The 69,757-nt window shown below is 50.5% G+C and overlaps 3 protein-coding genes across 4 annotated transcripts in view; 2 read left to right on the top strand and 1 right to left on the bottom strand.

Moving 5' to 3' along the window:
- DUXA (double homeobox A) overlaps positions 1-13,925 on the bottom strand; it is a 58,598-nt gene extending 44,673 nt beyond the window's left edge. Inside the window, exons 1-6 of the mRNA XM_080644036.1 lie at positions 13,887-13,925; positions 12,703-12,842; positions 11,459-11,582; positions 8,987-9,094; positions 3,618-3,757; positions 2,131-2,254 (exon numbers count right to left, since the gene is read on the bottom strand). Coding sequence (XP_080500162.1) covers positions 2,131-2,254; positions 3,618-3,757; positions 8,987-9,094; positions 11,459-11,582; positions 12,703-12,750 — 544 coding nt within the window. The 5' untranslated portion in view covers positions 12,751-12,842; positions 13,887-13,925. The remainder of the gene's footprint in view (positions 1-2,130; positions 2,255-3,617; positions 3,758-8,986; positions 9,095-11,458; positions 11,583-12,702; positions 12,843-13,886) is intronic.
- A 26,109-nt stretch (positions 13,926-40,034) lies between these two features.
- LOC308236089 (uncharacterized protein) lies at positions 40,035-57,588 on the top strand. Of its 2 annotated transcripts, XM_080645389.1 has the most exons (4): positions 40,035-40,728; positions 43,321-43,447; positions 51,076-51,171; positions 55,527-57,588. In XM_080645389.1, exons 1-4 carry the CDS (start codon positions 40,693-40,695, stop codon positions 57,155-57,157), a joined length of 1,890 nt encoding a protein of 629 aa, XP_080501515.1. In that variant the 5' UTR covers positions 40,035-40,692; the 3' UTR covers positions 57,158-57,588. The 2 variants fall into 2 exon arrangements, with proteins under 2 accessions (XP_080501515.1, XP_080501516.1); XM_080645390.1 differs by lacking the exon at positions 51,076-51,171 and having other exon boundaries at positions 40,321-40,728; positions 55,527-57,356.
- Positions 57,589-66,647: 9,059 nt separating this feature from the next.
- Positions 66,648-69,757, top strand: part of AURKC (aurora kinase C) — an 8,867-nt gene continuing 5,757 nt past the window's right edge. The window contains exons 1-4 of the mRNA XM_080645388.1: positions 66,648-66,836; positions 67,417-67,456; positions 67,655-67,846; positions 69,407-69,545. Of these exons, the coding sequence (XP_080501514.1) occupies positions 66,788-66,836; positions 67,417-67,456; positions 67,655-67,846; positions 69,407-69,545 (420 nt within the window). The 5' untranslated portion in view covers positions 66,648-66,787. The remainder of the gene's footprint in view (positions 66,837-67,416; positions 67,457-67,654; positions 67,847-69,406; positions 69,546-69,757) is intronic.

Genomic DNA, 69,757 nt, shown 5'->3' with positions numbered 1-69,757 from the left:
CCAAGGAGGACCACACCAAGACACATCATAAATTAAATGCCAAGGGTTAAAGACACAGAGAGAAGCTTAGAAGCAGCAAGAGAAAAGCAGTTATTTACCTACGAGGAAGCACCCATAGGACTGTCAGCTGATTTCTCAACAGAAACATTGCAGGCCAGAAGGGAGTGGCAGGAAATATTCACAGTGATGAATAGCAAGAACCTACAACCAAGATTACTCTACCCAGCAAAGCTATCATTCAGAATTGAGGTTCAGATAAAGAGCTTCACAGATAAGAAAAAGTTAAAGGAGGTCAGCACCACAAAACCAGGATTACAAGAAATGCTGAAAATAATTCTTTAAGAGGAAGAAGAAGACAGAGGAGGGGAGAAAAGATAAAAATATGAACAACGGAGGAGAACCAAGACGGGTGTGTAGTTAAACGCCGGTACTCCCCACCTGTCACAACCACATCAAAGTTTCAACTGAAATACAGAACCACCGTCATTCAGAACCACCTGCAATCTGGCTGAATGGAAGTCTGAAAACGAGAGAAGGAAAGAAAGTACTTCGAGACGGGTAGGAGGGGTAGAGGCACGGAATGGGCTGCTGGGACACCCATGGGTGGCGTTGTCTTCCATTGGGAGGGATGTCTCAGGTGCAGAGGTCTCCTGTGAGAAGCAATCACTCCCGACCTGACACCAGGGCCCCAGCCCAGGGTTCCACAGCTAGCTAGATTCCTTCCTTCCTCCCTTCTTTCCTCCCCTCCTTCCTTCCTTTTTCCCTTCCTTCCTTTCTTCCTTCCCTCCTTCCTCCCTTCCTTCTCTTCCTTTCTTCCCTTCCTTCCATCCTTCCTTCCTTCCTTCCTTCCCTCCTTCCTTCCTTCCTTCCCTCCTTCCTTCCCTCCTTCCTTCCTCCCTTCCTTCCTCCCTTCCATCCTTCCTTCCTTCCTTCCTTCCCTCCCTCCTTCCTCCCTCCCTCCCTCCCTCCCTCCCTCCCTCCCTCCCTTCCTTCCTTCCTTCCTTCCTTCCTTCCTTCCTTCCTTCCTTCCTTCCTTCCTTTCCTTCCTCCCTCTCTCCCTTCCCCTCTCCCTCCCTCCCTCCCTCCCTCTTCTTTCCATCTCTCTGTCCCAGGAATGCAGAAAAAAAAGGGCAATGAAGGCCGGAGTGGGGAGCAGGGCTGGTGGGGGTTGACTGTGGAAAAAGAGGGACATATGTAATACTTTCATCAGTAAAGATTTTTTTTTTTTTTAAAAGAAGAATCTCTTTTTTTTATTATTGATTTTTTACAGAGAGGAAAGGAGAGGGATAGAGAGTTAGAAACATCGACGAGACAGAGACATCGATCAGCTGCCTCCTGCACACCTCCCACTGGGGATGTGCCCACAACCAAGGTCCATGCCCTTGACCGGAATCGAACCTGGGACCCTTCAGTTCGCAGGCCGACGCTCTATCCACTGAGCCAAATCAGTTAGGCCTAGTAAAGATTTTTTTTTAAATAAAATAAAATTATAAATAAAAAGAAGGTCCAGCCCTGGCCAGGTGGCCCCCCGTTGGTTGGAGCGACATCCTGTGCACCAAAACGGTGGCAGGTCCGATCACAGGAAGGAAAACTATCGAGTCTCTCTCTCTCTCTCTGTCTGTCTCTGTCTCTCTCTCTCTCTGTCTGTCTCTGTCTCTCTGTCTCTCTGCCTCTCTCTCTCTCTCTCTCTCTCTCTCTCTGTCTCTCTCTCTCTCTCTCTACGTCTCTGTCTTTCTCTCTCTCTCTCTCTCTCTCTGACTCTCTCTCTCTCTCTCTCTCTCTCTCTGTCTCTCTCTCTCCCCTTCTTTCTCTCTCTCTCTCTCTCTCTCTCTCTCTCTCTCTCTCTCTCTCTCTCTCTCCGTCTCTATCTCTGCCTCTCTCTCTCTCTCTCTGTCTCTGACTCTCTCTCTAAAACAACAAAACAAAGCAAACCCTCCCGTGCTCATTCAATAACACAGAAAGAAAGAAGGCCATGGGCCGGGGGGAGCATTCCCAGGCCATGTTGACCGTGTGAGCCCTTTGCCACCAGAAGACACTGCCCAGGGGCCCTGAGCGCACCCCGTCCCAGCACAGCCCTGGCTGCTCCGTACCAGAGGGAGGTGCCGGGGCAGGACCGGGCCGGCTCCTTACCTGGAATCGTCTCCACAGGGCGCTGTGGGTCGTGGTCTCGGCCTTGGCTTGCTCCTAAGTGGTCCTGAGGCTGTACTCTCCTCCTCTGCCTTCGGAGCTTAGCTCTTCGATTCTGAAACCAATCCTGAGCGAGGAAACAAGGCTCCGGGTTACTCCTGAGGTCTGTCCCCTTGGACTAGCTCTTAGAGCTTGCCATTGGGGACCTTCACAATCTCGTCTTGGCATCATTTGCTGAAATACTCATTTTTAAATTATGTTTTAACTGATTTGAGAGAGAGAAACATCAACATCCATCAGCTGCCTCCTGCACGCCCTACTGGGGATCTAGGCCAAACCCAGGCATGGGCCCCGACCAGGAGTCAAACCCGAGACCTCTCGGTGCACAGGACCACACCCACAATCTGAGCTGTAGTCATGTTTCACGCCGAACATGGATGCTGTGCTGATAATGCCCTGAAGGGCCCACTCACGCCCTAGCCTGTCTGGCTCAGTGGATAGGGCATCAGTCTGTGAACTGAATGATCGCAGGTTCAGTTCCCGGTCAAGGTCACGACCATGTTTCTCTCTACTTCCCTTCCATTCTCTCTCAGTATCAAAGGGAAAAGTGTCCTCAGGTGAGGATTAACAAAAAAGTAATAATAATAAAGTGCAAGTGATGTTTGTTGTTTTTTTTTTAAAAAGAACCAACTCAAGCCCGGCGGGTATGGCTCCGTGGTTGAGCATCCACCCAGGCACCAAGAGGTCGCCGGCTCGATTGCCAGTCAGGGCACCGGCTCAGGTCTCCGGCTTGATCCCTACTAGGAGGCCTGCAGGAGGCAGGCGAGGGGTGTTGATGTTTCTCTCTGATCATGTTTCTCTCTCTCCCGCTCTCCCTGTCTCTCTCTAAGTTAGAAATAAAAATTGAACAACAGCCTGGCCAGTGTGGCCCGGTGATTGAGCGTCCACCTATGAACTAGGAGCTCACAGGTTTGATTCCCGATCAGGGCACGTGCCTGGGTTGGGGGCTTGATCCCCAGTGTGGGGCGAGCAGGAGGCAGCCAGTGATTCTCCCATCACTGATCCTTCTCTCTCTCTTTCCCTCCCCCTTCTTCCCTGAAATCAATAAATACATGTTTTTAAAAATTAAACAAAAAAAAGATATTCCAGCCAAAACCGGTTTGGCTCAGTGGATAGAGCGTCGGCCTGCGGACTGAAGGGTCCCGGGTTCGATTCCGGTCAAGGGCATGTACCTTGGTTGCAGGCACATCCCCAGTGGGGGGTGTGCAGGAGGCAGCTGATCGGTGTTTCTCTCTCATTGATGTTTCTAGCTTTCTATCCCTCTCCTTTCCTCTCTGCAAAATACCAATAAAATATATTAAAAAAAAAAAAAAAAAAAAAAAAGATACTCCACACATAGCCCTCGGAATTCTGGCGTGGAATACGTGCTCAGTTCACGGTCCTCCCCACTGTGCTTCCTGCTTCCTGCCTTGGGGTGCAGAGCCGGTTACCTTGATTCTAGACACTTTGACGCCCATGTCTGCAGCGAGCTTTTGCATGGTAGGCTTGTTTGGGTAACAATTCTCGTTGAATGCTTTGATGAGGGTTTCCACCTGCTCCTCTGTGAATCTGATGGGGCCGTGAGGCACCGCTGTGGAGAGATTGGGAGAGGAATCATGTAATGACTCAGTGTACACATCAGGCGTCAGGTTCCAGCTGGTCTCTATTTCCTCTTGTCAAGCGGAACCCACCACAACCCTCCAGGAACGAGATCATAAAGCTCTTAAACACACCCGGGTGATTCTCCACCTTCTCCAGCTGATCTGAATGCCCTGACCTGGGAGTCCAGGTTGTTGGTTTTCAAAAACCATGAAGGGCCCCGGGTGGGTGTCTCCGTTGGTTAAAGTGTCGTCCTGATACCCCAACCGTGCAGATTCGATCCCCCGGTCAGGGCGCATGCAAGAAGCAAGTAGCAACCAATGAATGCACAGAGAAGTGGGGCCACAAATCTCCTTCTTGCACTCTCTCTCTCTTTCTCTCAAGTCAATTAACAATTTTTTTCACAAATGAAAGGAAACGTAAGCACGGGAAATAGACGTGCTCTGCTCATGTGGATCAGGAACAACCTGAGACAAGAAAATGGGTGCCAGAACCAAGAGGTGTGCACTAGGTTGGTCCAACACCCACGTGTGCAGTTCTTAATCAGGAGGGATATCTCCGCTCCAGAGGCCTCCCAGGAGGGGTCCTAGCCCCACCGCAGCCCAGGGTTGCAGAGCTGGGGAGAGATGTCCCCAATAACTTCGGGCGGCAAACGACCAGCGGGAATTTGTGGCTGAGTGACATGGAGGCTGCTGGAGACCTGGGCAGGTTCCTCTTAAAGGGGCCAGCGCACAAACTTACATGGTCCTGCTCCCTGTGGGCTCCAGCGCTGGGTGGCGGCACGGGGGGCCACCAGGGACAGACGGGGAGGAAGTGGACTGTGTGCCAGCGGGGCAAGGAACTTCCCCCACCTGGGGAAACAAATAGACTTCAAGTCCAGGAAGCCCACAGTCCCTAACAAGAGGAACCCGAGGAGGACCAACCAAGACACATCATAAATAAAATGCCAAGGGTTAAAGACACAGAGAGAAGCTTAGAAGCAGCAAGAGAAAAGCAGTTATTTACCTACGAGGAAGCACCCATAGGACTGTCAGCTGATTTCTCAACAGAAACATTGCAGCCAGAAGGGAGTGGCAGGAAATATTCACAGTGATGAATAGCAAGAACCTACAACCAAGATTACTCTACCCAGCAAAGCTATCATTCAGAATTGAAGGTCAGATAAAGAGCTTCACAGATAAGAAAAAGTTAAAGGAGGTCAGCACCACAAAACCAGGATTACATGAAATGCTGAAAATAATTCTTTAAGAGGAAGAAGACAGAGGAGGGAGAAAAGATAAAAATATGAACAACGGAGGAGAACCAAGACGGCTGTGTAGTTAAACGCCGGTACTCCCCACCTCTTCACAACCACATCAAAGTTTCAACTGAAATACAGAACCACCATCATTCAGAACCACCTGCAATCTGCCTGAATGGAAGTCCGACAACGAGAGAAGGAAAGAAAGTACTTCGAGACGGGTAGGAGGGGGTAGAGGCACGGAATGGGCTGCTGGGACAACCCAAGGGGTGGCGTTTTCTTCAATCAGGAGGGATGTCTCGGTCTGCAGAGGGCCTCCTGTGAGAAGCAATCACTCCCGACCCGACACCAGGGGCCCCCAGCCCAGGGTTCCACAGCTAGCTAGATTCCTTCCTTCCTCCTTCCTCCCTCCCTTCCTTCCTCCCCTTCCTTCCTTCCTCCCTTCTTTCCTCCCCTCCTTCCTTCCTTTTCCCTTCCTTCCTTTCTTCCTTCTCTCCTTCCTCCCTTCCTTCCCTCCTTCCTCCCTCCTTCTTTCCATCCCTCTCCTTCCTTCCGACCTCCCTCCCTTCCGTCCTCCCTCCCTTCCTCCCTTCCTTCCTTCCTCCTTTCCTTCTTTCCTCACTTCCTTCCTCCATTCCTTTCCTTCCTTCCTTCCCTCCTTTCCTCCCTTCCTTCTCTTCCTTTCTTCCCTTCCTTCCCTCCTTCCTTCCTCCCTTCCTTCCTTCCTTCCCTCCTTCCTTCCTTCCTCCCTCCCTTCCTTTCCTTTCCTTTCCTTCCTTCCTTCCTTCCTCCCTTCCTTTCCTTCCTTCCTTCCTTTCCTTCTCCCTTCCTTCCTTCCTTTCCTTCCTTCCTTCCTTCCTTCCTTCCTTCCTTCCTTCCTTCCTTCCTTCCTCCCTCTCTCCCTTCCTTCCTTCCTTCCTTTCCTTCCTTCCTTCCTTCTCCCTCCCTTCCTTCCTTCCTTCCTTCCTTCCTTCCTTCCTTCCTTCCTTCCTTTCCTTCCTCCCTCTCTCTCCCTTCGCCCCTCCCTCCCTCCCTCTTCTTTCAGTCTCTCTTTCCAGGAATGCAGAAAAAAAGGGCAATGAAGGGCGGAGTGGGGGAGCAGGGCTGGTGGGGATGACTGTGGAAAAAGGGGGACATATGTAATACTTTCAACAGTAAAGATTTTTTTTAAATAAAATAAAAATTATAAATAAAAAGAAGGTCCAGCCCTGCCGGGTGGCCCCGTTGGCTGGAGCAACTTCCTGTGCACCAAAACGGTTGCAGGTCCGATCACAGGAAGGAAAACAATAGAGTCTCTCTGTCTCTCTGTCTCTCTCTCCCTCTCTTTCTCACTCTCTCTCCGTCTCTGTCTCTGACTCTCTCTCTCTCTCTCTGTCTCTGACTCTCTCTCTAAAACAACAAAACAAAGCAAACCCTCCCGTGCTCATTCAATAGCACAGAAAGAAAGAAGGCCATGGGCCGGGGGGAGCATTCCCAGGCCATGTTGACCGTGTGAGCCCTTTGCCACCAGAAGACACTGCCCAGGGGCCCTGAGCGCACCCCGTCCCAGCACAGCCCTGGCTGCTCCGTACCAGAGGGAGGTGCCGGGGCAGGACCGGGCCGGCTCCTTACCTGGAATCGTATCCACAGGGTGCTGTTGGGTCCGTGGTCTCGGCCTTGGCTTTGCTCCTAAGTGGTCCTGGGGGCTTTGATCTCCTCCTCTGTCTTCGGAGCTTAGCTCTTCGATTCTGAAACCAATCCTGAGCGAGGAAACAAGGCTCCGGGTTACTCCTGAGGTCTGTCCCCTTGGGACTAGCTCTTAGAGCTTGGCATTGGGGACCTTCACAATCTCGTCTTGGCATCATTTGCTGAAATACTCATTTTTAAATTATGTTTTTAACTGATTTGAGAGAGAGAAACATCAACATCCATCAGCTGCCTCCTGCACGCCCCTACTGGGGATCTAGGCCAAACCCAGGCATGGGCCCCGACCAGGAGTCAAACCCGAGACCTCTCGGTGCACAGGACACACCCACAATCTGAGCTGTAGTCATGTTTCACGCCGAACATGGCATGCTGTGCTGATAATGCCCTGAAGGGCCCACTCACGCCCTAGCCTGTCTGGCTCAGTGGATAGGGCATCAGTCTGTGAACTGAATGATCCCAGGTTCAGTTCCCGGTCAAGGTCACGACCATGTTTCTCTCTACTTCCTTCCATTCTCTCTCAGTATCAAAGGGAAAAATGTCCTCAGGTGAGGATTAACAAAAAGTAATAATAAGAAAGTGCAAGTGATGTTCGTGTTTTTTTTAAAAAAAGAACCAACTCAAGCCGGCGGGTATGGCTCCGTGGTTGAGCATCCACCCAGGCACCAAGAGGTCGCCGGCTCGATTGCCAGTCAGGGCACCGGCTCAGGTCTCCGGCTTGATCCCTACTAGGAGGCCTGCAGGAGGCAGGCGAGGGGTGTTGATGTTTCTCTCTGATCATGTTTCACTCTCTCCCGCTCGCCCTCTCTCTCTCTAAGTCACAAATTAAAAATTAAACAACAGCCTGGCCAGTGTGGCCCGGTGATTGAGCGTCCACCTATGAACTAGGAGCTCACAGGTTTGATTCCCGATCAGGGCACATGCCTGGGTTGGGGGCTAGATCCCCAGTGCGGGGCGAGCAGGAGGCAGCCAGTGATTCTCCCATCACTGATCCTTCTATCTCTCTTTCCCTCCCCTTCTTCTCTGAAATCAATAAATACATGTTTTAAAAATTAAACAAAAAAAAGATATTCCAGCCAAAACCGGTTTGGCTCAGTGGATAGAGCGTCGGCCTGCAGACTGAAGGGTCCCGGGTTCGATTCCGGTCAAGGGCATGTACCTTGGTTGCAGGCACATCCCCAGTGGGGGGTGTGCAGGAGGCAGCTGATCGATGTTTCTCTCTCATCGATGTTTCTAGCTTTCTATCCCTCTCCTTTCCTCTCTGCAAAATACCAATAAAATATATTTAAAAAAAAAAAAAAAAAAAAAGATACTCCACACATAGCCCTCGGAACCCTGGCGTGGAATACGTGCTCAGTTCACGGTCCTCCCCACTGTGCTTCCTGCTTCCTGTCTTGGGGTGCAGAGCCGGTTACCTTGATTCTAGACACTTTGACGCCCATGTCTGCAGCGAGCTTTTGCATGGTAGGCTTGTTTGGGTAACAATTCTGGTTGAATGCTTTGATGAGGGTTTCCACCTGCTCCTCTGTGAATCTGATGGGGCAGGGAGGCACCGCTGTGGAGAGGTTGGGAGAGAGGAATCATGTAATGACTCAGTGTACACATCAGGCGTCAGGTTCCAGCTGGTCTCTATTTCCTCTTGTCAAGCGGAACCCACCACAACCCTCCAGGAACGAGATCATAAAGCTCTTAAACACACACGGGTGATTCTCCACCTTCTCCCGCTGATCTGAATGCCCTGACCTGGGAGTCCAGGTCGTTGGTTTTCAAAAACCATGAAGGGCCCCGGGTGGGTGTCTCCGTTGGTTAAAGTGTCGTCCTGATACCCCAACCGTGCAGATTCGATCCCCGGTCAGGGCGCATGCAAGAAGCAAGTAGCAACCAATGAATGCACAGAGAAGTGGGGCCACAAATCTCTTTCTTGCACTCTCTCTCTTTCTCTCAAGTCAATTAACAATTTTTTTCACAAATGAAAGGAAACGTAAGCACGGGAAATAGACGTGCTCTGCTCATTTGGATCAGGAACAACCTGAGACAAGAAAATGGGTGCCAGAACCAAGAGGTGTGCACTAGGTTGGTCCAACACCCACGTGTGGAGTTCTTAATCAGGAGGGATATCTCCGCTCCAGAGGCCTCCCAGGAGGGGTCCCAGCCCCACCCCAGCCCAGGGTTGCAGAGCTGGGGAGTGATGTCCCCATAACTTCGGGCGGCAAAGACCAGCGGGAATTGTGGCTCAGTGACATGGAGGCTGCTGGAGACCCGGGCAGTTCCTCTTAAAGGGCCAGCGCACAAACTTACATGGTCCTGCTCCCTGTGGGCTCCAGCGCTGGGTGGCGGCACGGGGGGCACCAGGGACAGACGGGGAGGAAGTGGACTGTGTGCCAGCGGGGCAGGCACTTCCCCCACCTGGTGAAACAAATAGACTTCAAGTCCAGGAAGCCCACAGTCCCTAACAAGAGGAACCCGAGGAGGACCAACCAAGACACATCATAAATAAAATGCCAAGGGTTAAAGACACAGAGAGAAGCTTAGAAGCAGCAAGAGAAAAGCAGTTATTTACCTACGAGGAAGCACCCATAGGACTGTCAGCTGATTTCTCAACAGAAACATTGCAGGCCAGAAGGGAGTGGCAGGAAATATTCAAAGTCATGAGTAGCAAGAACCTACAACCAAGATTACTCTACCCAGCAAAGCTATCTTTCAGAATTGAAGGTCAGATAAAGAGCTTCACAGATAAGAAAAAGCTAAAGGAGGTCATCACCACAAAACCAGGATTACATGAAATGCTGAAAATAATTATTTAAGAGGAAGAAGAAGACAGAGGAGGGGAGAAAACATAAAAATATGAACAACGGAGGAGAACCCAGACGGCTGTGTAGTTAAACGCCGGTACTCCCCACCTGTCACAACCACATCAAAGTTTCAACTGAAATACAGAACCACCATCATTCAGAACCACCTGCAATCTGCCTGAATGGAAGTCTGAAAACGAGAGAAGGAAAGAAAGTATTCGAGACGGGTAGGAGGGGTAGAGGCACGGAATGGGCTGCTGGGACACCCATGGGTGGCGTTATCTTCCATTGGGAGGGATGTCTCGGCTGCAGAGGCCTCCTGTGAGAAGCAATCACTCCCGACCTGACACCAGGGCCCCAGCCCAGGGTTCCACAGCTAGCTAGATTCCTTCCTTCCTCCCTTCCTTCCTCCCTTCCTCCCTCCCTTCCTTCCTTCCTCCCTTCTTTCCTCCCCTCCTTCCTTCCTTTTTCCCTTCCTTCCTTTCTTCTTTCTCTCCTTCCTCCCTTCCTTCCCTCCTTCCTCCCTCCTTCCTTCCATCCCTCCTGCCATCCGACCTCCCTCCCTTCCGTCCTCCCTCCCTTCCTCCCTTCCTTCCTTCCTCCTTTCCTTCTTTCTTTCTTTCCTTCCTTACTCCCTTCCTTCTCTTCCTTTCTTCCCTTCCTTCCCTCCTTCCTTCCCTCCTTCCTTCCTTCCTTCCTTCCCTCCTTCCTTCCTTCCTTCCTTCCTTCCCTCCTTCCTTCCCTCCTTCATTCCCTCCTTCCTTCCCTCCTTCCTCCCTTACTCCCTTCCTCCCTTCCTTCCTTCCTCCTTTCCTTCTTTCTTTCCTTCCTTCCTTACTCCCTTCCTTCTCTTCCTTTCTTCCCTTCCTTCCCTCCTTCCTTCCCTCCCTCCTTCCTTCCCTCCTTCCGTTCTTCCCTCCTTCCTTCCCTCCTTCCTTCCTTCCCTCCTTCCTTCCTTCCTTCCTTCCTTCCCTCCTTCCTCCCTTACTCCCTTCCATCCTTCCTTCCTTCCTTCCCTCCCTCCTTCCTTCCTTCCCCCCTCCCTCCCTCCCTCTTCTTTCAGTCTCTCTTTCCAGGAATGCAGAAAAAAAAGGGCAATGAAGGCGGGAGTGGGGAGCAGGGCTGGTGGGGGTTGACTGTGGAAAAAGGGGGACATATGTAATACTTTCACCAGTAAAGATTTTTTTTAAATAAAATAAAATAATAAATAAAAAGAAGGTCCAGCCCTGGCCCGGTGGCCCCGTTGGTTTGAGTGACATCCTGTGCACCAAAACGGTGGCAGGTCCGATCACAGGAAGGAAAACTATCGAGTCTCTCTGTCTCTCTGTCTCTGTCTGTCTCTGCCTCTCTCTCTCTCTGTCTCTGTCTGTCTCTCTGTCTCTCTGTCTCTCTGTCTCTCTCTCTCTCTCTCTCTCTGTCTCTCTCTCTCTCTCTCCCTCTTTCTCTCTCTCTCTGTCTCTGTCTCTCTCTCTCTCTCTCTCTCTCTCTCTCTCTCTCTCTACGTCTCTGTCTCTCTCTCTCTCTGTCTCTCTCTCTCTTTCTCTCTCTCTGTCTCTGTCTCTCTCTCTCTCTCTCTCTCTCTGTCTCTCTCTCTCTCTCTCTACGTCTCTGTCTCTCTCTCTCTCTCTCTGTCTCTCTCTCTGTCTCTCTGTCTCTCTCTCTCTCTCTCTCTCTCTCTCTCTCTGTCTCTCTCTCTCTCTCTCTACGTCTCTGTCTCTCTCTCTCTCCCTCTGTCTCTGTCTCTCTCTCTCTCTTTCTAAAACAACAAAACAAAACAACCCTCCCGTGCTCATTCAATAACACAGAAAGAAAGAAGGCCATGGGCCGGGGGGGAGCATTCCCAGGCCATGTTGACCGTGTGAGCCCTTTGCCACCAGAAGACACTGCCCAGGGGCCCTGAGCGCACCCCGTCCCAGCACAGCCCTGGCTGCTCCGTACCAGAGGGAGGTGCCGGGGCAGGACCGGGCCGGCTCCTTACCTGGAATCGTCTCCACAGGGTGCTGTGGGTCGTGGTCTCGGCCTTGGCTTGCTCCTAAGTGGTCCTGGGGCTTTGATCTCTTCCTCTGCCTTCGGAGCTTAGCTCTTCGATTCTGAAACCAATTCTAGCGAGGAAACAAGGCTCAGGGTTACTCCTGAGGTCTGTCCCCTTGGACTAGCTCTTAGTCAGACCTTGGCATTGGGCACCTTTACAATCTCGTCTTGGCATCATTTGCTGGAATACTCATTTTTAAATTATGTTTTAACTGATTTGAGAGAGAGAAACATCAACATCCATCAGCTGCCTCCTGCACGCCCTACTGGGGATCTAGGCCAAACCCAGGCATGGGCCCCGACCAGGAGTCAAACCTGAGACCTCTCGGTGCACAGGACCACACCCACAATCGGAGCGGTAGTCATGTTTCACGCCGTACATGGATGCTGTGCTGATAATGCCCTGAAGGGCCCACTCACGCCCTAGCCTGTCTGGCTCAGTGGGTAGAGCATCAGTCTGTGAACTGAATGATCCCAGGTTCAGTTCCCGGTCAAGGTCACGACCATGTTTCTCTCTACTTCCCTTCCACTCTCTCTCAATATCAATGGGAAAAATGTCCTCAGGTGAGGATTAACAAAAAAGTAATAATAATAAAGTGCAAGTGATGTTCGTGTTTTTTTTAAAAAGAACCAACTCAAGCCCGGCGGGTATGGCCCCGTGGTTGAGCATCCACCCAGGCACCAAGAGGTCGCCGGCTCGATTGCCAGTTAGGGCACCGGCTCAGGTCTCCGGCTTGATCCCTACTAGGAGGCCTGCAGGAGGCCGGCGAGGGGTGTTGATGTTTCTCCCTGATCATGTTTCTCTCTCTCTCCCGCTCTCCCTCTCTCTCTCTAAGTTAGAAATAAAAATTAAACAACAGCCTGGCCAGTGTGGCCCGGTGATTGAGCGTCCACCTATGAACTAGGAGGTCACAGGTTTGATTCCCGATCAGGGCACATGCCTGGGTTGCGGGCTTGATCCCCAGTGTGGGGGGAGCAGGAGGCAGCCAGTGATTATCTCATCACTGATCCTTCTATCTCTCTTTCCCTCCCCCTTCTTCTCTGAAATCAATAAATGCGTGTTTTTAAAAATTAAACAAAAAAAGATACTCCGCACACATCCCTCGGAACCCTGGTGTGGAATACGTGCTCAGTTCACAGTCCTCCCCACTGTGCTTCCTGCTTCCTGTCTTGGGGTGCAGAGCCGGTTACCTTGATTCTAGACACTTTGACGCCCATGTCTGCAGCGAGCTTTTGCATGGTAGGCTTGTTTGGGTAACAATTCTCGTTGAATGCTTTAATGAGGGTTTCCACCTGCTTCTCTGTGAATCTGATGGGGCCGGGAGGCACCGCTGTGGAGAGGTTGGGAGAGAGGAATCATGTAATGACTCAGTGTACACATCAGTCGTCAGGTTCCAGCTGGTCTCTATTTCCTCTTGTCAAGCGGAACCCACCACAACCCTCCAGGAACGAGATCATAAAGCTCTTAAACACACACGGGTGATTCTCCACCTTCTCCCGCTGATCTGAATGCCCTGACCTGGGAGTCCAGGTCGTCTGTTTTCAAAAACCCTGAAGGGCCCCGGGTGGGTGTCTCCGTTGGTTAAAGTGTCGTCCTGATACCCCAACCGTGCAGATTCGATCCCCGGTCAGGGCGCATGCAAGAAGCAAGTAGCAATCAATGAATGCACAGAGAAGTGGGGCCACAAATCTTTCTCTCTCTTGCACTCTGTCTCTCAAGTCAATTAACTAACTTTTTACAGCCCTGGCTTGTTTGGCTCAGTGGATAGAGCATCGGCCTCTGGACCGAAGGGTCCCGGGTTCGATTCTGGTAAAGGCACGTGCCTGGGTTGCAGGTTCGATCCCATTAGGGGCCTGCAGGAGCGGCCGATCCATGATTCTCTCTCGTCATGGATGTTTCTATCTCTCACCCTCTCCTTTCCTCTCTGAAATCAATAAAAAATATATTTAGAAAAAGAAGCAACCAATGAATGCATAAATAAGTGGAAAAACAAATAGATAAAAAAATAAATAATAAATTAAATAAATAAATAATTTTTTTACAAATGAAAGGAAACGTAAGCCACGGGAAATAGACGTGCTCTGCTCATGTGGATCAGGAACAACCTGAGACCAGAAAATGGGTGCCAGAACCAAGAGGTGTGCACTAGGTTGGTCCAACACCCACGTGTGCAGTTCTTAATCAGGAGGGATATCTCCGCTCCAGAGGCCTCCCAGGAGGGGTCCCAGCCCCACCCCAGCCCAGGGTTGCAGAGCTGGGGAGTGATGTCCCCATAACTTCGGGCGGCAAAGACCAGCGGGAATTGTGGCTCAGTGACATGGAGGCTGCTGGAGACCCGGGCAGTTCCTCTTAAAGGGCCAGCGCACAAACTTACATGGTCCTGCTCCCTGTGGGCTCCAGCGCTGGGTGGCGGCACGGGGGGCACCAGGGACAGACGGGGAGGAAGTGGACTGTGTGCCAGCGGGGCAGGCACTTCCCCCACCTGGTGAAACAAATAGACTTCAAGTCCAGGAAGCCCACAGTCCCTAACAAGAGGAACCCAAGGAGGACCACACCAAGACACATCATAAATAAAATGCCACGGGTTAAAGACACAGAGAGAAGCTTAGAAGCAGCAAGAGAAAAGCAGTTATTTACCTACGAGGAAGCACCCATAGGACTGTCAGCTGATTTCTCAACAGAAACATTGCAGGCCAGAAGGGAGTGGCAGGAAATATTCACAGTGATGAATAGCAAGAACCTACACCAAGATTACTCTACCCAGCAAAGCTATCATTCAGAATTGAGGTTCAGATAAAGAGCTTCACAGACCAGAAAAGCTAAAGGAGGTCATCACCACCAAACCAGGATTACATGAAATGCTGAAAATAATTATTTAAGAGGAAGAAGAAGACAGAGGAGGGGAGAAAAGATAAAAATATGAACAACAGAGGAGAACCAAGACGGCTGTGTAGTTAAACGCCGGTACTCGCCACCTGTCACAACCACATCAAAGTTTCAACTGAAATACAGAACCACCATCATTCACAACCACCTGCAATCTGGCTGAATGGAAGTCGGACAACGAGAGAAGGAAAGAAAGTACATCGAGACGGGTAGGAGGGGTAGAGGCACGGAATGGGCTGCTGGGACACCCATGGGTGGCGTTTTCCTCAATCGGGAGGGATGTCTCGGCTGCAGAGGCCTCCTGTGAGAAGCAATGGCTCCTGACCTGACACCAGGGCCCCAGCCCAGGGTTCCAGAGCTAGCCAGATCCCTCCCTTTCTCCCTCCCTCTTCTTTCTATCTCTCTTTCCCAGGAATGCAGAAAAAAAGGGCATAGAAGGCGGGAGGGGAGAGCAGGGCTGGTGGGGTTTCATGGGGGAAAATGGGGAACAAATGTAATACTTTCAACGGTAAAGATATTTTTTTAAATAAAAATAAAAAGAAGGTCTAGCCCTGGCCGGGAGGCTCCATTGTTTGTAGCGACATCCTGTGCACCAAAACGGTTGCAGGTCCGATCACAGGAAGGAAAACATTCAAGTCTCTCTGTGTCTCTCTCTGTCTCTCTCTCTCTCTCTCTTTCTCCCCCCTCTTTCTCTCTCTCTCTGTCTCTGTCTCTCTGTCTCTCTCTCTCTCTCCCTCCCTCTTTCTCTCTCTCTCTCTCTCTCTATCTCTCTCTCTCTCTCTCTCTCCGTCTCTGTCTCTCTCTCTCTCTCTCCCTCTCTCTATCTCTCTCTCTCTCTCTCTCTCTCTCTGTCTCTGTCTCTCTCAGTCTCTGTCCTGTTTCTCTCTCTCTCTCTAAAACAACAAAACAAAACAACCCTCCCGTGCTCATTCAATAACACAGAAAGAAAGAAGGCCATGGGCCGGGGGGGAGCATTCCCAGGCCATGTTGACCGTGTGAGCCCTTTGCCACCAGAAGACGCTGCCCAGGGGCCCTGAGCGCACCCCGTCCCAGCACAGCCCTGGCTGCTCCGTACCAGAGGGAGGTGCCGGGGCAGGACCGGGCCGGCTCCTTACCTGGAATCGTCTCCACAGGGCGCTGTGGGTCGTAGTCTCGGCCTTGGCTTGCTCCTAAGTGGTCCTGAGGCTTTGATCTCCTCCTCTGTCTTCGGAGCTTAGCTCTTCGATTCTGAAACCAATTCTAAGCGAGGAAACAAGGCTCAGGGTTACTCCTGAGGTCTGTCCCCTTGGACTAGCTCTTAGTCAGACCTTGGCATTGGGACCATCACAATCTCCTCTTGGCATCATTTGCTGGAATACTCATTTTTAAATTATGTTTTAACTGATTTGAGAGAGAGAAACATCAACATCCATCAGCTGCCTCCTGCATGCCCTACTGGGGCTCTAGCCCAAACCCAGGCAAGGGCCCGACCAGGAGTCAAACCCGAGACGTCTCGGTGCACAGGACCACACCCACAATCGGGGCCGTAGTCATGTTTCACGCTGTACATGGATGCTGTGCCGATAATGCCCTGAAGGGCCCACTCACTTCCTAGCCTGTCTGGCTCAGTGGGTAGAGCATCAGTCTGTGAACTGAATGATCCCAGGTTCAATTCCCGGTCAAGGTCACGACCATGTTTCTCTCAACTTCCCTTCCATTCTCTCTCAATATCAATGGGAAAAATGTCCTCAGGTGAGGATTAACAAAAAAGTAATAATAATAAGGTGCAAGGGATGTTCGTTTTTTTTTAAAAAAAAGAACCAACTCAAGCCCGGCGGGTATGGCTCCGTGGTTGAGCATCCACCCAGGCACCAAGAGGTCGCCGGCTCCATTGCCAGTCAGGGCACCGGCTCAGGTCTCCGGCTTGATCCCTACTAGGAGGCCTGCAGGAGGCAGGGGAGGGGTGTTGATGTTTCTCTCTGATCATGTTTCTCTCTCTCTCCCGCTCTCCCTCTCTCTCTCTAAGTTAGAAATAAAAATTAAACAACAGCCTGGCCAGTGTGGCCCGGTGATTGAGCGTCCACCTATGAATTAGGAGCTCACAGGTTTGATTCCCGATCAGGGCACATGCCTGGGTTGCGGGCTTGATCTCCAGTGTGGGGCGAGCAGGAGGCAGCCAGTGATTCTCCCATCACTGATCCTTCTATCTCTCTTTCCCTCCCCCTTCTTCTCTGAAATCAATAAATACGTGTTTTTAAAAATTAAACAAAAAAATGATACTCCACACACAGCCCTCGGAACCCTGGCGTGGAATACGTGCTCAGTTCACGGTCCTCCCCACTGTGCTTCCTGCTTCCTGTCTTGGGGTGCAGAGCCGGTTACCTTGATTCTAGACACTTTGACGCCCATGTCTGCAGCGAGCTTTTGCATGGTAGGCTTGTTTGGGTAACAATTCTCGTTGAATGCTTTGATGAGGGTTTCCACCTGCTCCTCTGTGAATCTGATGGGGCCGTGAGGCACCGCTGTGGAGAGGTTGGGAGAGAGGAATCATGGAATGACTCAGTGTACACATCAGGCGTCAGGTTCCAGCTGGTCTCTATTTCCTCTTGTCAAGCGGAACTCACCACAACCCTCCAGGAACGAGATCATAAAGCTCTTAAACACACCCGGGTGATTCTCCACCTTCTCCCGCTGATCTGAATGCCCCGACCTGAGGGTCCAGGTCGTCTGTTTTCAAAAACCATGAAGGGCCCCGGGTGGGTGTCTCCGTTGGTTAAAGTGTCGTCCTGATACCCCAACCGTGCAGATTCGATCCCCGGTCAGGGCGCATGCAAGAAGCAAGTAGCAACCAATGAATGCACAGAGAAGTGGGGCCACAAATCTCCTTCTTGCACTCTCTCTCTCTCTCTCAAGTCAATTAACTAACTTTTTTACAGCCCTGGCTGGTTTGGCTCAGTGGATAGAGCATCGGCCTCTGGACCGAAGGGTCCCGGGTTTGATTCTGGTCAGGGCACATGCCTGGGTTGCAGGTTCGATCCCCCTAGGGGCCTGCAGGAGCGGCCGATCCATGATTCTCTCTCGTCATGGATGTTTCTATCTCTCACTCTCTCCTTTCCTCTCTGAAATCAATAAAAAATATATTTAAAAAAAGAAGCAACCAATGAATGCATAAATAAGTGGAAAAACAAATAAATAAAAAAATAAATAATAAATTAAATAAATAAATAATTTTTTACAAATGAAAGGAAACGTAAGCCACGGGAAATAGACGTGCTCTGCTCATGTGGATCAGGAACAACCTGAGACCAGAAAATGGGTGCCAGAACCAAGAGGTGTGCACTAGGTTGGTCCAACACCCACGTGTGCAGTTCTTACTCAGGAGGGATATCTCCGCTCCAGAGGCCTCCCAGGAGGGGTCCCAGCCCCACCCCAGCCCAGGGTTGCAGAGATGGGGAGCGATGTCCCCATAACTTCGGGCGGCAAAGACCAGCGGGAATTGTGGCTGAGTGACATGGAGGCTGCTGGAGACCCAGGCAGTTCCTCTTAAAGGGCCAGCGCACAAACTTACATGGTCCTGCTCCCTGTGGGCTCCAGCGCTGGGTGGCGGCACGGGGGGCACCAGGGACAGACGGGGAGGAAGTGGACTGTGTGCCAGCGGGGCAGGCACTTCCCCCACCTGGGGAAACAAATAGACTTCAAGTCCAGGAAGCCCACAGTCCCTAACAAGAGGAACCCAAGGAGGACCACACCAAGACACATCATAAATAAAATGCCAAGGGTTAAAGGCACAGAGAGAAGCTTAGAAGCAGCAAGAGAAAAGCAGTTATTTACCTACGAGGAAGCACCCATAGGACTGTCAGCTGATTTCTCAACAGAAACATTGCAGGCCAGAAGGGAGTGGCAGGAAATATTCAAAGTGATGAGTAGCAAGAACCTACAACCAAGATTACTCTACCCAGCAAAGCTCTCATTCAGAATTGAAGGTCAGATAAAGAGCTTCACAGATAAGAAAAAGCTAAAGGAGGTCATCACCACCAAACCAGGATTACATGAAATGCTGAAAATAATTCTTTAAGAAGAAGAAGAAGACAGAGGAGGGGAGAAAAGATAAAAATATGAACAACGGAGGAGAACCAAGACGGCTGTGTAGTTAAACGCCGGTACTCCCCACCTGTCACAACCACATCAAATTTTCAACTGAAATACAGAACCACCATCATTCACAACCACCTGCAATCTGGCTGAATGGAAGTCCGACAACGAGAGAAGGAAAGAAAGTACATCGAGACGGGTAGGAGGGCTAGATCACGGAATGGGCTGTTGGGACACCCATGGGTGGCGTTTTCTTCAATCGGGAGGGATGTCTCGGCTGCAGGGGCCTCCTGTGAGAAGAATGGCTCCTGACCTGACACCAGGGCCCCAGCCCAGGGTTCCAGAGCTAGCTAGATTCCTTCCTTCCTCCCTTCCTCCCTCCCTTCCTTCCTCCCTTCCTTCCTCCCTTCCTTCCTCCCTTCCTTCTTCCCTTCCTTCCTTCCTTCCTCCCTTCTTTCCTCCCCTCCTTCCTTCCTTCCTTTCTTCCTTCTCTCCTTCCTCCCTTGCTTCCCTTCTTCCTCCCTCCTTCCTTCCTTCCTCCCTTCCTTTCTTCCCTTCCTTCCTTCCTTCCTTCCTTCCTCCCTCCCTCCCTTCCTTCCTTCCTTCCTTTCCTTCCTCCCTCTCTCTCTTCCCCCCTCCCTCCCTCCCTCCCTCTTCTTTCCGTCTCTCTGTCCCAGGAATGCAGAAAAAAAGGACAATGAAGGCGGGAGTGGGGAGCAGGGCTGGTGGGGGTTGACTGTGGAAAAAGGGGGACATATGTAATACTTTCAACAGTAAAGATTTTTTTTAAATAAAATAAAATTATAAATAAAAAGAAGGTCCAGCCCTGGCCAGGTGGCCCCGTTGGTTGGAGCGACATCCTGTGCACCAAAACGGTGGCAGGTCCGATCACAGGAAGGAAAACTATCGAGTCTCTCTGTCTCTCTGTCTCTCTCAGTCTCTGTCTGTCTCTGCCTCTCTCTCTCTCTCTCTGTCTCTGACTCTCTCTCTAAAACAACAAAACAAAGCAAACCCTCCCGTGCTCATTCAATAACACAGAAAGAAAGAAGGCCATGGGCCGGGGGGCAGCATTCCCAGGCCATGTTGACCGTGTGAGCCCTTTGCCACCAGAAGACACTGCCCAGGGGCCCTGAGCGCACCCCGTCCCAGCACAGCCCTGGCTGCTCCGTACCAGAGGGAGGTGCCGGGGCAGGACCGGACCGGCTCCTTACCTGGAATCGTCTCCACAGGGCGCTGTGGGTCGTGGTCTCGGGCTTGGCTTGCTCCTAAGTGGTCCTGGGGCTTTGATCTCTTCCTCTGTCTTCGGAGCTTAGCTCTTCGATTCTGAAACCAATCCTGAGCGAGGAAACAAGGCTCAGGGTTACTCCTGAGGTCTGTCCCCTTGGACTAGCTCTTAGAGCTTGCCATTGGGGACCTTCACAATCTCGTCTTGGCATCATTTGCTGGAATACTCATTTTTAAATTATGTTTTAACTGATTTGAGAGAGAGAAACATCAACATCCATCAGCTGCCTCCTGCACGCCCTACTGGGGCTCTAGGCCAAACCCAGGCATGGGCCCGACCAGGAATCAAACCCGAGACCTCTCGGTGCACAGGACCACACCCACAATCGGAGCCGTAGTCATGTTTCACGCTGTACATGGATGCTGTGCTGATAATGCCCTGAAGGGCCCACTCACGCCCTAGCCTGTCTGGCTCAGTGGAAAGGGCATCAGTCTGTGAACTGAATGATCGCAGGTTCAATTCCCGGTCAAGGTCACGACCATGTTTCTCTCTACTTCCCTTCCACTCTCTCTCAATATCAATGGGAAAAATGTCCTCAGGTGAGGATTAACAAAAAAGTAAAAATAATAAAGTGCAAGTGATGTTCGTTTGTTTTTTTCAAAAAAAGGAACCAACTCAAGCCCGGCGGGTATGGCTCCGTGGTTGAGCATCCACCCAGGCACCAAGAGGTCGCCGGCTCGATTGCCAGTCAGGGCACCGGCTCAGGTCTCCGGCTTGATCCCTACTAGGAGGCCTGCAGGAGGCCGGCGAGGGGTGTGGATGTTTCTCTCTGATCATGTTTCTCTCTCTCTCTCCCGCTCTCCCTCTCTCTCTCTAAGTTAGAAATAAAAATTGAACAACAGCCTGGCCAGTGTGGCCCGGTGATTGAGCGTCCACCTATGAACTAGGAGCTCACAGGTTTGATTCCCGATCAGGGCACATACCTGGGTTGGGGGCTTGATCCCCAGTGTGGGTCGAGCAGGAGGCAGCCAGTGATTCTCCCATCACTGATCCTTCTATCTCTCTTTCCCTCCCCCTTCTTCTCTGAAATCAATAAATACGTGTTTTTAAAAATTAAACAAAAAAAGATACTCCACACACAGCCCTCGGAACCCTGGCGTGGAATACGTGCTCAGTTCACGGTCCTCCCCACTGTGCTTCCTGCTTCCTGTCTTGGGGTGCAGAGCCGGTTACCTTGATTCTAGACACTTTGACGCCCATGTCTGCAGCGAGCTTTTGCATGGTAGGCTTGTTTGGGTAACAATTCTCGTTGAATGCTTTGATGAGGGTTTCCACCTGCTCCTCTGTGAATCTGATGGGGCAGGGAGGCACCGCTGTGGAGAGGTTGGGAGAGAGGAATCATGGAATGACTCAGTGTCCACATCAGGCGTCAGGTTCCAGCTGGTCTCTATTTCCTCTTGTCAAGCGGAACCCACCACAACCCTCCAGGAACGAGATCATAAAGCTCTTAAACACACACGGGTGATTCTCCACCTTCTCCAGCTGATCTGAATGCCCTGACCTGGGGGTCGAGGCCTTCTGTTTTGTTTTTTCTTATTTTCCTTTTTGGTTAATCCTCACCTGAGGATATTTTTCCTTTAAATTTTAGAGACGGAGGGATGGACAGAGAGAGAAACACTGGTTGAGAGAGACCCATCGATTGGTTGCCCTCGCACATGCCCCAACCAGGTCCAGGGATCGAGCCTACCTATGAGGTACATGCCCTTGACTGGTATGGAACCGGGACCCTTCAGTCCACAGGCCGACACTCTTTCCACTGAGCTAAACAGGCGACGGCAAGGTTGTCCGTTTTCAAAAACCATGAAAGGCCCTGGCTGGGTATCTTAGTTGATTAAATCATCATCGGGATACCCACACAGTGCACATTCGATCCCTGGTCAGGACACATACAAGAAGCAAGATCCTGTTCATAGCAACACAATTTGCAATAGCTAAGATTTGGAAACAGCCCAAATGCCCATGCGCAGATGAGTGGATTAGAAAACTATGGTGGCCTAGCCGATTTGGCTCAGTGGATAGAGCAACAGCCTGCGGACTCAAGGGTCCCAGCTTTGATTCTGGTCAAGGGTATGTACCTTGGTTGCGGGCACATCCCCAGTGGGAGGTGTGCAGGAGGCAGCTGATCGATGTTTCTAACTCTCTATCCCTCTCCCTTCCTCTCTGTAAAAAATCAATAAAATATACTTTAAAAAAAAGAAAACTATGGCACATCTACACAGTGGAATACTACGCTGCTATAAAAAAGAAGGAATTCTTACCATTTGCAGCAGCACGAATGGCTCTGGAGAGCATTATGCTAAGTGAAAGAAGCCAGGCAATGAAAGAAAAATACCACATGAGCCAAAACCGGTTTGGATCAGTGGATAGAGCGTCGGCCTGCGGACTGAAGGGTCCCGGGTTCGATTCCGGTCAAGGGCATGTACCTTGGTTGCGGGCACATCTCCAGTGGGAGGTGTGCAGGAGGCAGCTGATCGATGTTTCTGTCTCATCGATGTTTCTAACTCTCTATCCCTCTCCCTTCCTCTCTGTAAAATATCAATAAAATATATTTAAAAAAAAAAATACCACATAATCTCACTCATTTATGGAAAATAAAGAACATTATAACCTGATGAACAAAAAGATAGATACAGAGGCAGTAAAGCACTGAACAGACTGTCAAATTACAGCGGGAAGGCTAGGGAGTGCTGGGGAGGGCGGGAAAGAGATCAACCAAAGGACTTGTATGCTTGCATATAAGCACACCGATGGACACAAGACACTGGGGGTGGGGGGGGGAGGGGTGGGATGAGGGCATGGGACAGGGGTAGGGGAGGCTGGGGGAAGGTAAAGAGGGGAAAAAGGAGATATATGTACTCATATATGTAATACTTCAAACAATAAAAAAAACATTTTTAAAAAAGTTAAAAAAAGAAAAAAAGAAGAAGAAGCAAGAACCCCAGCTGGTTTTGGGCAGCGGATAGAAGCTTGGTTGCCCGAAGATTAGGGGCCCGGATTACGGGCTCCATCCCCAGAGGAGGGGCCTGCAGGAGGCAGCAACGATTCTCTCTCATCATCGATGTTTCTCTCTCTCCTCCTCCCTTCCTCTCTGAAATCAATAAAAATATTTTTAACAATAAAAATTAAAAAAGAAAATAGGTTCCAGAACCAAGAGGTGTGGACTAGGTTGGTCCAACACCCATGTTTGGAGTTCTTAATCAGGAGGGATATCTCCACTCCAGAGGCCTCCCGGGAGGGGTCCCAGCCCCACCCCAGCCCAGGGTTCCAGAGCTGGGGAGAGATGTCCCCATAACTCCGGGCTGTCAAAACCTGCGGGAATTGTGGTTGAGTGACATGGAGACCCAGGCAGTTCCTCTTAAAGGGCCAGTGCCCAAACTTACACGGTCCCGCTCCCTCTGAGTTCCGGCGCTGGGTGGCGGCATCGGGTGGCAGCTCCAGCACTGGGGCACCAGGGACAGACGGGGAGGAAGTGGACTGTGTGCCAGCGGGACAGGAACTTCCCCCACCTGGTGAAGGAAATAGACTTACACGTTCAGGAAGCCCAGAGAGTCCCATACAAGAGGAACCCAAAGAGGACCACGCCAAGACACATCATAATTAAAATGCCAAGGGTTAAGACAAAGAGAGAATCTTAAAAGCAGCAAGAGAAAAACAGTTACCTACAAGGGAGCACCCATCCGACTGTCAGCTGATTTCTCAACAGCAATGTGGCATGCCAGCCCTAACCGGTTTGGCTCAGTGGATAGAGCGTCGGCCTGCGGACTCAAGGGTCCCGGGTTCGATTCCGGTCAAGGGCATGCACTTTGGTTGCGGGCACGTCCCCCATAGGGGGTGTGCAGGAGGCAGATGATCGATGTTTCTCTCTCATCGATGTTTCTAACTCTCTCTCCTTCTCCCTTCCTCTCTGTAAAAAAATCAATATATTTTTAAAAAAAAGAAATGTGGCAGGCCAGAAGGGAGTGGCAAGAAATAAGCCAAGTGATGAATAGCAATGACCTACAACCAAGATTACCAGGTGTACCAGTTAATAATGCGGATTTTTTTCCTAGATGGAGTTACACATATGTTGATGTATATGCGATTTGATATGTATGCTATTTTGTTGTATTGACAACAAGCTTCAAAACTTCGTATGTCTAATTTTCTTATGATGTTAACATCACAGATATTTTTACACTTAAAAATGTCGAATTTCGTGCCAAAAAAAAAAGCATTTGTGGGAGGTTTTAATTCATTACTTTATTTTGAAGGAAAGTGCTGCTGAAAGTGATCGTATACTTCGGGAGGCTTATGGTGAACATGCTCCATCTTAAGGCACTTGTGAACACTGGTTTAAACGCTTTAAAAGGGATGATTTCGATGTGAAAGACAAAGAATGTCCAGGTCAACTGAAAAAGTTTGAAGACCAACAATGACAAGCATTATTGGATGAAGATGCGTGTCAAACTCAAAAACAACCTGAAGAAAGATTAAATGTTGCTCAGCAAACCATTTCCAATAGTTTACAAGCAATGGGAAGGATTTTAAAGGAAGGAAAACGGGTGCCACATCAACTGAACGAAAGACAAATGGAAAACCGAGAAGTCATCAGGAAAATGTTGCTTCAACAGCATGAAAGAAAGTCTTTTTTGCATCGAATTGTGACTGGCGATGACAAGTGGACTTATTTTGAGAATCCCAAACGCACAAAATCATGGGTTGATCCAGGTCAACCATCAACATCGACTGCAAGGCCAAATCGCTTCGGAAAGAAGACGATGCTCTGCGTTTGGTGGGATCAGGAAGGTGTGGTGTATTATGAGCTTCTAAAACCAGGTGAAACCGTTAATACTGATCACTACGACAACAAATAACCAATTTGAACCACGCTTTGATCGTGAAATGACCAGAATGTTCCAGAAGACACAGCAAAGTGATTTTGCTCCATGATGACGCACCATCACACACTTCAAAACCAGTTAAAGACACGTTAAAAGATCTTGCCTGGGAAGTATTAACCCACCCGCCGTATTCACCAGCCCTTGCTCCTTCAGATGACCACTTGTTCCGATCGATGGCACACGCACTTTCTGAGCAGCACTTCAAAACGTACAAAGAAGTGGAAAACGGGGTCTCTGAATGGTGTGCCTCAAAACAAGAAAAGTTCTATTGGGACGGTACCCACAAATCCCCTGAAAGATGGGGAAATGTGTAGCTAGCGATGGACATTACTTTGAATAAAGCACTTGTGATGTTTCCCTTGAAATTACCGTGTTTTCTTTGATTACAAAGTCCGCATTATTAACCGGGACACCTGGTACCCTACCCCGCATAGCTCTCATTTAGAATGGAAGGTCAGATAAACAGCTTCACAGACCAGAAAAGGGTAAAGGAGAGGTCATCACCACCAAACCAGTATGGGGGGAGGAGGGGGTGGGGAGGAAGAGAGAGAGGAGGAGGAGGAGGGACGGGGCAGCAGCGGGAGGAGAGGGAGGAGGAGGATCAGTTCCCAGATCATTTTTTAAAACACTGTGGGGGTCCTGGCCAGGTGGCTCCCTTGGCTGGGGCACCACCCCAGGTACCGGAAGGTGGCAGGTTCCATTCCCGGTCGGGGTGTGTGCAGGAGGCGACTAATAGCGATCGATCAGTGTTTTTCTCTCACCTCTCTCTCTCTCTCTCTCTCTCAAAATCAATAAAAAAAATTTTTTTTAAAGGATGAAGATCAGCCGAAACCGGTTTGGCTCAGTGGCTAGAGCGTCGGCCTGCGGACTGAAGGGTCCCGGGTTCGATTCCGGTCAAGGGCATGTACCTTGGTTGCGGGCACATCCCCAGTGGGAGGTGTGCAGGAGGCAGCTGATTGATGTTTCTCTCTCATCGATGTTTCCAGCTCTCTATCCCTCTCCCTTCCTCTCTGTAAAAAATCAATAAAATATATTAAAAAAAAAAAAAAAGGATGAAGATCATAAATTTACCCATCCACATAAAAAACTGAGCAGTGCCCAGCCGGTGTTGCTCAGTGGTTGAACGTGGTTGACCCATGAACCAGGAGGTCTTGACTGGATTCCCAGTCAGGGCACGTGCCCAGGTTTTGGGCTCGATCCCCAGTGCGGGTCGTGCAGGAGGCAGCCGATCTGACGGTTCTCTCTCACCATGGATGCCAATGGATAGGTGGAAATGAAGAGGAGTGGTTAAGGAAACAAAGTGGATAAAGAATAAAACTTAGCCCTGGCTCGTTTGGCTCAGTGGATAGAGCGTCGGCCTGAGGACTGAAAGGTCCCGGGTTCGATTCCGGTCAAGGGCATGTACCTTGGTTGCGGGCACATCCCCAGTGGGGGGAGTGCAGGAGGCAGCTGATCGATGTTTCTCTCTCATCAATGTTTCTAACCCTCTATCCCTCTCCCTTCCTCTCTGTAAAAAAATCAATAAAATGAATTAAAAAAAAAAGAAAAGAATAAAACTTAGCCCTACCCAGTTTCTCAGGGGTTAGATTGTCCGCTCATGGACTCAAGGGTTTTGGGTTTGATTGCAGTCAAGGGCACATGCCTAGGTTGCTGGCTCGATCCCCAATAGGGGGTGTACAGGAGGCAGCCGATCAATGATTGATTCTCTCTCATCATTGATATTTCTATCTCTCCCCCTCTTTTTTTTTTTAAATAGCATATGATTATATTTAATACACAAGTTTGGTATCTCTCCCCCTCTTCCTTCCTCTCTGAAATCAATAAAAATCCTTCCCCTCAAAAATCAATCAAATATAAATATTTTTAAAAGTCAATGGAGCTCTAGCCAATTTGGCTCAGTGATATTTCTCTCTCCCTCTCCCTTCCTCTCTGAAATCAATAAAATATGTATTTTTAAAATCAATGGAAAAAAATATCCTAGACTCGCCGTGGTCGGCAAACCGCGGCTCGCGAGCCACATGCGGCTCTTTGGCCCCTTGAGTGTGGCTCTTCCACAAAATACCACGGCCTGGGCGAGTCTATGTTGAACAAGTGGCATTAGAAGAAGTTTAAGTTTAAAAAATGTGGCTCTCCAAAGAAATTCCAATCGTTGTGCTGTGGATATTTGGCTCTGTGGACTAATGAGTTTGCCGACCGCTGTCCTAGGGTGAGGCTAACAACACCACCACATTGGCTTTGTTCTGGTCCATAATCAAATGTCAGACTTCACTAGTATAATTAACTCAATTGTGTGACTAAGGAACAGAAGAGAGAGAAAAGAAACTTGAAAACTGTTTCACAATTTTGTTCTCTAGTAAAGAGCCCTAGCTCACTAATTCAATTGTTTGATCTCAACACCCATTTACAATCTTAAAAAAAAAAATGTTTTTATTGACTTTTAGAGAGAGAGGAAAGGAGAGGGAGGGAGAGAGAGAAACATCCATGATGAGAGGGAATCATGGATCAGCTGCCTCCTGCACGCCCCACACTGGGAATCGAGCCCGAAACCCGGGCATGTGCCCTGACCGGGAATGGAACCGTGACCTTCTGGTTCATAGGTCGATGCTCAACCACGGAGCCACGCCGGCCTGCTGGCCGCTGGTTCGGGTCTTGGACACCGGCGTGTCCGTGATGTTCCCACTGCTCCAAACGCAGGGACAGCAGCCGGCATTCGCAGCGCAAGCCAGAAACCGGCTCCCTCACCCCAGCCGTGGAGCGGCCCAGCTTCTGACAAGCCCAGGGGTTTCGAGCCCAACCTCTCCCCGCACCCCCGGCGCGGAGACCCTCGCCAAGGGGGTGCACTTACAGTCGGGAGGGGTGTTGTGAGCCATGTCGGTTGGCGGGAGTCTCGGCCTGCGACCAGGAAAGACGGCGGCCTGGCGGTCGGCGGGCTTTATACCCCAGGCCCTCCCTGGTATGGAATAATTAGGAGTGATCCTACACATTCCGCCCCTCCCGATCCCATCCTTTTGTAGTTAATGCTCACCTGAGCCCTTTTGTTTCCACAGAGGAAGGGAAAGGAGGGAGAGGGGATCGGTGATGAGAGAAACAGCCATCAGCTGCCTCCTGCACGCCCGCTCCTGGGGATCGAGCCCGCAACCTGGGCAAGTGCCCTGGCCGGGAATCAAACCAGTGACCTCTGGGTGGTCGGGGCGATGCTCACCCACCAGGCCCGCCGGCCAGGGCTCACGCTATTTTCCCGTGGCTTTTTTTTTTAGAGAGTGGAAGGGAGGGGGAGAGACAAAGACAGAAACATGGACCTGAGAGGGACCGACCGACTGGCTGCCTCTCACACTCACACGGACCGGGGCCAAGGTACGTGTCCTTGGCTGGAATCAAACCCGGGACCCTGCCGTCCCCGGGCCACGCTCTATCCACTGAGCTGAACCGGCCTGGGCAACACCTTAATTTCTTAGACAGAAATGACAGAATCTGAGAAGGACACGATAGCACTCCCTTTCCTTCTGTTTTTTTATTTTTAGAGTACGTTTATTAAAGCTGGGGACAGTGAGCCCGCTGGTGTGGCTCAGTGGTTGAGCGTCGACCTATGAACCAGGAGGTCGGGGTTCGATTCCTGGTCAGGGCACAGGCCCGGGTTGCGGGCTCCATCCCCAGTGTGGGGCGTGCAGGAGGCGGCCAATGGGTGGTTCCCTCCATCGTTGATGTTTCTCTCTCTCTCTCCCTCTCCCTCTCTGAAATCAATTTAAAAATCCTAAACAAAAGGGTAATGTGCAGCCGAAACCGGTTTGGCTCGGTGGATAGAGCGTCGGCCTGCGGACTGAAGGGTCCCGGGTTCGATTCCGGTCAAGGGCATGTACCTTGGTTGTGGGCACATCCCCAGTGGGGGGTGTGCAGGAGGAGGCAGCTGATCGATGTTTCTCTCTCATCGATGTTTCTAGCTCTCTATCCCTCTCCCTTCCTCTCTGTAAAATATCAATAAAAAATATATTTAAAAAAAAATAAAAGGGTAATGTGCAAATTGACCCCAACGGCAAAACAACTGGGAACAACCGGTCGCTATGACGCGCACTGGCCACCAGGGGGCAGACGCTCAATGCAGGAGCTGCCCCTGGTGGTCAGTGCGCTTCCACAGGGGGAGCTCTGCTCAGCCACAGCCGGGCTGACCTCTTTGATTGCAGTGGTGGCCGTGGGAGCCTCTCCCGCCTCCTCGGCGGCGCTAAGGATGTCCGGCTGTGGCCTAAGCTGGCAGGTGGACATCCCCCGAGGGCTCCCGGGCTGCCAGAGGGATGTATGACTGCAAGCGTAGGCCTGATCCCACGGGAAGCGGGCCTAAGCTGGCAGGTGGACATCCCCCGAGGGCTCCCGGGCTGCCAGAGGGATGTATGACTGCCAGCGTAGGCCTGATCCCACGGGAAGTGGGCCTAAGCTGGCAGGTGCACATCCCCCGAGGGCTCCCGGGCTGCCAGAGGGATGTATGACTGCCAGCGTAGGCCTGATCCCACGGGAAGCGGGCCTAAGCTGGCAGGTGCACATCCCCCGAGGGGTCCCGGACTGTGAGAGGGAGCAGACCGGGATGAGGGACCCCCCCCCTCCCGAGTGCACAAATTTTCATGCACCAGGCCTCTAGTAAATATATAAAGAAGGATCTTACCCTTAAAAAAAAAAAAAAAAAAGCTGGGGACAGCGAAACACGGAAGGGCCTAGGACAGTGGTCGGCAAACTCATTCGTCAACAGAGCCAAATATCAACAGGACAACGATTGACATTTCTTTGGAGAGCCACATTTTTTAAACTTAAACTATATAGGTAGGTACATTGTTATTAACTTAATTAGGGTACTCCTAAGCTGGCCTTTGCTAAAAACTCGAGGGGCCAAAGAGCCGCATGTGGCTCGCGAGCCGCAGTTTGCCGACCCCTGGCCTAGGCTAAGGAAGCCATAGGAGAGGGACTAGGTGGGGAAATGAGCCCCGGCTGGGCCAACTCTGGCTCACTAAGAAGTCAAAGAAAGGGGGGTCCAGGGGCCAGGGCCAGGGGGTAACCACTGGGGGACACACGGGCGCTGTCCCTGGTTGCAAGCCTCACGGGGTCCCTTGAGGTCTAGGAGATGCACACAGCTGGGAGAGCAGGGCAGGAAGGGAGAGCCGACGCCTTTTCTTCTGTGAATCTGCTTTTAATCATGCAGGTACCACGTCAGAGCGGCTCCCAGACTTTGGAACGCTTTTCCCGACTCTAACATCTTCTGCCAATGTTACTCCACAGCGTAGACCCTGCAGAACCCCCGTACACACCTGTGCACGTTCCTCACGTGAAGCTTTCATTGGCTTGTTTATCATGAATAAATTCACTATTCCGTGTCTAAACATAAAAAAAAAAAACTTAAAAATGTTGCCCTGGCTTGGTGCTGCTCAGGGGGCTGAGCGTCTTGTTCTGGGTACTGGAAGGTGGCGGGTTGATGCCTGGTCAGGGCATGTACCCAGGTTGTGGGTTCGAGCCCGGGTTGGGGTGCATATGGGAGGCAACTGGTAGATGTTTCTCAGATTGATGTTTCTCTCTCCCTCTCCCTTCCTCTCTCTTAAAAAAAAAAAAAACACCAAAAACAGCAGCAACAAAAATAAAAATTGAAAAAGATGGCCCTAACCGGTGTGGTTCAGTGGATAGAGCGTCGGCCTGCGGACTGAAAGGTCCCAGGTTCGATTCCGGTCGAGGGCATGTACCTTGGTTGCGGGCACATCCACAGTAGGGAGTGTGCAGGAGGCAGCTGATCGATGTTTCTAACTCTCTATCCCTCTTCCTTCCTCTCTGTAAAAAAATCAATAAAATATATTTTTTTAAAAAGAAAGAAAAAATATATAGCAACCCTATACACCTAAACCATCCCAATAGCATTTTTGAGTGCTACTACATTTACACACCTTTTTTTTCGATGTTCATAACATACCTATGTATTCTTTTTTTTTTTTTAAATATATTTTATTGATTTTTTACAGAGAGGAAGGGAGAGGGATAGAGAGTTAGAAACATCGATGAGAGAGAGAGACATCGATCAGCTGCCTCCTGCACGCCCCCTACTGGGGATGTGCCCGCAACCCATGTACATGCCCTTGACCGGAATCGAACCTGGGACCCTTCAGTCCGCAGGCCGACGCTCTATCCACTGAGCCAAACCGGTTAGGGCCCTATGTATTCTTGTTAAAACTGTTTCTTCATGCTCTTCCCTTACCTTTGGAAGTGATGGCCTTTTTACCTTTTTTCTTAAAATAAAAGGGTTCTTTTTTTTTTTCATTTTTATTTGATTTCAGAGAGGAAGGGAGAGGGAGAGAGAGTTAGAAACATCCATGATGAGAGAGAATCATGGATCGGCTGCCTCCTGCACGCCCCACACTGGGGATCCAGCCCGCAACCTGGGCATGTGCCCTGAGCTGAAATCGAACCGTGACCTCCTAGTTCATAGGTCAATGCTCAACCACTGAGCCACGCTGGCGGGGCTGAAAGGATTCTTTAAATGAGTACCAGGGTTAGGGGGCGGGGGCAAGTGAGGCTACCACCTCAGGAGCAATACTAGAGGGGCCCTAACCGGTGTGGCTCAGTGGATAGAGCGTCGGCCTGCGGACTAAAGGGTCCCAGCTTCGATTCCGGTCAAGGGCATGTACCTTGGTTGCGGGCACATACCCGGTGGGGTGTGTGCAGGAGGCAGCTGATAGATGTTTCTCTCTCATCGATGTTTCTAACTCTCTATCCCTCTCCCTTCCTCTCTGTAAAAAATCAATAAAATATATTTTTTAAAAAAATAAAAAACAAAAATTCGTTGCAAAAAGTCAGTTTTACAAAATATAAAAACTGGAAAATAAAAACAGGACCCTCAAAAGGGCATGCAGCATTAATGAAATGATTTCTCTCTTGCAATTTCTTCTTAAGGTCACAGATCAGCCTTGGGGGAGGTGGACAAGTTCTTTTACTTGTTTATGGCTGGAACCCACAGTACAGCAGTATAAAGTGGAAAGGTTTGTGTGATTACACATGTGTTTGTGTGATTTAGTTATTTTAAATTTATTGGATTTAGAGAGAGAGGAAGGGGTGGGGGAAACATCGATTTGTTGTTCCACTTATTGATGCATTCATTGATCGCTTCTGGCCTGTGCCCTGACCAGGGATCAAACCTGCAACTTTGGTGTATGGGGATGACGCTCTAATCATCAACTGTGCTACCCGGTCAGGGCACATGCCCGGGTTGCCGGCTCGATCCCCAGTGTGGGGCGTGCAGGAGGCAGCCGATCCATGATTCTCTCCCATCATTGATGTTTCCCTCTCTCTCCCTCTCTGAAATCAATATAAAAAAATACATATATGTAAAAGTAAACCATATTGGGAATGTATACATAAAATCTCCTAAAATCAACTGAGAATAAGAATAGGATCAAAAAAAAAATGGGCAAAATAGATGAACAGTCATTCATTTTGCATCTATTTGAGTTCCATCAGATGATGAAGTAAAATCAGATTTCGGGGTAAAATATATAAATGAGCCCTAGCCAGTTTGGCTCAGGGGATAGAGCGTCGGCCTGCAAACTGAAAGGTCCCAGGTTCGATTCCGGTCAAGGGCATGTACCTTGGTTGCGGGCACGTCCCCAATAGGAGGTGTGCAGGAGGCAGCTCATGGATATTTCTCTCTCATCGATGTTTCTAACTCTCTCTTCCTCTCTCTTCCTCTCTGTAAAAAATCAATAAAATATATTTAAAAACATATATATATATATATATATATATATATATATAATCAATGAGCTTGTCATTACTCCCTAAACAATACAGCATGACAATTACTTACACTGAATTAGGTGTAACAAGAAATCTAGAGATGATCCCAAGTCCACAGGGGGACCTGGCTCAGCTGGTTGGAGCATATCGTCCCGATATGCCCCGGCTGCGGGTTCGATTCCCGGTCAGGACACAAATAACCATCAACCAATGAATGCATACATAAGTGGTACAACAAATCAATGTCTGTCTCTCTCTCTCTGAAAATCAACCAATCAATAATTTACAGTATACAGGAGCATGTACACAGCTTACATGCAAATACTATGCTATTTTATTTTTTTATGTTATTTTTAAATTTTTTTTATTGAATTTATTGGGGTGACATGGGTTCATACAATTGTATAGATTTCAGGTGTACAATTCTATAAAACATCACCTGTATATCGTATTCTATGTTTGCTATCCCAAACTGCCGCCCTATTCTAAATGCTCAGATTTTGGTATTGGCCGGCGGCCCTGGAACCAATCCCCCTGGAGATACTGCCGAGGGACGGCTGTATTTATTGAGTCTCAGCAGATGATGACTCTTTAGGCTCAATTTTTGCCTGTTTTCTTGTATGTTAGCTCTGAATGTATATAGTCAGGGTGAGTTTTCTGAGTGGTTCTGGGTAATCGGATAAGAGTTCTGAGCCTGATAAGATGTGTGAGATTGGCCAGATTGTGAGACGGGCAGGATTTAAAGATGCCCATGGCTCTATGTCCTAAAGCGGCGTGTTGGCCTACACGGAGAGACACTCACAGTATCTCCCTGGGACCTGACCTACGTATGACAAAGGGACAGCGTGGCCCTGGTGGCCGCTGAAGGAAGCGGTGAAAGAAAGGATGAACTCAGGGATCTCAATTCCCAGCTCACACCCCCCAGTAAGTGACCTTGGAGCTCCTGTGTGCCCTTGAAGGAGACACAGGGGTGAAACTGCGGGAAATCAAAGACAAAACCTCATCCTGTGATTGGCTGAATTACAACACGGTTCTGGATGCCCAGCCTCACAGGGTATCAACTATTAAGATGAAGCTTATGGCCCTGGCCGGTTTGGCTCAGTGGAAAGAGCGTCGGCCTGCGGACCGAAGGGTACCGGGTTCGATTCTGGTCAAGGGAATGTACCTTTTTTTCAAAATATGTTCTTATTGATTTCAGAGAGGAAGGAAGAGGGAGAGAGAGAAACATCGATGATAAGAATCATCAACGGGCTGCCTCCTGCACGCCCCACACTGGGGATCAAGCCTGCAACCAGGCATGTGCCCTTGACCAGAATCGAAGCCGGGACCCTTCGTCTGCAGGCCGATGCTCTACCCACTGAGCCAAACCGGCTAGAGCGAGGGCATGTACCTTGGTTGCAGGCTTGATCCCTGGCCCTGGCCCTGGCCCTGGTTGGAGCGTGTGTGGGAAGGCAACCAATTGATGTACCTCTCGCATCGATGTTTCTCTCTCTCTCTCCCTTCCGCTCTCTCTAAAAATCAATGGAAAAAATATCCTCAGCTGAGGATTCAAAAAATAATATTAATAAAATGAGGCCAAGGATTATGAAATAATGGGGTCGGGGAAGCTGGGATAGGGATATGTGGGAAGACCTTGATGAAAATGGGGGAAATGGGAGCACTGAAGCATTGAGACCTTATATTCTGATGAGTCTTTTTTTTTTTGTCAGTGGTAAAGGCCTCTCCTCCCATATGGGAAGCTATCACTGACATTGAATTAGACATGATCCCCTCAGTGGTATCCGCCTTCCCACCGCTGAGGGAATTAACAAGGCACAGCCTGAGGACACCCGAATGGTCCCTGAGGCCGTTGCCAAGGAAGGCAGTGCTGATCCTCCGTGGGGCCCACCCCCCACACCTCTCACTGACTTTAGACCCAGAACTGGACCCCAGCCCCAGCAGGTCCCGAAAGCTGAGGTATTGAGTGTGACCATGAGCAGGTGCATTAAACTACAAAAGAACTGCTCGAGTCCTAACCAGTCTGGCTCAGTGGATAGAGCGTCGGCCTGCGGACTAAAAGGTCCCGGGTTCGATTCCGGTCAAGGGCACGTACCTTGGTTGCGGGCACATCCCCAGTGGGAGGTGTGCAGGAGGCAGCTGATCGATGTTTCTCTCTCATCGATGTTTCTAGCTCTCTACCCCTCTCCCTTCCTCTCTGTATAAAATCAATAAAATATATTAAAAAAAGAAAGAACTGCTCAAGTTTCTCTGGAGAAGAGAGACTTGAGGAGGTGGGGCACGGGGGGCGGCGGGGGGAAAGGGAAGGGATCTCAAGTCGGATCAGGCTGAATCCATCCACAGGGGCTCCCAGACCAGAGATTCCGCATCTCGTGTGGCAGCTCGGGGGGCGCAGAAAGGGCTGTAACAGCGCGGTTGGCTGAACCACAGACGGAAAGATGAGCGAATGGGAAATGCCCAACCTCCCTCAGTTTGATGCAGAGGAGGGATTCGAAAGCTTAGGGAGATGCGAGGGTTACAATGGGTTTGGCATTTAAGACCTATTCACTGTGGGACTGAGTGAAAAAAAAAAACAAAAAACAAAAAAAACACCCACAAACAACCTCACAGACCCAGACAACAGCATGGTGATTACAGAGGAAAAGAGGGGAGAGGGGAGACGGGAGAGGGTAAAGGGAGGATAGAGGGCAATGGAACAAGACTAGACTTGGGGTCGTGAACACACAGATGATACACAGATGATGTGTTGTAGAACTAATGGGAGGAAAGGAGATGTGTGTACTACCATTTGTGATGCTTTAAACAATAATAAATAAAATTTAAAAATATGTCAAGGAAAAGTAAAACAAGAAGTGTACACCTGAAATCTATATCATTTTATTAACCCATGTCACCCCAATAAACTCAGTAACATTTTTTTTATATATATATATTTTATTGATTTTTTACAGAGAGGAAGGGAGAAGGATAAAAAGCTAGAAACATCGATGAGAGAGAAACATCGATCAGCTGCCTCCTGCACACCTCCCACTGGGGATGTGCCCGCAACCAAGGTACGTGCCCTTGACTGGAATCGAACCTGGGACACTTCAGTCCGCAGGCCAACGCTCTGTCCACTGAACCACACCGGCCAGGGCTCAGTAACATTTTTTTAAAGGGAAAAAGGACCTACTCACCCCCGCTGGGTGCCAAGTGCGGCCCTCCATTGCAGAGAGGAAGGTGGCTGTGGATGACCACAGGCGTCGACAGCCAAGGCAGCAACCAGGACAGTCTGAGGCGACAGACCTGCGGCACCGGCGGGTTCCTCACGGTGTTCCTAGGAGCAAAACATGTAACAAGCCTACTCCACGCTCACTGGATCTGTGTAACAGAACGTTCTAGGTTTAAGCGAACAAAACCTAACCCAGATCCTAAAAACAGACAGTCTGCCCTGGCCGGTGTGGCTCAGTGGATAGAGCGTCGGCCTGCGGACTGGGGGGTCCCAGGTTCGATTCCGGTCAAGGGCATGTACCTTGGTTGCGGGCACATCCCCAGTGGGGGGTGTGCAGGAGGCAGCTGATCGATGTTTCTCTCTCGTCGATGTTTCTGACTCTCTATCCCTCTCCCTTCCTCTCTGTAAAAAATCAATAAAATATATTTTAAAAAAAACAAAAACAGACAGTCACGGCGTGGCAATCAATGCCCAGGCTTGAGGCAGTTTACAGACTCAGAAAATCTTGAATGAGCCCTGGCCAGGGAGCTCCGGTGGTTAAGAGTGTCATCAGGCTACACCCAGGCTGTGGGTTCCATCCCCGGTGAGTGCACATACAAGAGGCAGCCAATGAATGCGTGAATAAGGGGAACAAATCTCTGTTTCTCTCTCCAAAATCAATCAATAAATAGCCCTAACGGTTTGGCTCAGTGGATAGAGCACTGACCTGTGGACCAAAGGGTCCCAGGTTTGATTCCAGTCAAGAGCACATGCCTCGGTTGTGGGCACCATCCCCAGAGTGGGGCGTGCAGGAGACAGCCGATCAATGATTCTCTCTCATCATGGATGTTTCTATCTCTCCCTTCCTCTCTGGAATCAATAAAAATATATATATTTTTAAAAGGTATAAAAAGCCCTGACCAGTTTGGCTCTGTGGATGAAGCGTTGGCCTTCGGACTCAAGGGTCCCGGGTTTGATTCCGGTCAAGGGCGTGTACCTTGGTTGCGGGCACATCCCCAGTAGGGGGTGTGCAGGAGGCGGCTGATTGATGTTTCTCTCTCATCGATGTTTCTAACTCTTTCTCTCTGTAAAAAATCAATATATTTTTTTTTAAAAGGTATAAAAAGCCCTAATCACATTTCTTTGTTAGCCACAAGGGCACCCAGGGCATTCCAATATGGTAATTGTTAAAATATTTTTATTGATTTTTTTACAGAGGGAAAGAGAGAGGGATAGTCAGAAACATCAATGAGAGAAACATCGATCAGCTGCCTCCTGTATGCCCCCCACTGGGGATCAAGCCCACAACCAAGGTACATGCCCTCGACCGGGACCTTTCAGTCCACAGCCCGACACTCTGTCCACTGAGCCAAACTGGTCAGGTCCCAATATGGTAATTTAATATTAAATTAATAGATCCAAGTGGATCATACTACATTACCCATCATGTGTAATATAATCCATCGTAACGATGGATCAATACCAGATTTGATCTGGTTAGACAAAAGTATATCCTTTTTTTGGAGATAAAGTATTTTTTTGGGGGGGGGTTTAAATATATTTTGTTGAATTTTTACAGAGAGGAAGGGAGAGGGATAGAGAGTTAGAAACATTGAGGAGAGAGAAACATCAATCAGCTGCCTCCTGCACACCCCCTACTGGGTATGTGCCCGCAACCAAGGTACATGCCCTTGACCAGAATCGAACCCGGGACCCTTGAGTCCGCAGGCTGACACTCTATCCACTGAGCCACACCGGTCAGAGCGATAAAGTGTGCTGTAAGGATCTGTGTATGGCTGCCAAGTGGACAAGTATGATGGCTAGCTTACGTGTCAACTTGTCTAAGCCAGCAGTCGCCAACCTTTCGGACCGCACGGACCACCGTGTTCCACGGACCGCGGGCTGGCGACCGCTGGTCCAGGCTAGAATCCAGTTATTGGGTCAAACACTAACCTGGGTGTTGCCCTGAAGGGATTTTGTAGATGCGCTTGCCGTGTGCAATCAGCTGACTGTAAGCAAAGGATCTGATCTCGATAACATTGGGTGGGCTTTATCTACGTCACTGAAAGACCTTGAGAGCAAAAGGAAGGTTACCAGGAGGGAGAAATTCAGCCTCCAGAACGCAGCTGAAGAGTTGGGCTCTGGCTGAAGAGTCTAGAGCAGCCTTGGGCAAACTACGGCCCGCGGGCCGGATCCCGCTGTTCTATCCGGTTCTCTTGCTCTCCCCTCCGCTCCTTTACTTTGAATTTATATGAGTTCACACAAACACTCCATCCAAGCTTTTGTTCCGGCCCTCCGGTCCAGTTTAAGAACCCATTGTGGCCCTCGAGTCAAAAAGTTTGCCCACCGCTGGTTTAGAGTCTGCCCTCTACCCTATGGCTTTGGACTTGCCAGGCCCACAATCATAAGCCAATTCCTTGAAATAAATTTTTACGTGTACACTACACATACATGCCTATGTGTGCATGTATGTATGCACACATACACACATTTTGGAAGTGACGTTTTAATAAACACTGCCTGTATCATTATTCAAAGTATGTGTAATACGTTTTTTGGGGAAACCATGGATGTATTAAATGTATGTTCTACTAGTTCTTGCAAAACTGATCGATACTCCTCACCCCTCAATCTAATTAACATCCTGTCAGCATACTTCTCTCACATCTGTTCCATGTTTTCTTGACTCTGCTTCTATTTTAATTTACTTTTAAAGCATTTTTTTCTTGTTAATCCTCACCCGAGGATATTTTTCCGTTGATTTTTAGAGCGAGTGGAAGAGAAAGGGAAAGAGAGACACATCGATGTGAGAGTAACACATGCATTGGTTGCCTCCTGCAAGTGCCCTGACCAGGGCTGGGGCGGGGAGCAGCCTGCAACCGAGGAATCGAACCCGGGACCCTTTGTGGGTTTTTTGTTTTGTTTTTAATATATTTTATTGATTTTTTACAGAGAGGAAGGGAGAGAGATAGTTAGAAACATCAATGAGAGAGAAACATCAATCAGCTGCCTCCTGCACACCCCCTACTGGGGATGTGCCCGCAACCAAGGTACATGCCCTTGTCCGGAATCGAACCTGGGACCCTTCAGTCCATAGGCTGACGCTCTATCCACTGAGCCAAACCGGTTAGGGCCGAACCCGGGAACCTTTGATCCGCAGGCCAACGCTGAGCCAATCCGGCTATGGCCAAAAAAAAAAAAAAAAAATCCTTAAGGCCTTAAGGGCGTTTTCTGCACTCTCTGATTCCATTTCTCAATTCATAAGCATCTTCAAATCATGGGAGACGCACCTCATTCTCTTCACTCGTTATTAAAAAAACAACAACAACAACAAAAAACAATCCCTAGTCAGTTTTGCTCAGTGGATAGAGCATCAGCTGTCCAAGGGCACAGGCCTGGATTGTGGGCTGGATCCCCAGTGGGGGGCGTGCAGGAGGCAGCCAATCCGTGATTCTCTCTCATCATGGATGTTTCTCTCTCTCTCTCCCTCTCCCTTCCTCTCTGAAATCAATAAAAGAAATATATTTTAAAAATATATTTACTAAATGTATGTTCTACAAGCCCTGGCCGGTGTGGCTCAGTGGACAGAGCGTCGGCCTGCGGACTGAAGGGTCCCGGGTTTGATTCCGGTCAAGGGCATGTACCTGGGTTGCAGGCACATCCCCAGTGGGAGGTGTGCAGGAGGCAGCTGATCGATGTGTCTCTCTCATCGATGTTTCTAACTCTCTATCCCTCTCCCTTCCTCTCTGTAAAAAAATCAATAAAATATATATTAAAAAAAAAAAAAAAAAACCACCATCCCCAATGGTGACTTCTAAGATGGCTTAATACGCCTCCGGGTGGCCGTCAGAACCCCTAACCAACATGAGTGTGTCGTGTTGTCGGTTGCTTGTCATCAGCCATGGAATGAAGTCGGGTCGGTCCGGGGTGCAAGCTCTTCCGGGGTGCAAGCTCTGTAGGGTTCTCCCGTCCAGTCCACACCGCTTTCCCCGCGGGTCTCACCGAGTGCCATGCCTTGAAGCCACCGTGCGAGGTGACCCTCCCGTTTACAGATCCAGGCGCCAACTCTCTCCGGACGCGGGCCCACCTGGTGGCCTCGGAGATTCCGAATGGACCGCGCTGGAGGCGGGAGGCCTGCATTCACCGGGCCTCGTCCCCTCGGGCCTCGCCGCCTCGGCGGATGGCAAATCCATCCCCTCGAGTGACTTTGGGCCCAACGGCCTGGTTCCGAAGTTCGGGCGTCACCTGAAGGGCGTGGTTCCGAAGTTCGGGCGTGGTTCGTTAGTTCTGGTACCCACACATCCCAGGCGGGCGCCGTAGGTGAGCGCGCCAGGGACGCCAGGTGCGAAAGGTACGGAGGCGGGACTTCCGGCGTCCTCCTCGGGAGGCTGTCTCCGTTACGTTTTACGTAGCTGTCTCTCCAGGAGCGAATCCGGGAAGGAGGTAGCGGGAATGGGGGAGGCGCCAGGTGAGCCCAGGGACCGGCCCCCGCGCCCTTACACTTGTCCGGAACTGGGGCGAAGTTCCCTGCCTCCAGAGCCTCCATTCCCCCTCAGCTTCGGTAGCCGGTGCGCCTTTTTCTCGAAGAACGACGTCCTGGTTAAGGCGTTCCTCGCGTCGTTGGCTTAGAGGGAGGCGGGGGAACTACGTTACCCAGAAGGCCGTGTTTTGTGAGCCTGACGCGGACGCTGGCCAATGATGGCCCGGGACCGGGGGCATTTTCCGGAAGCTCCTGTTCGTGGGCGGGACTTCCGGGTTTTTCTCCGCGGACGCCATTTGCCTCAGCGTTTGGGTCCCGGCGGGGCCTGACTGGCCGAGCGTGGGGTCAGCGCTTCTCGTCAGGCTCTTCGTCGGCGGCCTTCCAGGGCAAGGGCGGCCGACAGGCCTCACCTCGGCGCCGGTGTCCGCGCGGTGACTCGCCGCAACGGGCGCTTGGCCTGTTGTCCGGCAGGCCCGAGCCTCCCGGGGGGCCTGTGCGCCCGCCTTTCACTCCCGCGGTCGCTGAGGGCGGCGCCCGGTGCGCGGAGGACACCGCGGCTCGGAGCGCGACGGTCGGCCGGCCGAGGTCGCCGGGTGCTCGCCTGTCCCGGCGTCGCTCGAAGCGCAGGCTCGCACGATGGCGGCGGCGGCGGCGCCTACCCGCCCCGCGCAGGTGAGTGAGTGGACGGGGATTTCGGAACCGACGGGCTGGGAGCCGGGACCCCCGCCGCTCTGACCCGGGACCCAGCAGGGGGACCCGGGTCGCCACTTAGCCTGTCCCGGGCCCTGACGGCGTGGGGCCTCCTGACAGCGGGTCACGGAGCCCCGGTTGTATCCTTCGCGGTTTGCGCTCCCGGCCCAGCCTGGCCTCGGGGCTCAGTCCTGTCGGGGTTCAGGAAGGAGACGAGGCGAATGCTTTGCGGTGGGATCTCCTGGGAGTCGCGGGGGGGGGAGACCCAGGGCGTTGTGGGGAGCGGGTCCACGGTCGGAAGAAGGGACGATGCCGTCATAAACGCCAACCCCACGGCGGCCTGCGGGGATCCGGCCCACCTGCCCGCCCGCCCTCCTCCCACGCGTGACGTGACCTTGGGCCTCGGGGCCAGAGAGAGAGAGAAGCGGGCGTTTCCCGGCAGAAGCGCCCCGACCCAGGGGAGGTGTGTGGGTGGTTTCCGGGGGCGGGGGGGGGAGGGTTGCCTTGTTGCCCGCAGCTGCTGAGACGCGGCTGGGAGGGTGACAGTGGGTGATGGTCAGCGGGGGTCCCCCACCCCAGCCACCACACACACACACACACACCCCGGTATATCCTTCGCGGTTTGCGCCCCTGGAATCTCCTGGCCTCGGGGGTCAGTGCTGTCGGGGTTCAGGAAGGAGAAGAGGCTGGTGCTTTGCTGTGGGATCTCCCCGGGAGTCGCTCGGGGGGCCCAGGGGGTGTGGGGAGCGGGTCCAGGGCCGGACATGAGCAGGTTGGGGGCTGCCCTTACAGGGGTTCCTCCTGGGAGGTCCGCGCGCGGGAGGCTCTGCTCTCCTCCTGACCGGGCTCACAGATGGAGTTTTAGGGGCGGCAGAAAGGATTCCACAACAAAAATGGGGGTAGCCCTGGCCGGTGTTGCTCAGTGGGTAGAGCGTCGGCCTGCGGACTGAAGGGTCCCAGGTTCGATTCTGGTCAAGGGCACAGGCCCGGGTTGTGGGCTCCATCCCCAGTGTGGGGCGTGCAGGAGGCAGCCGATCCGTGATTCCCTCTCATCATTGATGATTCTGTCGCCTCCTCCCTTCCTCTCTGAAATCAATAAAAATATATTTTTTAAAAATGGGTGTAGCCAAAACTGGTTTGGCTCAGTGGATAGAGCGTCGGCCTGCGGACTGAAGGGTCCCGGGTTCGATTCCGGTCAAGGGCACGTACCTTGGTTGCGGGCACATCCCCAGTGGGAGGTGTGCAGGAGGCAGCTGATCGATGTTTCTCTCTCATCGATGTTTCTAACCCTCTATCCCTCTCCCTTCCTCTCTGTGAGAAATCAATAAAATATATTTAAAAAATAAATAAAATAAAAATGGGTGTAAATGCTTCACGGCCTCCTTATCATGTATCCACTTTTTAAAAAAACAATTTTTTTATTATTATTGATTTCAGAGAGGAAGGGGGAGAGAGAGAGAAACATCAGTGATGAGAGAGAATCATGGATCGGCTGCCTCCTGCACGCTCCACACTGGGGATCGACCCCATAACCCAGCCATGTGCCCTTGACCAGAATTGAACCCGGGACCCTTCAGTCCGCAGGTGGACACTCTATCCACTGAGCCACCCCGGCCAGGGCTTCACTTTGATAATGGAGGAGGGTCAGGTTACTCTGTTGGACCCTGTGGAAGGAACCTGTGATAAAGTCTTGTTTGTGAGATGGGAGTCCCTCGGGTGAACTGGGGGACTCGCTCAGGCGGGGTCACCGACTGGCACGGAGGGGATGAGGGTTTACCTCGGGCTGTGGGAGTTAATAGAACCCCCAAGCACAGCGAGCGTCACTTCCGTCACAGAAGTCACGGGAAGTGGGCACTGACCCAGGAACCGCAGCTCAGTGGAGTGATGCCCCCAGGTTACACGCTGGCAGGCATCGGGGTTCAGGAGTGTGGGCGCAGCCCTGGCCCCAGGTTGGGCGTTGTCCAGTGCACCGAGCGGTCCCGTTCCATCCCTGTCCGGGCACTTCCTGGGTCGTGGGCTCCGTCCCTGGTTGGGGGTGTGCAGGACGCAGCAAAGGTCCGCTCTCACTTTGATGTTTCTCTCTCCCTCTCCCTCCCTTCCTCTTAAAAAAAAAAATATCAATAAAAATATTGAAAGTTTTTTAAAAACGAGTTTGGGAGCAAACCACAGGAGATGGAACTGGGGACTTTTAGTCCCTTGACCAGGAAGTGGAGCCCTCAGCTCGGGGAGGCAGTGGCAGGACCAGGGAGGCGCAGGGACACCTGCGGTTACCATCACGGATGTTACAACCTCCTCATCCCTCTCGTCCTGGAGCGTCCTGTCTGCCTCACCACCTACATGACGTTCCATTGTCTCGTGTCCGTTCACACCGGCTCCTGACCAGGAGGCTTCTCCTGTGCCGCTGTGTTGCACCCACAGCATTGCTGTCCCCGTGCGGGAGCACAGAGCTCGGCCCCCAGCAGGTGCGTGGTGCTCTGGGCCTTGACGTCTGCCCCTCGACCACGACGCAGAGACAGTCGCTGATCCCATCAGCAGCCCCAAGGCCATCGCTGCGACCTCTGTCTTACTTTCCAGGTGTCTGTGACCTTCAAGGACGTGGCCGTGACCTTCACCCAGGAGGAGTGGGGGCAGCTGGACGTGGCCCAGAGGACCCTGTACCAGGAGGTGATGCTGGAAAACTGCAGGCTCCTGGCGTCTCTGGGTGAGTGCTCCCCCTCAGGGGGGGACCTGCTACTTCCACATCCCACGTCTGCCTCCGGCCTGGCTGGTCACGAAGGTCTCGGGAGCCCTCTTTCCTCCTCCCCGGCCTCAGTCATGTTCTAGACGCCCCTCTGCTGGTCTCCATGGTCTCCTCTGGCTCCTCGAACGTGGTGGAAGGGAATGGGGGCGTTGTGCAGAACCAGAGGCTGGGCGTCCCGCCGCGCCCTGAGGGACTGACACAGGAGCTGGGGACCCCCGGGATTGTGCTCTGCCTCCTGGGTCTGCTCCTGTCATGCTGTTCAGAATGGCTTCTGTCCTCGGCGCGTTTGTGACAGGACTGGCCCCCTCAGTCCCTGCTCTCTGTGGCCCCCAGGTTCCTTGTCTGTGCTTTTCTGCATGTTTCTGTTTCTGTTTCTTTCTGGGGCGTCCAGGAGGCAGCAATGGCCACCTTGCCCGTACTTCCTGGACCTCTCCCCTCTGCCTGGCACAGACTGGCCTCTAAGGTTCTCGTTCCACAGCCTGACTGAGGGAGCCTGGTTGGCCCACGCATCCCCCCAGGCCAGTGGTCAGGGCCGGGAGTGAGGGGCTGCTCTCCCAGTAGCGGGGGACCGGGCAGGTCCCAGGAGGGAGGCCTCTGCCCCCGTTGCCACCAGGTATTGTTCTAAACCCAGGTCTCGGTTAGGGCCTCTCTCTCCTCTTGAAGCTTCAGGACGGTCTCATTTCCTGCGTCCCGGTGCTTCCTGCCAGTGGCAGTCTCGTCCCCCGGGAGACACTGGCCGTGTCTGTGGCCACTGGGAGAGTCACACTGGGGTGTGGGTGGTACGGGCGTCGAGCGGGCAGAGTCCTGTTACATCCTGCCGTGGGTAAGACCTCGCCCTCAACAAAGAATCACGCAGCCCACATGTCAAGAGTGCCAGGAGCCCTGGCCGAGTTCTTAGTTGGTTAGAGCGTCATCCCGATACGCCAGGGTTGTGGGTTCGATCCCTGGTCGGCACATGCAAGAAGAGTGCCGGGTTGAGAAACACCAGCGTGGGTGGTCCTGTGCTTGAAGATGACCTCTGGGGACCCCTCACCTGGAGGGAAAGGAGGGCTGGACACCCCGGGCTCAGGATAAGGCGTGCCTGTGTGTACAGGACTGGGATTATGTTTTGTGCCAACGAGAAATAACGTAAAACCAGAAAAGTTTGGTAATTAAATATCTTGTAAGAAAAACTTTTTTTTTAAAAATATATTTTATTGATTTTTTATAGAGAGGAAGGAAGAGTGATAGTCAGAAACATCGATGAGAGAGAGACATCGATCAGCTGCCTCCTGCACACCTCCTACTGGGGATGTGCCCGCAACCAAGGTACATGCCCTTGACCGGAATCGAACCTGGGACCTTTCAGTCCGCAGGCTGACGCTCTTCCACTGAGCCAAACCGGTTTTGGCAAGAAAAACTTTTGAAATAAAGGGTCCCTTGGCTGGTCCTGCTAACCGCCCCCCCCCCCCACCCGCACACACACATGCACGCCGCACCCCAAGCTCACCCTGTCCCCGGACTGGCTTCCAGCTCGGCCCCAGCACACTTGGTGTGCTCGCTGTTGTGTGTCCGTGAGGGTTGGGCACCCAGCCTTGCTGTGTCCTGACCTGGGTGGGGCGGGTGCCCAGCCATTCGCTCTCTGTCTTCATGTTTACAACCTGAGCCAGTGCTGCTCGCCCTGGGCTGGTCTTCTCCCCAGACACTCGGCCATGTCCGAGATGGCTGGTGGTCACGCTGGGGCGCGGACACCACGACACGCGGAGGTGGGCCAGGAGGCCTGCGGGCTGTTCCTCCCTGCCGCCTCGCCAGGCGGGCAGACCCTGTCCAGAGGGCACAGAGGCACCTGATCCCCGAGTGCTGAGGCCTGGCAGCCGGCCTGCGTTTCTTCTCCTTCCTCCTCTGGTTGTTCCTGCTGCGAAGTCTGGGTTTCGTGCTGACGCTCACCCACCTCCTCCCCGGACCGGCCGCTCTTGCCTTCTCAGCAGACACAGCAGCCTGTGGGGCCGCAGGAGCTCCCGGACTGATAACATCCCCCAGGGACCTGCCATCCAGGAAGTGACTCGGGGGTTCCCGTTGGCCAGAGCCCTGCGGGATTCTTTTCTTCCTTTTTTAATTAAAAAAATGTTTGTTTTTAGTCCTCAACTGAGGACACGCTCTTACTGATTTGAGAGAGAGAGAGAGAGACATCGCTCAGTTGCCTTACGTGTGTGTGTCAGCTAGGGATCAAACCCCCAACCTGGTAGGTGCCCTGACTGGGAATGGAACCTGCGACCTTTCCCCGTACGGGGCGATGCTCAACCAGCTGAGCTGCGTCGGCCAGGGCCACAGTTCCTTTTTCGCAGAAATCTGAGAGAATGAAAAAGTGGGTCACTTTCAGGAAAAGCAGTGAACTGTCACAGCGCAGGTCCCCTGAGCACTGTTGATGCTCCTCTCCTTTAATACGCACAGCACTCCACTCTGCTCACCTGTGCCTGCCGGGTTTCCGTTTACGGGGGTGACTTAGTGATGGGACGTGGAGAAGTTAGTGCCGTTGAGGGAAGGATTTATCATGGCTCTCAGGAGACGGGGACTCTGCACGTCTCCGGAGCCGCGTGAGGAATCGGTAGGAAGACCATGGTTGTGGGGCATTCTCTGAGCACCAGAAAGAAGCGAGGGCAGGTGGCCAGCGCAGGGTGGCTGGCTGGAGAGCTTCCAGCCGGCGGCCCTGGTTGTCTGGAAGCTGGGACTTGGTTGACGGAGGGCGGGGAAGGCTGGCTGGGCGTGTGAGAGAGTTAAAGGGGTGGAAGCTGCGGCTTGAGTGTTTCCGTGAAAGGTGTGCCGCCTGGCAGGCTGTGCCAGGAATTAGCCGGCTCTGGGAGGGATAGGCTCCGCGGTGTCAGAACTTCGTGAAACAGTAACGTCTTTGAAAAGAATGATTAACTAATTGGTCCTCATGCTGAGGAAGCTTTACGTTGCCCGGAAGAGGAGAGAAGCACTGAGAGGAGGAGCACGGGTGCACACAGGAAGTACCTGCCTGCAGGAGGCCCGGAGCCGTTCCCATTTGTACAACTTCAGCCAAGAAAACGCACCTGAAATTGGGGCGTTGCCTAACGTCGTTGGGAAGTTGTGCGTGTGCTAAAGCAGAAAGTGTGTGTGTGTGTGTGTGTGTGTGTGTGTAAAGGAAAAAACATCACACGTGGGGGTTCCACCCAAGCAGCGCTGGCATTGACTCGCTGGGATTCGCACCCAGGAGTTCTCAGTCTCCGTGGGCAGCCTTTCCAGTTCCCACCACCCACCTGAGATGGGTCACAGCCCGGGTGTCCCCGTCCTGCACGGTGGCTATGAATTGGAGGTTCCCACCACCCCTCCTTGAGTTTGGTAATTTGCCAGAACAGTTCTCAGGACTCGGGACAGCGCGTCACTTACCGTCACCTGGTTAGGATAAAGCTGCAACCCGGAACGGCACGTGAGCGCACAGGGCCAGGCATGTAGGACAGGGGCGGGGCTTTCTTGCCCTCGGCGGCTGATCACCCTCCCGCACCTCAGCACTGACCAGCCTGAAGCCTCCTCTCAACTGTGAAGTCATTGGCCACTGGGCATTAAACTCCACCTCCACCCTCCTCCCACCACCAGGGTCAAGGGGTGGGCTGCCGATCTAATCCTCTAATCCCAAAAATCACCTCGTTAACAGGGCGATAGAAAGGGTTTATTATAAATAATGAAAGATCGCCTTGGCCAGTTTGGCTCAGTGGATAGAGCGTCAGCCTGCGGACTGAAGGGTCCCCGGTTCCATTCCAGCCAAGGGCACAGGCCCGGGTTGCGGGCTCGATCCCCAGTAGGGGGTGTGCAGGAGGCGGCCGATCCATGATTCTCTGTCTTCATTGATGTTTCTCTTTCTCCCTTCCTCTCTGAAACCAATAAAAGTGTATTTAAAAGACATACAACAAACGATGCTCCTTTCGTTTTAACCTGGAACGTCCTGGCTGGGGTGGAGAGCAGCACCACACTCCCGGGCTCCCGTGGTGGCGGGCAGTGTCTCGTAGGCCATGAACGCGGTGACGGTTCACTAAGCCCCCGGGCTCCCGGTAGCCAGGGGTTCTGGGGGAGCGGTGACCGTCAGCACGGGCATCTGGAGGGGCCTGAGCAGAGGGGCCACCCTTCCTGCAGGGGGAACGCCCCAGAGGGCTGTTTCACCACTTAATCCTCACCCTGGGATACTTTCCCATTGCTTTTTGGAGAGGGAGTGAGGGGGGAGAGACACAGAAACAGCAACTGGCTGCCTCCTGATGCACCCCAACCATAACGGGGGGTCAAACCTGCAACCCAGGCACATGCCCTTGACCGGGAATTGAACCCGAGACCCTTTGGTGCGCTGGCTGGTGCTCTAACCACTGCACTACTGGCCAGGGCTGTTTAACTACAGTTGGGTCTGGGGTCTCATTTTCCCAGCTAGTTTATAAGCGCCAACATTTCATTTCAGTGATGTATTGTGTCAGAGCATCTGTGCCCAATATGGGATATTTCCTGACAATGGGTCTTCGGGAAATTTAGGCAAAGCTACAGTTAAAGTGAGGCATACAGTTTTTTCCTGTTTAGTTGCTGTTTAAGATTGGGGAGCACAGCCGAAACTGGTTTGGCTCAGTGGATAGAGCGTCAGCCTGCGGACTGAAGGGTCCCAGGTTCGATTCCGGTCAAGGGCATGTACCTTGGTTGCGGGCACATCCCCAGTAGGGAGTGTGCAGGAGGCAGCTGATCGATGTTTCTCTCTCATCGATGTTTCTAACTCTCTGTCCCTCTCCCTTCCTCTCTGTAAAATACCAATAAAATATATTTTTTTAAAAAATAAGATTGGGGAGCACAGTGTTTACATTTAGTGGAACCCCCCCCCCCCAAGCTATAACTGACTTGAGCCCAGTATGAAGTTTGTCAATTGGTGCATTTTAGCAAATTCTAAAGTTAATTTGGAGCCTGTGTTGTAGAGGCACAACAGCCAATTGGTGCCATGTTGTATTTTGTAATATAAAATGTTTCAGTGTGTAGGTTTTTTAAACCTGTGCTGAACGTAATTATTGTATGTAATTTCCTATATAAATTATATGCATGTTAATTTTGGGTTTCCAATTGGGTGAAGTTGTAGATGGTGTTAATTTAGTTGCATACTGTATTGTGGGGGTTTTTTATATGTTTTTATTGATTTCCGAGAGAGGAAGGGAGAGGGATAGAGGGGGCTGCCTCCTGCACACCCCGCACTGGGGACCGAGTCCAGAATCCAACTGGTGATTCTTGGTTCATGGGTCCGTGCTCAGCCACTGAGCCACACCGACCGGGCCGTGCTGTATTGTTTTATTTATCTTTGCTTTCTTTCCCCCTGTGTCTCGGGGTTAGTTTTTAGTTTCTGGTTTGATTGTTTTTTATTGATTTCAGAGAGGAAGGGAGAGGGGGAGAGATAGGAACATCAATGATGAAAGAGAATCATTGATGGGCTGCCTCCTGCATGACCCCCACTGGGGCTCGAGCCTGCCACCTGGGCATGTGCTCTGATCGGGACCTGAACCATGACTTCCTGGTTCATAGGTCAATGGTCAACCACCGAGCCACATTGGCGGGGCTACGCTTGGGTTTCCGTGTGTGTCCTGGCTGTTTGAAGGGCGGGATGGAAGGGCCTGGGCCTCCAGGCAGCAGCCTCTTCCTGAGATGACCCTGGCCTAAGCGTCGTAGTCCCTTCATCCCTCTTCCCCGTTTTCTCCTCCTCTTGTTCCCTTTCCTTTTAAACAGAATCTTTTTGGGGGTTGGGTGGGGGTGGGGGGCTCCCTCTCTGTCCCCGACCATTTTTCTTTCTTTGATTTGAATGTTTGCCTGACAGGCTCCTGGCAGCCCCAAGTGGCCGCTGCTGTGGGTGGCGGCCCTGATTTCTAGGGTGTCCCCAGCCCCTCAGAGGGGCTGGGCTGGCATCTGGGGAGTGTGGTGGCATCGGCAGCCAGTGTGTGACTGCGGGCCTCAGGGAGGGGACTGGGACAATGCGGACGGCAGCTGCACTCAGACTTGCCCAACTTCCTGGCCGGGGTAGACAATCTCAAATGAACTGAGAAACCTCTCAGTTTCAGGGGGAGTAAGACAAGGTATTTCTTTTTCTTTTTTTTTTTTAATATATTTTATTGATTTTTTACAGAGAGGAAGGGAGAGGGATAGAGAGTTAGAAACATAGATGAGAGAGAAACATCGATCAGCTGCCTCCTGCACACCTCCCACTGGGGATGTGCCCGCAACCAAGGTACGTGCCCTTGACCGGAATCGAACCCGGGACCTTTCAGTCCGCAGGCCGACGCTCTATCCACTGGGCCACACCGGTTAGGGCGACAAGGTATCTCTTGCTCTCCGTGTTTGGTGTTTGATTGTACACTGAACCACCAGTCTCCATGGATGGGGTCCCTTACGCCTTGCTGGGTCAGGAGCAAACTGCAGCAGCAGGAGGACAAGCGGCAGTGACAGGACTTGCCCTTGAAGCAGTTTAAGCCTCTCTTGTGCCTCAGCACCAGGAGGAAGTGACACTTGAGCTGAGACCCAAAGAGTTACAGCGAGGAGGAGCAAGGTGTGGTGAGAACGGCTTTCGTGTAGAAGAGCTGACACGTGCAAAGGCCCTGAGGTCACAGGGAGAAAGACTCGGCCAGAGCCGAAGGAAGGTCTCAGCTCCTTCATCTTTCCTCTGCCCCACCCCCGAGCCCTGCTCTGAGCTGGCAGTAGACCCCAGTGAACATGTGCTTTGTGACAGCGGGGGGGTCCTGGGCTGTGGTCAGGATCTGCCAGGGAGCCTTCTGTGGGTTGTGCTGCCTCTCACCGACTTCTCTGTAGACATCCTGTGTCTTTTCCCTGCATCTGAGCTTGGCTGCACGTGACAGACCCGCTCGGTCCTCACCCTCCAGGAAGTTGCTGCCACACTAACGAAGCTCAGCGGTGGGGCTTGCTCCTGTCTTGGTGGGTGCCAACCCCTGTCGGTGTCTTTGCTTCCTCCTGGGTCCTTAGGTCACCTCACACAGTCCCAGGATGCTGCCGGACAAGCAGAGTGGCCTCCCTCGTTCAGCCATCCGGCAATAAAACTCCCCGGAGTGGCCGGTGTAGGTCACCTGCTACCTCAGACTACTAGCCACTTGCAAGTTGGTGGAGACCAGGACTTCTCATCCCTCTGTCAACACCAGAATCGTCTGGGGGGGCGGGGTGGGGGTTAATCTCCTGAGATCCAGGCCTCACCTGCAGGGACTTGGTCTTGGTTGCCTGAGAACTGACATCCCAAGGGCTGGGTGCATGGCTGGGTCAGACCCACCCAGTGTGATTAACGAGAACACACCTGGAAGGAAGGGTGCTTTCCTCGGGTCAGGGCAGCAACCGAACAGACTTGGGATCCATGCGACGGGGTCAGGGGAGCGGTGCTGTCTGCACAGCCAGCATTGCTGCGAGTCTTCGGGTCGCCGTGATGGCGTTGTGTCCTGGGTTTCCAGGTCTCGCGGCATTTTTGTGTGGATGGGAACAGCTTCCTGCGGAGGTTGTCCCCATCCTGCAGTCCCGGACTCGATTGAGAGGTTTTATTTGCTCTCACAGATATCCTCATGTCCTCTTTCCTTCTCCACGAACAGGGTGCCCTGTGCCCAGACCTGAGCTGATCTGCCAGCTGGAGCAGGGGCAGGAGCTGTGGGTGGTGAAGACAGATCTCTCCCGAGGCACCTGTCCAGGTAGGAGCCGACCTGGCAAATGGCAGACCCTGCGCCCGGAGACCTTCAGGAGACCACTGGCCGTGGGTCTCTGGGGAAGCTTCTTGTTGTGGCCTGTCTGGTGGTTTGGAATCCTTGGAGCCCTTTGACCTGTGGGCCCTCTGACCTCCTGGAGGACAGAGGTGTACGAGCTAAGCTGTCTGGGGCTCAGAGCCTGGCTTGCCAATCACCATCTCTGCGCCGCAGCGAAGTTGCACGGTCTCGTATCTTTGTGTACGTGAAACCCAGCTTCCGGATCAGACAGGCTCCAGAATCTCGGCTCCGCACACGGCGGCTCTTTTTCTCGCTCAGCGGGGCCCATGGGGTCAGCAGGGAGCTGACCGCGCCGTTACGGGAGGACCCGTGTCGGTCCTGTCATCAGTGTGTGCCTGTCCGGTTGTGCTGGCGTCCTCCAGCTGGCAGAGGAGACGGGAGAGAGGGGGGAGGACGTCACCCCCTCCCGCCAACACCAGTTCCCCTACATCCCACCGACGAGAACTGGGCATTTGGGCACCTGGGGGTGGGGCTGCGAGGCTGTGTGTCGGTGAGGAGCCGCAGCTTTGGGAGTGTAGTCTGCGACAGTCAGTCTGTCCCTGGAAGATGCTGGTAATAATGGTGTCTCTGTTGTCAGGTTGGTGGTCTGTGTTGACTTTTGTTGTCAGGTTGTTTGGGGTGTGATCACAGAATGCTTAAGGCATGGAACGGCAGAGCACCACGTCTGAGCCATGGCAAGTGGCTCATGAGAAGCAAGCTGTTGGCAGTGTCCCATTATCATGAGTGACGTGTCTCACATTTCCCGCTCTACTCCAAGGAGAGGGCCTTTCTCTCTCTCCAGTCCCTCTCTCCAGCTGTCCCCTGCCTGCCCCGTCCCACCTTCTTCATCCACCCACCCCCTGAGGGTTGGTCAGAAACACAGGCACTCCCCGTTCCTGCCCCACATGTGCGCTGTGGAGGGCACCGGGCCTTCACGTGTGAGCCTGGTGCCACTGCAGTCATTTCCATTGGTCCCTGGGGCTGCTCAGCCAGCCTGTGAGTCTGCAGCTCGGCGTCAGCCCCTCGGCGTCTGTGCCCAGCCTCTGCCCCGTAGGGCCTCAGTCCCACCTCGCCACTTGGAAGTCCAGAGGCACCAGAGTCACGTGCCTGGCATGGAACCCACGACGTTGCCCACTCCTCTCCTCCCCAGTTTCAGCGAGTGGTGCTGCCATTGACGAGGTTAGAAACTAGGTGTGGCCTCCGGTGACTCACCCCTCCACCGCCATCATTCCTACCCGCCCCTCCCCCAGCCATTCCCAGTCTGTTCCTTCTCGTCTTATTCATCTCCTGGATCCATCGCTAGTAACTCACTCTTCCACCGCCATCATTCCTACACCCCGCCGTCCCTGGTCCTGTTCTGTTCTCGTCACTGCAGACCGGACCCACCCTCAGTTTAAGCTCCTCCTCTGGCCCTGAGGGTGCTCATAGACTCCTAACCTGTCTCTCCACTTGCTGGCGCCTCAGCCCAGCTGTGTGTCCTGCATGAGCTGCTTAGGGGCCAGGCTTGGTTCCAGGCGGTGACCCTTCCCCAGCCCCAGAGGTCTCAGCCTGTGGCCACCACTGTGTCCGGTTTCCTGTTGAAAGTCAAGAGGGCCTCCTGCCTGTGCTTGCTCCTCACTCCTCCTGCACTCCTGTGGACGCTCCTGTCTGCAGCTTCCCCTTTCTCCTGGCAGGAGAGCTCCTGCCCCAGCCACAGCCAGTTCCTGAACCAGAGTCTAGATCACACCTTTTCCGGGAAATTCTCCCTTTGCTTACATTCTTCACTGACATGCTATTTGTCCCCCCTTTGGGTAACTTCATCCTTTTTCTACTCAAAGTAAAAGCATGATCAGGGTGCCCTCGCCGGTGTGGCTTGTTTAATTGTGTCATCCCCACGCACCGAAAGGTAGCTGGTTTGATCCCCAGTTGCATATAGGAGGCAACTGACCCATGTTTCCCTCCCTCTCCCTTCGTCTCTCTGAGATCAATAAAGACATATTTTTAAAAATACATGCTCACCCTAACCGGTGTGGCTCAGTGGATAGAGCGTCGGCCTGTGGACTGAAGGGTCCTGAGTTCGATTCCGGTCAAAGGCATGGACCTTGGTTGCGGGCACATATCCAGTAGGAGGCAGGAGGCAGCTGATCGATGTTTCTAATTCTCTATCCCTCTTCCTCCCTGTAAAAAATCAATAAAATACATTTTTTAAAAGAGAAAATATTTAAATAAAAATAAATACATGCTCAAGGTCCTTACAGAAAATAAATTTTAAAATGCTCTTGTCTCATTATATTCATCCATTCTCTAGGGTACTTTAAATATATTTTTTATTGATTTCAGAGAGTAAGGGAGAGGGAGAAAGAGATAGAAACATCAGTGATGAGAATCATTGATCAGCTGCCTCCTGCACACCCCCTATTGGGAATCCAGCCCACAACCCAGGCATGTGCCCTTGATGGGAATCGAACCCAGGACCCTTCATTCCACAGGCCAACGTTCCATTCACTGAGCCAAACTGGCTAGGGCCACTTTTTTACTTTTTTTTTTTTTATTATTATTACTATTATTTTAGAGGGAGAGAGAGACGGAGACCTGTCGATCTGTTGTTCCACTCACGCATTCATTGGTTGATTCTTGTACGTGCCCTGACCGGAGAGCACATGGCTTATGGGGATGACCCTAACCACCCACTGAACTACTGAGCTCTTTCCAACACCTGTTTGTCTTTTCTCTGTGCCTGTACAACCAGGTCTTAAAGCCTATAATCCTCTAACAGTATTACCTGGTAGGGTCGGGGTTCTTCTCCTGTACTCTTTATTCTCACCTCTGGTCTTGCATGCAAATCTACAATCAGATCTTTGGGTTCTGTGGTGACAGGATTATATTGAATTTATATATTTACCTGGGTAGAATTGTTGGTTTTATATTATCAGATCCTTCACTAATAGACCTTGGCTTTAATACTGTCATTTTCTCCATATAAATCATGTGTATTTTGCCATTCTTCACCAAACGGTTTCTCAGTCATACCAGGCTCCATGTGTTCAGCCCTGTGCGAGTGCTCACTGTCCCCCGAGTGTGCCCCCTCCAGGCAGCCCCTGGCTTCTCAGCACCGTCCACTCACGCTCTGCAGTGCCCCTCCCTTTCTCTTTGTGGCAGCTTATTATGGTGCCAGTGGGACTCATCTCGGGGGCACCTCCGTTGGGAAACCCTGGTTTTCCCTTCACAGTATCAGCCAAACCGAGGGTGAAGGACACAGAACTCAAGACAGCCATGTCTGCCCAGGTCTTCTGACACCAGAGTCAAGTTCAGGGATTTCCCAAAACTATCCTCAGGTTCAAAGATTTGCTAGAAAGACTCCCTGAAACCCACTATACTCACTATCATATTTAAAAGCACACAGATTAGAAGAGGTGAGGCAGGTGGGGCTGAAAGTGTTCCAAACACGAAGATTCTGTGTCCTTGGCAACTCCTCAACCAGCATCTGTGTAGGCAGCATGAGCACAGGGTGTAGCCCACCCGGGACTCTCCAAGACTCGGTATCCGGATTTTCATAGAGACGTCACTGAGCCTTTGCTGGTGGGACTCAATCCCAGCCCTCCTTTCCTTTCCAAAGGTCCAGTTGATGAGACCTTGTGGCTCAAAGCCCCAACTTTCTAATCACAAGGTTGGTCTTTCTGATGTGGCCAGACCTTACCCTTAGTCATCTCCTTATATTAGGGGCCCATAATGCGTTATCTGTTGGCATAAACCAAGCATGTCTAACTCGTTGAAATAAAGGAGGCATGCGGCCCACTGGCCAGGAATTGGACATGCTTGTCATAAACGATGATGTGTTTCCAGGGGCCCTCCAGGAATAACCCCGCACTCCTGTCACTCTGGAAATGCCCAGAATTTAGAGGTTACATCTTGGAGTCGGGACAAAGATCACACTTCTCTTTGGGGGGAGTAGATCTTGCACTATACACTTCCTGTCTTCCATCAGGGTCGCATGAGCTATCCCTACCAAGTGTTTAAGTAGCAACGTGGGCTGTCCTTGCTCAGAGGAAACTCAGAACACAGGATCGCTATTCTGTACAGCCACGTCCCATCTGTAATTGTGGCTATGTCTCCACTCCAGACATTCTGTCCTCTCCAGGCAGGCTCGTGGTGTCAGCAGTCCAGGGACCAGGAGAGAAAGATTACAGGCCTGGGAGTCAGAGGTAGCAAAGCGCAGCAGACACAGAGGCACTATTCTCATTTTCATGTTTTTCACTGAACTGCTGATTTTGTTTCTTCTGGGTTGACATTACTAACTGGCCTTTTTGTGTATTGGATTTCTTCAGGTGACAAAGAAAAATTCAAGACCACAGAAACTACCACTTGTGAGCCAACCCTGTGTGAGAGATTCTCAGTCCAGGAATACCTAACACGGAAAGTTCCAGGGGACTCCCAAGGAGACCAAACCAGGGATCAGCATGGTCCATCAGAAGTGTCCCTGCAGGAAGGACACTTGAGGCCAGGAATAGATCCTCCAAGGGAGAAGCTCCCTGAGAGCCCTGAACATGGCGGCTTAGGGACACCTGATGGTGCGTGTGTGAGGACTGTGCAGGAGCCAGTCCCTCCAGGAGGTGCTGTCCTTGACCATGGCTCACATGAATTACGTAAAGATCCCATGATTCAAGAGGAGGAAAATATCTTTAAATGCAATGAATGTGGGAAAGTGTTTAACAAGAAACACCTTCTTGCGGGACATGAAAAGATTCACTCTGGAGTGAAGCCCTATGAGTGCACAGAATGTGGGAAAACATTTATTAAGAGCACACATCTCCTTCAACACCACATGATCCACACAGGGGAGAGGCCCTATGAGTGCATGGAGTGTGGGAAGGCCTTCAACCGCAAGTCGTACCTTACACAGCACCAGCGGATTCACAGTGGAGAGAAGCCCTATAAGTGCAATGAATGTGGAAAGGCCTTCACCCACCGTTCCAATTTTGTCCTGCATAAGAGGAGACACACTGGAAAAAAATCCTTTGTGTGCAAAGAGTGTGGGCAAGTTTTTCGACACAGGCCAGGATTTCTTCGACATCACATCGTCCACAGCGGCGAGAACCCCTATGAGTGCTTCGAGTGTGGAAAGGTCTTCAAACACAAGTCATACCTCATGTGGCACCAGCAGACTCACACCGGGGAGAAGCCCTACGAGTGCAGTGAGTGTGGGAAAGCCTTCTGTGAGAGCGCAGCCCTCATTCGCCACTACGTCATCCACACGGAGGAAAAGCCCTTTGAGTGCCTCGAGTGTGGGAAGGCCTTCAACCACAGGTCGTACCTCAAGAGGCACCAGCGGATCCACACTGGGGAGAAGCCTTTTGTGTGTACGGAATGTGATAGGGCCTTTACCCACTGCTCCACTTTCATCGTGCATAAGAGGGCCCACACTGGAGAAAAACCGTTTGAGTGTAAAGAATGTGGCAAAGCCTTCAGCACTAGGAAAGACCTCATTCGGCACTTCAGCATCCACACTGGAGAGAAGCCCTATGAGTGCAGTGAGTGTGGGAAGGCCTTCAACCGCAGGTCAGGCCTCACGAGGCACCAGCGGATTCACAGTGGAGAGAAGCCCTATGAGTGCATGGAGTGTGGGAAAACCTTCTGCTGGAGCACTAACCTCATTCGACACGCCATCATCCACACTGGGGAGAAGCCCTATAAGTGCAGTGAGTGTGGGAAGGCCTTCAGTCGTAGCTCATCCCTCACTCAGCATCAAAGGATGCATTCTGGGAGAAACCCTGTCAGTGTAACACAAGTGGGAAGGCCCTTCCCAAGTGGTCAGACTGCGCTCACCCTCCGAGAGCTCCTGTTGGGGAAGGACTTTCTGAATGTAAACACCGAGGGCAATCTTGTGCCAGAGAAAACATCCCCCGCAGCCTCTGAGTGCACCTGCCAAAGGGAGAGCCCACAAGACTCTTCGCTCTGAGGGAAGATAATGGTTGCAGATCATCACTTGCCACATGAAGACCATTTGAGAAACTGATGCAGCCTAGAGCAGGGGTGGGCAAACTTTTTGACTTGAGGGCCACAATGGATTCTTAAACTGGACCGGAGGGCTGGAACAAAAGCATGGATGGAGTGTTTGTGTGAACTAATATAAATTCAAAGTAAACATCATTACATAAAAGGGTACGGTCTTTTTTTTTTTAATTTTATTTCAATAGTTTTATTCATTTCAAACATTTTAACAAGAAGAATGTAAACACTAATTATTATAATTTGAAACTTCAAAAAATGGAGGAATAATAGCACAATAACATACCTTATATTGAAGATGGCAAAGGCAAAATAAAATTACCTAACAAAGGAAAGGTACAAAAGCCTGTCAAATTAAACTTAAATGTAATAAAATAATTTAAAACTAAAACAAATAGAAAAGAACAACATGTGTAAACAGTAAATTAAACATTTTCTTTAGTGCAACTTCCAAATTATGCCTGGGACGTAGATGTAGATGGCAATGTAGACTGGGTTGAAAGATTTTTGGTCTTTAAAACATCAACTTCAGTGGGAACAGTGTTGTTGGTCTCCTTTTTTAGCTAATGCATCAAAGTCTGGAGTTAGTTTTGTTGTGGCTATTCTCAGGATAGATCTGAGGTGTTCATCAGTTAAGCTGGATCTGTGAGGGGCTTTGTTGATGTTCATGACGCTAAATGTCTGCTCACAAACATAGGTTGACCCAAACAGCACCAGTATCTTCTGTGCCATCCTCCGGATGTTTGGAAAAGTGGCTTTATTAAGTGAAGCATAAAAGTCTCTTAGTTCAAGAGAGCTGAATTTCTCCTTTAGGACAAAGTCAGACTGAAGATGGATGAGTTCCAGTTGCACCTCTTCTGGTGCTGTTTCAGGGTTTTGTGACAAAGGACAGGCCACCAGTTGAAGTGACTGGTCAATTTTTTCAACATCAGAAAACTGACGACAGAATTCTGCATGCAGGTCATCCAGTGATTTGCTGTATTCTGTGTGGCTAGTGTGGCAAAATGAGTGAAGACTTTGTCTGAAATTTGTCTGGAAAAGAAAATCAGCTTCGATTTAAAGGCTTTCACATTAGTGTACATGTCATGTACATACTGATCTTTTCCCTGTAGCTTCACATTTAGCTCATTCAAATGTGAAGATATATCTACAGCAAATGCAAAGTCACACAGCCAATTCTTGTCACTCAGCTCAGTAAATTCGTCAGACTTCCCCTTTAATTTCAAAAATGCACCAATCTCTTCTTTGAGCTCCCACACTCGTTGGAAAACTTTGCCCAAACTCAACCAGCGGGCACGAGAGGGTGATCCGCATCAGTTTCCTCCAGAAACTTAATAAACTGACGGTGCTGAAGTCCCTTTGCTCAAATGAAATTAACAAGCTTTACGACTGGATTAACAACATGATTAAGTTGTAATATAGACTTGCACAATGATTCCTGGTGAATAATATAGTGAAGAAAAATAACATCTTGGTTAGGGTTCTCCTCTTTCACTTTATCCTGAATTCTTTTTAGCAGTCCAACATTTTTCCCAGTTAAATTTGGAGATCCATCTGTCGTGACATTAGCAAGTTTACTCCATGGTAGCTTCATTTTCTCGATGACAGTAGACACCCGGTCATACAAGTCCTCTCCCCGTGTTTTTCCTTTCAGTGGCTCCATGGCTAAAAACTCCTCCGTAATTTCAAAATTGTCACTAATCCCTCGGGTAAAAATTAAGAGCTGAGCAGTGTCCTTTACGTCATTACTTTCATCCAATGCTAGTGAATAAAACTTAAAGAACTCTGCCTTACTATTTAACTTGCTGGCCAAGTCTTCATCAATCAGTTCCACTCGACGAGTCACTGTCCTGCGCGATAAGCTGAGTTTTTCAAACTTGCCTTTGCTCTCTGGACACAAGAGACCTGCTGTCTCTATCATACATTCTTTCAAAAACTCGCCTTCAGAGAGAGGTTTGCTAGCTTTTGCTAATTTGAATGATAGCATAAAACTTGCTTTGGTAGTTGTCCCTTGAATTACAGTTTGTCTGTGAAAGACATTTTGCTGAGCCTGTAATTTAGCCATCAACCTCTGTGCAGTAGCCTCCCGTTCTTGAGGTGACTGCTTGCTAGCATAGTTGCCATGCTTTGTGACAAAGTGACAGCTGAGATTGTACTCTTTGAAGACTGCAAGTGTTTCCTGGCATATCAGACATACCGGCATTGATCGGACTTGGGTGAAAAAATATTTTGTTGTCCACTCCCTCTTAAACACTCGGCATTCACTGTCCACTTTCCTTTTCTTTGGTCCACTCATGTTTAATATTGGGCTAAAACGCAACAGTACTGTTCTCTTATCAAATTCTTTACTAAAATAAGACAGTAAAGTATAAAAACAAGTGATTAAATTTGCTCTACTATAACATTTTTGGTCTTCTAAAAAATATATATATAACAAAATCATCTGAAAAAGTTCAGACATGGGACAGAGGCACACCCTGACCATAGAGAACAACCCCTTTCCTCCATAGGAAACCTGTGTATCTTTCACACAGGCCCTTTGTTTATGGTAACACACATAGCTGCACATTGCTGTGTCTTCCAGACACACTTGTATGGGAGGTGCTAGGGCAGTGCAAAACATGGGTAACCAGTAGTTACCACTAGCACTTCTGTTACTGGCAAAAAACAGCCGCAGTGCACATAGTGTGAAAGAGCCCATTATCAATGTCAGATTGCATCCACTGGACTCCATAAAAACAACCAAGTGCCACTTTTAAATGCCCATTGCAACAGTTTTTCTTTTTTTAAAATATATTTTTTATTGATATTTTAGAGAGAGGAAGGGAGAGGGATAGAGAGTTAGAAACATCGATGAGAGAGAAACATCGATCAGCTGCCTCCTGCACACCTCCTACTGGGGATGTGCCCACAACCAAGGTACATGCCCTTGACCGGAATCGAACCTGGGACCCTTCAGTCCGCAGGCCGACGCTCTATCCACTGAGCTAAACCGGTTTCGGCCGCAACAGTTTTTCTTATTAAAAGCTGGAAGTGGCAGGATATTTATATATATATACCCCTACTATGACAGCCTGGCAGAGCATTACAAAGGAGAAAACCCAGCATCTGGTGATGTCCATAAGTACAAGACTTAAGGCTGTCATTACCAGGAAAGGGTTTCATCCAAGTATTAGATATGAACATTTGATTTTCAGTTTTTCATTTGTCCAATTACTTCTGAAACCCTGAAATTAAGCGATTTTGTAATAAAATCTTTAGTTCATCACATTTCTATGCAATCTTTTTGTTCAACCCACTGAATTAGGGTTCGTTCACACTAGCTGTGCTGCCGTTGCAGGGTGGTGCAGTACTGCAATGCAGCACAGCTAGGGTTAATGCAGGGTACACAGGTTTCCATCATGTTTGCGTTGATGCTAATGTGCAGTGGTGCATGTTAACACAAATGCCCTGTAGCACGCATTTTTACAGGCGCAAGGGGGAGAAGCAAACGCAGCGCAAAATGCATTTGTTTTGCCACTAACACATGCGGTTAGTGGCCACGGTAGCGTTACTGATACCGCATCCGTATCAGCAAAAGAATGTAGCCGCAGCATGGCTAGTGTGACATGTCCTCTGTGTGTCTTTTTCCCTGCTGCGCGCGTCCGCAGTGGGAAAAAAAACTGCAGTGGATACAAGCCCTAAAAGCTGAAAGTCTTTGTTCTTTTATTAACAAGTCATTGTGATGTACAGAATGTGGGAACAGGAAAAAATTGTGTTTGAGTAGAGCTCTTAATCCTACCTCAGAAAGACTCTGATACTGTGCTCTCCAGGGGCGTGTCTCCCTACATCACCACATCACCACGATAACGTGTCTACGCATTCCCAGGGTGATGTCGGGGGACGCGTCCGCGGGCATTACAAGGAGCCTCTGGAAGATGGAGAGGTTGTTCCTTCTACTGAATGGGGATATAAATCCGCCCACTCAGAAGAAGGAGCTGCGGCCGTGTTTCCCGACGTTGCCATGTTAACACTGCTGCTGGTGAAGGAGCGGAGGGGAGAGCAAGAGAACCCTCCGCTCTTTCGGCTCCACGGGCCGGATAGAACAGCCGAACGGGCCGGATCCGGCCCGCGGGCCGTAGTTTGCCCACGGCTGGCCTAGAGCCTTATTCTCACCTGAGGATTTATCTACAAGGGCATGCACCAAGGAAACCTTCACCTCCGTCTTTGGACTTAGTTTACATCGCAGTGTATCTCAGGAATTTCTTTTTCAGAAGAGAAAATGCGATGAGACTTCTCCGTTAAGCCTATAGCACTTTGTCGTGGATTACCTAGTTTACTTGGGGCAAGGGGAATGTTGTTTGGGGGAAAGGCTTTGATCCTTGATGTGTTTTGTGTACATTCATTGTTGTCTAGTGTCAACACTAGGAAAGACTAGTGTCTAGGAGAGTTAGACAGTTGAGGGCAAGTATTTAAGGACACATATATGAATGGGCATACCAGTTAAAAGACTGTTCAGGCTTAGATTTAAAAAACAACACCATTCTTTATGTGGTTTTAAAACATAAAACATTTTTTAAATTCCTATTTTTGTTTTATTTCTGTATTCGACTGTAAATCAAATCTTAAAATTCAGTAAAGTGAACCCTCTTTATTTGAAATTGACTTAGCTTTCCTAGTTTCTTTAACTTCTCATAAATCTTAAGGTAAGTTTGTCTATTCTTACAAAAAAATATCTTTCATTTTGATAGAAATTGATTTACATTGTAGGTTGGTTTGAGAATCAGCATTACGAACAAGTATATATGACATGACTACATTTATTTTTTTAAAAACATATTTTATTGATTTTTTACAGAGAGGAAGGGAGAGGGATAGAGAGTTAGAAACATCGATGAGAGAGAAACATCGATCAGCTGCCTCCTGCACACCTCCTACTGGGGTTGTGCCCGCAACTAAGGTACATGCCCTTGACCGGAATCGAACCTGGGACCTTTCAGTCTGCAGGCTGACGCTCTATCCACTGAGCCAAACCGGTTTCGGCAGACGTGACTACATTTAATTAGTAACTCTTGATTTACTAGTATTTCATTCGCATTTTATCTAGGTTTTTCAGTGATAGTGGCATTGATTCTCAAATTTAAATTTTCCACACGATCTTAGGTAGTACACAATAATGTAATTGTTTTTGGGGGGTTGTTTTGGTAGCCTGCAACCTTGCTACACTCACTTATTATTAGCCATTTCTTTGGATAGAATCCTTGGGGTTCTCTACCTAGAAATGTCAACTGCAACTAGTTTTATTTCTTCCTTCCCAATTTGTATACTTTATTCTGTTATTTCCTTTTCTTATTGCACTGGCTAGGACTTCAGTATGATGTTGAATAGGAGTAGTATAATAAGGAAGGACATCCTTGACTGGTTCCTGATACCTAGTGGAGGGAACATTCGGTTTTTCGTCATTAAGTACCATACTAACTGTAGTTGTTTTCATAGTTTTCTCATCAAATTGGTAAAGTTTCCCTCTATTCTTAATTTGCTGAGATTTTTGTTGTTATGAATAGGTATTGGATTTTGTCAGTTGCTTTGTCTGCATCAATTGATATGATCATCTGATTTTTTTCCTCCATAGCCTGTTGATACTACGGTATTGCATTGAGTATTGAATAATGAACCAGCCTTGCATTCTTGCAATAAACCCACTTGGTTGTGGAGTATATTTCTTTTTATAGACCATATTAAAGCATTCCATTTGAATATATCTTGGTGAGAAAGTTTTCTAATTTCTTGAGTGATGTGTAGTTCTCATTCTTTTTTGTTTGTTTTTTAAAAACTCATTATCTGGTTTTGGTAACTATGGAACAATTGAGAATATATATTTCATATTGGATAAATTGGATAGTTTGTCTTTGCAAGGAATTGTTGCATTTCATCTAAATTTTCTATATTTTTTGTAGTCCTGTTTGAAGTAATCTCTTATTTTTTTAATGGCAGCAGGATCTGTACTTATATATATTATATTCCTGATTTTGGAAATGTATCGATCTTCTTAGACATTTATCAATTTCATTGGCCATTTTGAAGAATCTGTACTTTTTATACCATTGATTTCCCCATATTATTATTCTTCTGTTCTAATTTCTGGTCTTTATTATATCCTTTATTCCATTTGCTTTGGTTGAATTTTGCTATTTGTATTTTTTGATGTGGGTGTTCAGATTATTTTGTTTTAAACTTGTTTTTCTTTCCTAATGTAAACATTAAGTACAGTTGAAAAACGGGGTGTACTAGTCAGCTGTCTACAAATGCAGATGGAAAATACAGTTGACCCTTACACAAGGCACATTTCTGCATGAGAGGACCCACGAACTGTAAACCTGCATTATTCAAGAGTCAGCTGTTCCAGAAACTTCCTTCGTGGCACTGTTCTAGCTTCATTCCATAAGGTTTAACGTATTTTTATTACAACTTGTTCAGTTCTAAATATTTCCTGATTCTGCCAAAACTGGTTTGGCTCAGTGGATAGAGCGTCAGCCTGCGGACTGAAAGGTCCCAGGTTCGATTCCGGTCAAGGGCATGTAACTTGGTTGCGGGCACATCCCCAGTAGGAGGTGTGCAAGAGGCAGCTGATCGATGTTTCTCTCTCATCGATGTTTCTGTCTGACTATCACTCTTCCTTCCTCTCTGTAAAAAAATCAATAAAATATATTTTAAAAATAAATAAATAAATAAATAAATAAATAAATATTTCCTGGTTCCTTTAGCGACTTCCTCTCTGATCGTGGATTGTTTAGAAGTATAATGTTTTATTTCAATGTTGGGAGTATTTCATGCTATGTTTTTGTTTCTGATTTCTAGTTTGTTTCCCATGTGGCCGCACTGTTTAAATTTGTTAAAGTCTGTTTTATGACCCGGGATATGGTTTATCTTCTTGAATATTCAGTTTGGCTTCTTGAAAAGAATGTATGTCCTGCTGTCATTGGGTGGTGTTTCTATGTATGTCTGTCCAATTCTGTTGGAGGTATCCTGATTTTGTATGTCGTTGCTGAATTTTTTTGTCTAGCATTTCTATCCATAGATGAAAGAGGGGTATTGAACTCCCAACAGTGTCATTGTAGAATTGTCTGTTCCTCCTTTAAGTTTTACCAGTTTTAACTTGAGGCATTTCCAAGCTCTGATGTTTGGTGCATACATATTTAGGATTGCTATGTTGTCTTAGTGCAGTGGTCGGCAAACTGCGGCTCGTGAGCCACATGTGGCTCGCGAGCCGCAGTTTGCTGCTCTGTTGACTAATGAGTTTGCCGACCACTGTGTAAGGCATTACCCTTACCCAGAAGTTTTGACTTCAGGTTAAAGACATTAGTACATTATTAAAATGTTTTTTAAGTGTCTTTCCCTAAGGCAGTGGTCGGCAAACTCATTAGTCAGCAGAGCGGCGAGCCACAGTTTGCCGACCACTGTGTTAGTGTAATGACCCTTTTATCGTTATGTAGTATCTCATTTTCTTTCTGTTCATTTCCTTACCTTTGAAGCATGCTGTATCTAGTATTAATATAGGCAGTTGTGTGTGTTTTTTTTTAAAATACATTTTTGTTGTTTTCAGAGAGGAAGGGAGAGGGAGATAGTAACGTCCATGATGAGAGAGAATCAGTGATGGGCTGCCTCCTGCACTCTCCCTACTGGGAAACGAGCCTGCAACCCGGGCATGTGCCCTTGACCGGAACCGAACCTGGGACCCTTCAGTCCCGTGGCCCATGCTCTATCCACTGAGCCACACCAGTTAGGGCTTAATTTACATTCTTTATTGTTGAAAGTATTACATACGTGTCCTTCCCCCCACCCCCCACCCCATACAATGCTGAGTTATTACAGCAGAAGGAATCAGAGCAAACAGCCCAGGGACCAGGGAGGAGGCACCAGGACTTGAGTCCAGAGGAGAAACCAGGGACGTTTTCAGTAGTCCTGCCTCGGGGTGTCACGCAGGGGGTGTCACCCAGGACGTGCTAATTGCAGCTCCCTCAAGGGGCGAGGACACCAGACAGATGTCTGCCAGGGAAGCGCAGGAGAAACTCCACCGGAAACCCGCTGCCCAGGGGCTTTGGGGGCCCTCTTCCCGGCACCACCCAACCCTAGCTCCCAGGGGAGAGCAGGTGCTGAGCATAAACCACCGTTGACACAGCACCCTTGGGCACAGGAGCCACCCCTTAAGAGGCATAACTGGGGTGAAGGCTTACATATATGCATAACCGTTACAACCAGAGAGATCACCTAGGCGCAGAACTCTTCCAAACTAGTCAGGATTTTTTTTTTTTTATGACATTGTTTTTAGAGAAAGGAAAAGAGAAACGTCCGTGTGTTCCATTTATGCACTCATCGATGTCTCCCTTTCTCGCTTAAATCAATAAAAATTTTAAAATAAGTTTTATCTCCCTGCTATTTTTGTGAAGAGGTTCTAGGTTGGGAGATTTTTTTTTCTTTTTAAATTATATTTACCCATGCCGAAACCGGTTTGGCTCAGTGGATAGAGCGTCGGCCTGCGGACTGAAGGGTCCCAGGTTCGATTCCGGTCAAGGGCATGTACCTGGGTTGCGGGCACGTCCCCAGTGGGGGGCATGCAGGAGGCAGCTGATCGATGTCTCTCATTGATGTTTCTAACTATCTATCCCTCTCTCTTCCTCTCTGTAAAAAATCAATAAAATATATTTTAAAAAAATAAAAAAATAAAATATATTTAAAAAAAATAAATTATATTTACCCAACAGTTTATCCTGTTGCCTCTCCAAAGGATTTCAAGTTCATCAAATGTTGACACTTCTGTATACGTCCCCCAAAATAAACAGTTGTCTGGGTGGACTGGGGGAGCACCGGATGTGGGGGGCAGAGGCACCAACTCTGGGGGCCCTCACGTTCGTGCGTGATCGACGAGGGTCCTGGGCGTGGCCCGAACTGGACACGACCTTCACACGGGCCATCTGGGCGCACACGCGGTTCCGGAGTTTTCCAACCGCACAAGGTGCCCCAGCGGCGTCCCGGGGTCGCTTTTATCCCCTCGCGCTTGCGTCCCGTTGCCTAGCTCCCGAAGCGTTCACGCCCTCACGCACTTACATCCGCGCTCACCCATTGGCTGCTTCCTGACACTTCCTCGAGCTACCTCAACTCCCGCTTCTTCAGCTTCCGGCACGTCCCGCCCACACCCAAGGTCCCGCCTCTTCCGCTTTCCACACGCTGCCATCTCATTGGCCCGGCGTCCTGGTACCGGACGGAAGCTCGCATGTCTGTCCCTTCCATTGGGCACGCTGCCTGCGCCTCAGAAATGTCAACCAATGGAAATAGACCAGGAACTCCCCGCTCAGCCAATGGGGCGAGGGCGCGAACTATAAAAGGCCTGGTCAGCGCCGCCGGGGAGTTCCCGAACCGCAGGTGAGTCGTTGGGGAGCCTCCAGGGGGCGCCCCGACGCCGCGGCGGCAGCTGGTCGCGACTAGAAGAGCGTCAGCCCGAGGGTAACCTCCTAAGGCCCCCTCCTGTCGGGGCTCAGCCGGACCCGCACACCCAGCTCGCAGGGCTCAGGAAGGCGGCGCCCCGCCACCGTCTCCGCTCCCCATGAGTGTCCCGCAGTCGGCGGCGACCTCGGGCGATGCGCGGCCCGCAGGTGAGAGGGATAAGAGCCAGGACCAGCGCTGGCCGGGGTGGCTCTGCATGGAGCGGCGGCCCGCAGACCGAAGAGCCCCAGGTTCGATTCCCGTCAAGGGCACTTACCCCTGTTGCAGGCTCCTCCCCCGCCTGGGCCTGGTGGGGGCGCTTGCAGGAGGCAACCCATGGGTGTGTTTCTCATTGATGTTTCTCTCTGTCGCTCCCTCTCTCCCCTAAAAAAATCAATGGAAAAATATCCTCGGTGAAGATTAACAACACCTGGTGTCAGCCCTGACCGGTGTGGCCCAGTGGATAGAGCATCGGCCTGCGGACTGAAGGGTCCCGGGTTCGATTCCGGTCAAGGGCATGGACCTGGGTTGCGGGCACATCCCCAGTGGGAGGTGTGAGGAGGCAGCTGATGGATGTTTCTAACTCCCTGTCCTTCTCCCTTCCTCTCTGTAAAAAATCAATAAAATATATTTAAAAATAAATTTAAAAAACCAACCACCTGGTGTCAGTTGTGGGGGTTTGGGGGTAGACGCCTAGAAGAAAGCATTAACAGCTCTTTTTTTTTCTTTTCCTTTTTCTCTTTTTTGCAGCAGCTGCAGAGGACCCCCCGCCGCCCAGCGCGCCCACCGGGTGAGTGCCTCCGGGTCTGTGTCTGGAAGAGGAAGCGAAGCAGGGGGCCGAGGGTTGCGAGGCGAGCTGTGCAGGGGCGGCGGTGGAGGGAAGGTGCACGGAAGAGGAAAGCGAGCCCTCCCTGGAGGCCCCCCTGACTCTCCCTCCACCTCCCCAACCCGGGCTCTCTCTTCCTCCCCCCCTCCCCCACCCCGTCAGCCGGAGCCTCACCATCGATGACTTTGACATCGGGCGTCCTCTGGGCAAGGGGAAGTTTGGGAATGTGTACCTGGCTCGGCTCAAGGAGAGCCATTTCATCGTGGCCCTGAAGGTCCTCTTCAAGTCCCAGCTGGAGAAGGAAGGGATGGAACACCAGCTGCGCAGAGAGATCGAGATCCAGTCGCATCTGCAGTAAGGCTGGCCTCGGCAGGACCGCTCCTCGCTGGGCCTTTGTCTGTTTGTGGATTTTTTGTTTTGCTTTGATTTCATTTGAGAGAGAGAGAGAGAGAAAAACATCAGTTTGTGGTTCCACTTATTTCTTTTTTTTATGTATATATTTTATTGATTTTTTTACAGAGAGGAAGGGAGAGGGATAGAGAGTGAGAAACATCGATGAGAGAGAAACACCGATCAGCCGCCCCCGCCCCCGCACACTCCCCACTGGGCAACCAAGGCACATGCCCCTGACCAGAATCGAACCCGGGACCCCTGAGTCCGCAGGCCGACGCTCTATCCACTGAGCCACACCGGTTAGGGCTGTTACACCTATTTCTGCATTCATGGGTGACTCTCGAACGGGCCCTGGCCGGGGACCGAACCCACAATGGCATCCATGGGGAAGATGCGCTAACCATCTGAGCTCCCGGCCAGGGCCCACACGGGTGCCCTGCCCTTGTTCTTCTGTGTCCTCTTTCATGTTTTGTTTTGTTTTTTTTAATATACTTTATTGATTTTTTACAGAGAGGAAGGGAGAGGGATAGAGAGCCAGAAACATCGATGAGAGAGAAACATCGATCAGCTGCCTCCTGCACAACCCCCACTGGGGATGTGCCCACAACCAAGGTACGTGCCCTTGACCGGAATCGAACCCGGGACCCTTCGTCCGCAGGCTGACGCTCTATCCACTGAGCCAAACCGGTTTCAGCAATCCTCTTTCATGTTTGACACACGAACCCAGCATCTCCCTCCAAACGACCCCCAACAAGGCCCTTGCTTTCACCTGGAGGTTTTCTTTTTTTTTTTTTCAGTTTATCACAATTACACTGTGCGAAGCCCCCTGTGTCACACACCCAATGCCCGCTCCTTGTCCTCCCCTCATGCAGTCCCAGATCAGGCTGTTATTCTAGTGCCAGCACAATCTGCTATTTATTTATTTTTTTGTTTATTTATAACATTTAAGGCAGGGGTCCTCAAACTACGGCCCACGGGCCACATGCGGCCCGCCGAGGACATTTATCCGGCCCGCCGGGGGCCACTGCCTGTCCTGCTTAGCAGCCGACGCGTCCCGGGCCCGCAGTGCACATAGGAATTTGTTCATAGTTTTTTTTTTAAACTATAGTCCGGCCCTCCAACGGTCTGAGGGACAGTGAACTGGCCCCCTGTTTAAGAAATTTGAGGACGCCTGATTTAAGGAACCGTATTATTTTCTTTAAATATTTTCTTTTCATTCATTTCACAGAGGAAGGGAGAGAGATCGAGAGATAGAAACATCACTGATGAGAGAGAATCATTGCTTGGCTGCCTCCTGCACGGCCCCCCACACTGGGGATCGAGCCCGCCCGCAACCCGGGCATGTATCCTGATTGGGAATCAAACCGTGACCTTCTGGTTCATAGGTTGACGCTCAACCACTGAGCCACGCCAGCTGGGTCACAACCTGCTTTTTGTGTCTGGCGTGACCAATCACTTGTAATAACGCCATGAGTTGGGCCTCAGGGAGGAGTCTGACCCTTTTCCCCATCCGCCCTCCAGACATCCCAATATCCTACGCCTGTACAACTACTTCCATGATGAGCGTCGTGTATACCTGATTCTGGAATACGCGCCAAGGGGTGAGCTCTACAAGGAGATGCAAAAGAGCCACACGATCGATGAGCAGCGTACGGCCACGGTGAGGTGGCAGGGTGAGGGGTGGGGAGGGTGGCTGGGGCTTTGGGGTCCATGAGTTTACTGTGGGCTGGTGAGGGACATCACTGCTTTTGACTGTCATGAATGTCCAGACTGCTTTTTGCGTTTTAAAATATATATATATATTTTTTATTGATTTCAGAGAGAATGTGAGAGAGAGAGAGAAGTATCAATGATAGAGAAACATTGATTGGC

Source organism: Plecotus auritus (genome assembly GCF_963455305.1).
Source record: "Plecotus auritus genome assembly, chromosome: 10".
In the NCBI taxonomy this organism is placed as follows: Eukaryota; Metazoa; Chordata; class Mammalia; order Chiroptera; family Vespertilionidae; genus Plecotus; species Plecotus auritus.
This window is presented reverse-complemented; position numbering and strand designations above follow the sequence as displayed.

Excerpts from the sequence above, each read along its gene's own strand:
- LOC308236089 (XM_080645389.1), top strand. The coding sequence starts at position 40,693 with ATGGCGGCGGCGGCGGCGCCTACCCGCCCCGCGCAG. Across the intron at positions 40,729-43,320 it reads CGCCTACCCGCCCCGCGCAG|GTGTCTGTGACCTTCAAGGA; the intron begins GTGAGTGAGTGG and ends CTTACTTTCCAG. Across the intron at positions 51,172-55,526 it reads CTCCCGAGGCACCTGTCCAG|GTGACAAAGAAAAATTCAAG; the intron begins GTAGGAGCCGAC and ends GGATTTCTTCAG.